General features: G+C 42.8%; 1 pseudogene; it reads right to left on the bottom strand.

Moving 5' to 3' along the window:
* Positions 1–17023: 17023 nt before the first annotated feature.
* LOC123441479 lies at positions 17024–51115 on the bottom strand (annotated as a pseudogene).
* Between the last annotated feature and the right edge of the window lie 20974 nt (positions 51116–72089).

A 72089-nucleotide genomic window follows, 5' to 3' on the forward strand; every position in this document is an offset into this window, starting at 1 on the left:
TGAAATCAATTCTAGTTCCCTAATAACTTGCAATTGGTTTCTCCACTGTTTCAAATCCCGTTTGGAAATACTTTCAAAAAGTTTTGTGAAAAAATACTCTATTTTATCCTAGATAAGTTTATATCTTAGTTCCCTGTTATTATTTTCTGCTAGACAAAAACTATTTTAGTGTTTGATGTAGTAGAAGACTCCCTAGTCTTATTTGAAGTTTCCTTCGGATTCTTATTCACTCTCTCTTTTGTTTTGATTGCTAGAAAGATTGCTAGTATGAGTGCTTATGTGAATGATATGTTTGTTATATAGATTTCATCGGAGAGTGACGAGTAGTCTATCAAGTTATTTCTCGAGAAGTTCTTCTTCGTCAACATCACCAGGCAAGTCATTTGATCATGTATCACCTATGTTTTCTGCATCGTAGTTCTACCATCCTATGCCCAATTGCATGCTGACTAGGTACTTGGAAATTATGGTTACATATTGTAGTATCATGTGGTAGGCACCCAACAACCCCGTTACCAGGCCCGGGACGACAAATTTCATATTGCTATGCTTGAGTAGACGGGATTCTGGTTGAGAGTTTATCACGAGTGATGCGAGGATACTTTAATAACCAAGACCGGTTAAGTCAAGACTTTTCAAGACCTCGTGATGCAATGCAACTCTGGGTGAAGGACGGTTGATCGGCTCCCTGGAGAAACCAGTGGATGACACGGGATGCTGGAGATGGCCATGACATCCTGCGGAAAGCTTCACCCAGGCTCAAAGAGACGGATGGATATTTTCAAGACCCAAGGCTTACATGCACAGCCACAAGTCATTATGGGCTCTGGCTTGGTTGGACAACGCGGCGACTCTGGACAGGCGGTGCTAGCAGATGTAGAAGAACTGTAGGATTGGATGGGCACCGACAGGGATTCAGAGGGACCCGTTGAAAGTCCATGTTTTGATCATCCGGTCTTCAAACACATTGAAGTGCGAGGACATACTCGGAGGCGATCAAATCTTGTGGGGAACGTGTGCAAAATTCTGCAGAGTACTCAAACCTAATCGATTAGCCGTGTCCATGGTCATGGACAACTTGAGCCAAAGGAACTGAAGTTATCTGAAATTCTCAACACAAATAATAATATTGATGTGGGTATTATTGACATCATGGGTACGAGAATTGGTTGGTGGACCATTTCGTTAACAACCAACAATGTAGTAACATTTTGCTTTTAGCCCTCTCTTGATGTAGGAGAAAACTTGCTTTTCGCTAAAAACTTATAGCCCCACCTGCCATATATGCATATAGTATAGATGATTACTTCTCACCCCTCTCTTATGTGACTTGCCGGCATATTCAATATGCTGACCTACACGGCTGCAACGTCTTATGTTGCAGATATTTTTCTTCGACGAGTAAGAGTATGATTCAGGGTTAAGGTCTACACTCAACTTGCCGTTGATGTTTATTGGGACTCCACTCCCTTGACTGCTTCCGCTGAGATATTTAAGGTATATATCAGTTTTACGCTATTTACATGTGATTGCACTTTGATATATACATTGATGTACTGTGTGTGCCAGCATACTGATCTAGGGATGGCACAGAAACACAGAGGCTTGACTCGTCTTGAGTCGGGTCGCTACAGAAATGGTACCAGAGCACATGTTGACTGTAGGACGTGACCCTAGAAACTGGAAATTTCTTAGGATAGGATCTCTCAAAAAAAATCTTATTTTCGAGAACACCTTTCACTTCTCATCTCTTCTGATTTCATCAAATGTTCTCTCTCACCTCAAATAGTTATACAATCCCCTTACCCCTTTGACCTCATGAAAAATCAACGGAGTTCTACTTCAAAGTAAAGAGGATTTCACCATGCATTTGAAGAATTGAAGCTACACCAATTGAAGACTCTCAAGACCCGAAGAACTCGAAGACCCCGAAACGTTCGAACATTTATATGACCATTAGAAATCCAAACCCCTGTTTATACCCACGTTAGATACGATGATTTGTGAGCCATCATTGTTGTGTGTTTTCCGACAGCCACAAATAAAACCTATTCTGAAAAATATTGTTTATATTGTGTGTATCTCCCTCCCTCTCTTACCCGTCTCATCCCCAAAACCTCAACCCTACCAGATGGAGTATGAAGCTGGACTTGTAGTCTCTGGACCAATGACCCAACTGGAGGCTGATATATGGATTCAAAACATGGAGAACCACTTCGGGAGCAACTTGATCTCAAGGAAGTATGAAGTGGAACACGCTCTCCAGTACTTTACCCAAAGTGTTGTTATCTGGTGGAAAATGCACCATGCCATACAAGGTTTAGTAGAGCAGAAACTTGGGACGAATTAAAGAAGACTCTGTTATGATCCCGTCTCATTCGGAAGTGCTATGATAATCCGAAGGAGAAGACTTGTGCATGCAAGATATGTGGAGAAATAGGACACACCCAGGAAGGACACAAGGATGGATGTACTCATTGAGAAGAAAATCACCCAGCTGAGGAATGCCCAACTAGTCAGGTGACTTGTTTCTTGTGTGAAGGAACCATCCACTACCCAGCGGCGTGTCACATTTACCCCAAGTGTGCCTGAAACCCATAGACCCCGGGACTAACAAGGATCAAGTACTATCTTTTTGGAGAAGGAAACTTGTATCGGCAAACATTTTCTTAGGAGCATACGAAAAACCCGAGAGTTGTGAAGATACGTTAGATGTTTTGTTCAGCTTGTAGAACCGTTGGATTACACGAACTTCATTTGTGGACAAGAGAAATTCTGCAACGCTTGTGAGGATGCCCAAGTGTTAGAATGCTAGATTCTCTAAACCATATACAGAGAAATGATTTGGGTGCGGAATGGATTGATCACCATGACGACTTACTCTTATCATTTCTCTTGCTATTCGGAATGGTAAATCTGAGAGACTTACCCATAGAGAGAGACGACGTTCTTTGAAGCTTTTGTTTAAGCCTTAGAATGGTATGATGAAAGCCCCATGTGCATGGCATTTGTTGTCACGTGTAGGAAATTTTACGGTGAGGATGAAGACAAGACCCCTCTCACTGCGGTATAACCACAAATGGTAGACCACCTTGAGAATCATCGGTAGGTTATTAGAATGGTCACGAGACTTGTCAGTTAAGAAGACCCAGTGACGGAAGAAGCTTATATCAACAGAAGAGCACTCGATTTTGATGGAAAACGTTATGAATATAACGGGAGAGCATCACCAAAGGATTTAATATGAAGATTGTGCAATGTCAGAACCCAGAGGATCGTTAAAACATTTTGAGGGACCAGTAATCTTCATTTTAAGTGTGGTAGCATCTCACTTTGCTGGAAGTTGGATTTGTTAGAAGACCCCAAACCCTAACCTTTCTTTCTAGCCTCTTCGAATCTCGAGCACGAGATTCATTTTAAGTGTGGTAGATTTGTAACATCCCAAATTTTGGAATGTTGAAATAACTATTAGATTGTTTGTTTCTGTGCTTGAGTGATTGAAACCTGAGTGGTGTTTGAAACTTTTCAAAAACTTTTGAATGAGAGGGAATCAAATGACTTTCCCCTTCTTCGGTGAATTCAAATTCATCCATATAAAATCAATGAGAGAAGATGACATGAGTTCTTCAACTAAAGAGAATTTAAATGGAGTTTGCATTTGAATTCTTTCAAAATATTTGCCCTTGCTTCTTTAATTTTTCTTCACCGAGAAAATTCCCCGACAAAAATCTTGCACGCAAGAAAGAGCGGAGGAAAATGACCCTCCAAAATGTGAGGCATTTTTTTGAAATATTTTGAGCCAAGAAAGCCAAAGTTTTATCGTGAAAATAATTGCAAAAAGAAAATATAGCATAAGGGATTTTTTCTGAAAAACATTTTTTCTAAAGTTTTTTATTTTACCTTGGAAAAATGTTAATCGAGTAGAGGATATTTTTCTGATCATTTTGGTATATAATACCCTATATTAATTATTTTTATTTGTTTCCTTTTTATTTGTTTTAGTTTCTGTTTTTGAAAAAAAAGACTAAAACAGGAAACGGATTTTTTTAAGAGGAAAGCGCCTGGGCGCATTATAACCTGTCGGCCCACTCCCCTTCTGGCCCGGGACCGAATCCCGTAGGATCCGGCCGACCGAACCGACCGTCCGCGCCCCTCCTTCTCTGCCTGGTGGGCCCCCCTGGCCGACCGAATCCCCCGCTCGGTCACCCCTTTCCTTCTCTCCCTCTCTTTCCTTTCCTCCCCCCGATCCCCTTCCAAGTTCGCCGGACCGCCGCCGGATCTCCCTCGATCTCCCTCCTCCTTCCCTCCGAAGCTCGCCCCTCCCCCTATATATACCCCAGCCCTCCACCGCACCCCGTTTCCCCTGCCCCAGCTCGAGCCCCTCGCCACCCCTGCCCCTGCCCTGCTGCTCGCCGGAGCAAAAGCTCCAGAGAAGCCCCTCCTCGCCCTGCCTCGCCAACCTCGCCTCCCCGGCCCGTCCGACACCACCAGCAAGCTTGCCGCCGCCGCCACGCCCCATTTCTTCCCCCTACACCCGAGCCCCTCCACTACATCGCCACCCCGCGCCTCGCCGGAGTTCCCAGCCACCACCGAGCCTCCCCGAGCTCCCCTTGCTCACCCACGGCTCCCTCTTGCCGCGCCGTCGCCGCCAGAAGACGCAGGAGCCCCGCCGCCATCTTCTGGGACCTTCGGATGCCTCCGGATATCGCCGGAGAGCCCGCCCCCGACAGCACCTCCTCTCGGCCTCGCCGGAGAAGAGGAGCATGCCGGCAGCCCTTGTGAGCAACCACCCCATCTCCCCCGTAGCCGTTGGATCTGAAATACACGCGTTAGATTAGATTGCAGATAACCTTTCGGTTTTCAGTTAAAAACCGAGCCGGTTTACTTCACTTAATTTTTAGCCAAAGAGGTTTTGTTTAAATAGCGGCCGTTTGTTAGTTTTCCCCGCAGCACTCACCCCCTGAGCCAACCACAACGCGCCACGTGGACCCCCTGTTCACTAGTTGGATTTTTTTCTATTTTCAGTTTAATTGAAAAACAGAGGCAGATTCAATTTTCTTTTGCTCATAACTTTTGATCCACAACTTCAATGGAGTTGATTCTTTTTCCAGTAGATCACAATTTGTCTGTAGTTTTTAAAAACATATAATTTGTCTATGTTTCAAATTTTCAAATGTGAATTACATCAGATTTAGTTTAAACCTTGTTTTGCTTATTCCAGGAGTTTAGAAATAGATTTTAATTTGATTCTTTTTGCTACTGATCACTAGTGATCTTATTTATCAGTGGTAAAAAATTTAGATTTCTTTAAGTATTTTAGCGCATTGTTTCTTGTGAGAAAATTTCTGTTTCACATCTTTTAGGACTATGGCTATTTCCTTTTCTATATTTGTTTTTAAATTATTTTCTTTTATATTTCAGAAATATTATTTTTTGTTTCTGTTAGTTACCAGTAGGTTTGCAACAAGTTTGATTTTTATTTTTATATGTTATCATGAAATCAATTCTAGTTCCCTAATAACTTGCAATTGGTTTCTCCACTGTTTCAAATCCCGTTTGGAAATACTTTCAAAAAGTTTTGTGAAAAAATACTCTATTTTATCCTAGCTAAGTTTATATCTTGGTTCCCTGTTATTATTTTCTGCTAGACAAAAACTATTTTAGTGTTTGATGTAGTAGAAGACTCCCTAGTCTTATTTGAAGTTTCCTTCGGATTCTTATTCACTCTCTCTTTTGTTTTGATTGCTAGAAAGATTGCTAGTATGAGTGCTTATGTGAATGATATGTTTGTTATATAGATTTCATCGGAGAGTGACGAGTAGTCTATCAAGTTATTTCTCGAGAAATTCTTCTTCGTCAACATCACCAGGCAAGTCATTTGATCATGTATCACCTATGTTTTCTGCATCGTAGTTCTACCATCCTATACCCAATTGCATGCTGACTAGGTACTTGGAAATTATGGTTACATATTATAGTATCATGTGGTAGGCACCCAACAACCCCGTTACTAGGCCCGGGACGACAAATTTCATATTGCTATGCTTGAGTAGACGGGATTCTGGTTGAGAGTTTATCACGAGTGATGCGAGGATACTTTAATAACCAAGACCGATTAAGTCAAGACTTTTCAAGACCTCGTGATGCAATGCAACTCTGGGTGAAGGACGGTTGATCGGCTCCCTGGAGAAACCAGTGGATGACCCGGGATGCTGGAGATGGCCATGACATCCTACGGAAAGCTTCACCCAGGCTGAAAGAGACGGACGGATATTTTCAAGACCCAAGGCTTACATGCATAGCCACAAGTCATTATGGGCTCTGGCTTGGTTGGACAACGCGGCGACTCTGGACAGGCGGTGCTAGCAGATGTAGAAGAACGGTAGGATTGGATGGGCACCGACAGGGATTCAGATGGACCCGTTGAAATACCATGTTTTGATCATCCGGTCTTCAAACACATTGAAGTGCGAGGACATACTCGGAGGCGATCAAATCTTGTGGGGAACGTGTGCAAAACTCTGCAGAGTACCCAAACCTAATCGATTAGCCGTGTCCACGGTCATGGACAACTTGAGCCAAAGGAACTGAAGTTATCTGAAATTCTCAACACAAATAATAATATTGATGTGGGTATTATTGACAACATGGGTACGAGAATTGGTTGGTGGAACCATCTCGTTAACAACCAACAATGTAGTAACATTTTGCTTTTAGCCCTCTCTTGATGTAGGAGAAAACTTGCTTTTCGCTAAAAACTTATAGCCCCACCTGCCATATATGCATATAGTACAGATGATTACTTTTCAACTCTCTCTTATGTGACTTGCCGACATATTCAATATGCTGACCTACACAGCTGCAACGTCTTATGTTGCAGATATTTTTCTTCGACGAGTAAGAGTACGATTCAGGGTTACGTTCTACACTCAACTTGCCGTTGGTGTTTATTGGGACTCCACTCCCTTGACTGCTTCCGCTGAGATATTTAAGGTATATATATCAGTTTTACGCTATTTACATGTGATTGCACTTTGATGTATACAATGATGTACTGTGTCTTCCAGCATACTGATCCAGGGATGGCACAGAAACACAGAGGCTTGACTCGTCTTGAGTCGGGTCGCTACAGTAAGCCTCGGGTCTTGAAACATCCATCCATCTCTTCGCGCCTGGGTGAAGCTTTCTGCAAGATGTCATGGGGCTTCTCCATGCATCCCGGGTCCTCCGCTGGTTTATCCCAGGGAGCCCATCTGAACCGCCCTTCACCGAGAGTTGCATTTGATCAAGAGGTCTCGAAAAGTCTTGACATATCCGGTCTTGATTATTAAAAATTTGTCACAACACTCGTGATAGACTCTCAACCAAAACCCCGTCTACTTAAGCATAGAAAAATAAAATGTATCGTCCCAGGCCAAGTAACAGGGGTGATGGGTGCCTACCACATGATACTACATCAAGAACCAATTTTTCGAGTATGTACTTAGCATGCAGTAGGTGAAGAAAGGTTGATCTACAATGCATATAAAACATAGGAAATATGATCAACGTGACTTGCCTTGTTGACGAATGTCGAACTCGAACGCTTTTAGATAACAAGCTTCGCACTCCGGGTGATCTAATGACACAAATAAGTTCACACAATAAGTATCACAATGTCAAGTAATCAAAATAATTCATCCAACACAAAGTAGATAGACATAGTAGATGACAATTGTCTTACAAGAACCAAAACAGAATCCGTTTTGTGGAAAACTGCAAGATAAAATATCTTAAAAATTCTGAAACTGAACCTACTTAAAATAATATCCCTCATGATCAGTAGCAAAAAGAATCAATTAAAAATCTATTTTTAAACTCCCGGTATTCACAAAATAAGATTTAAATCAAATATGTTTTAACTTAAACTTTATAAATTCAAACTTAGTAAAATTTTATATTTTCAGAAACTACATAAACTTCGTGATCTAATGCAAAAAGAATCACCTTAATTGGATTTGTATATTAAAAGTTATTAAGAAAATAAAAACAGAACTATTTGTCTTACAGAATTAAAACAGAAAAGGAAACGGTGACGTGGCATTCTCTGATTGGCTGAAAGTGTGTGCTGATAGAGCTAATCTAACAAATGGCCGATATATAAGAAAAATGTTTCGGCTAATATAAATAAAGTAACACACCGGCCGATTCTTTTTAAAGAACCGAAGGGGTATGTCCCTTCACATCTACACCCTATATCCTAGATCCTACGGTGGGAAAAGAAAAGAAAAAGAAAGAGAGGGAGAGATATGTCTCACCCTGGTTGGCAGAGGAGAGAGCTCCGGCGAGGTGGCCGGCCGGAGGTGAGGGTGGCGAGGGGAGGTGATGCCGGCGGGGAAGGTGCACACGACGGTGGGGAGTCTCGGCGGGGTCCAGGTGGCGTTCGGGTGGCGTGACACAGGCGCCGGGGTGCTCCTGGAACTCGGCTCCGGCGAGATGTGGCAGGGGGCGGCACGAAGAGGTGAGGTGAGGAGGGGGCAGGGTAACGAGGGGAATGGGGTGCGGCGTGTGGCACGATACTTATAGGGGGTGCGGTGAGGCAGGGGATGCAGGCAATCTGGAGATCGGGGGAGGAAACTTCCTCTGGGCTCCGGCCATGGCTAGGAAGGAAAGTGGCGAGAGGTTAGGGGTGAAGGGGTCTGGGCCGAATTGAATTCTAAATATGGCCCATGAACTTTCCTAAAATAAAATATCCTTTCCATTTTATTAAAAACAGGAAATAAAACATATAAAAGGAAATAGGATATACTCGGAATATAGGGGTATTATATATCAAAATTATCAGAAAAATAAATCCAACAAGATGGACATTTTCCCACGGCAAAAATAAATACTTTAAAAAAATGTTTTTCAGAAAATCCCTAAATTGGTCTATTTTCTTTTTGCAAATATTTTTCAAATAACCCTTGGGTTTTATGGTTCAAATATTTCAAGGAATTACCCCTGGCTTGGAGGGTCATGTTCCTCCTCTCTTTTTCTTGCTTGGCAAGATAATATTCCCGACATTCCGTGAGTGAAGAAAACTAAAATGCAAAACAAAAATCAAAGGAAATTCAAATGCCACCTTTATTACAATCAAAATGCATAGATGCTTAACTACAATTGTAAAACATTCCAAATTAGGATATTTGGGATGTTACACACCTATAGCCCTGAAATCCTCAGATATCAATATCATCTTGGGTATGGACTGGATGTCAGCTCATTATGCCAAGATTGATACTCATTCTAGAAATGTTCAGCTTACCCATCCCTCGGGTGAGATAGTTAATGTCTCAACTCGAGTTGCCAAATGCCAACTCTATTCCCTCAAGGCTAGTCCTCTTCCAGAACTTGAAGACATTCGGGTAGTCCGTTACTTCTCGGATATTTTTCCCGAAGAACTGCTAGGAATTCCACCCGACAATGATGTAGAGTTTGTGATAGATCTTGTTCCAGGAACTGTTCCAATAGCCAGAAGACCCTATAAGATGGCACCCTTAGAGCTAGCCGAACTTAAGAAACAACTAGATGAGGCCTTGAATAAAGGTTTCACTCGACCTAGCTCTTCTCCTTGGGCTTGTCCCGTTCTCTTTGTTAAGAAGAAGGATGGAACAGATCAGATGGTTGTTGATTATCGACCCGTTAATCTGGTCACCATAAAGAACAAGTATCCGCTCCCCAGGATCAACGATCTGTACGATCAGCTTGCTGTATCCTCAGTCTTCTCCAAAATAGATTTGAGGTTGGGTTACCATCAAATCAAGCTCAAGAACGGGGACATACCAAAAACGGCCTTTGTCACTCCTTATGGCCAATACGAGTACACCGCCATGTCCTTCGGTTTAACCAATGCCCCATCCACCCTCTCTCGCTTGATGAATTCAATTTTCATGGAGTATTTGGATAAATTCGTCATGGTATACCTCGATGATATCCTCATCTACTCGAAGAACAAACAAGAACATGCCGAGCATCTAAGGCTGCTAGGCCACGTAATCTCTGGTAAGGGTATTACTGTCAATCCCGAGAGAGTTCAAGCTGTCCTTGATTGGACTCAACCTCAATCGGTTAAGCAAGTTAGGAGTTTTCTTGGACTGGCGAGCTATTGTCGCCACTTTGTCGAGAATTTCTCCAAGGTTGCAAAGCCTCTAACTGAACTCCTCAAGAAATATAAAAAGTTCGAGTGGGCAGCACAGTGTGAGCATAGTTTCCAGGAACTGAAAAGATGCCTCACTTCCGTACGTGTGTTGATACCACCAGATTTCTCTAAGGACTTTGTTATCTATTGCGACACCTCGCGAGAAGGATTAGGTTGCAATCTCATGCAGGATCGTCATGTGATTGCATACGCATCTCAACAGTTGCGTCTAGATGAGGATAATTACCCCACACATGATCCTGAGCTTGCAGCTATAGTCCATGCACTAAAAACCTAGCGACGTTACCTTCTTGGTAATCGTTGCGAAATATTCACTTATCACCAAAGTCTGAAATATATATTCACCCAGCCGGATTTGAATCTCAGGCAAAGACGGTGGGTCGAGTTAATCTCAGATTACAACTTAGGGATAACTTACACCCCGGGGAAGGCCAATGTCATGGCTGATGCTCTAAGTCGTAAGTCTTATTGTAACAATCTGATGTTACAACGAGGTCAACCACGTCTCTATGAGGAATTTCAGAAGTAAAACCTCCACACTGTTCCTCAAGGATTCCTTTCTAACCTGGTGGCGAAACCTACTCTTAGGGATCAAATCGTAGCTGGCAAAAAGCGTGATAAGGGTATATCACGGATCAAGGAAAATATTATTGGCGGAAACGCTAAGGAATTCTCCATGAATGATCAAGATGTTGTGTTTTTCTAGAACCGTCCAATGGTTCCTAAGAATCCACATCTAAGGCAGTTGATCCTTAAGGAGGCTCATGATTCTCCTCTCACCATTCATCCTGGTAGTACTAAGATGTATCAAGACCTACGCCAGAGGTTTTGGTGGACTAGGATGAAGAGAGAAATTGCTGAGTTCGTTGCTAACTACGACGTTTGTCGTCAAGTCAAGGCAGAACATCAAAGGCGTGCTAGCACCCTTCAACCTTTAGCTATTCCTGAATGGAAATGGGATAAAGTTAGTTTGGATTTCATCACTGATTTCCCAGGACCAAGAAAGGAAATAATGCTATATTTGTGGTCATTGACCGTCTTTCCAAAGTAGCTCATTTTCTTCCAGATCGTGAGACTATAACAGCTAGCCAGCTAGCAGAGTTATATCTCTCTCGAATAGTGTTTCTTCATGGTGTCCCTCTAGAGATTAATTCAGATCATGGAAGTATTTTTACTTCTCATTTCTGGGAAAGTTTTCAGAATGCCATGGGGACTCACCTATCTTTTAGCACTACTTTCCATCCTCAATCAAGTGGTCAAGTAGAAAGAGTCAATCAAATCCTAGAGGATATGCTTCGAGCTTGTGTTATATCATTCAGTATGAATTGGGAGAAGTGTCTTCCATTCACCGAATTTGCTTATAACAATAGCTATCAGTGAAGCTTGGGCAAAGCCCCTTTTGAAGTTCTCTATGGACGAAGGTGTCGAACACCTCTTAATTGGTCAGAAACCGGAGAGAGGCAACTCTTTGGTCCGGATATGATCCAGGAAGCAGAAGAGCAAGTTCGCATTATTCGCGAAAAGTTGAAAACAGCCCAGTCTCTTCAAAAGAGCCAATATGATCGTCATCATAAGGCTGTGACCTTTGAAGTTGACGAGAAGGCTTACCTTCGGGTTACACCTTTGAAGGGTACCCGTCGCTTTGGTATCAAAGGAAAATTGGCTCCTTGTTACATTGGTCCTTTTCGCATTCTTGCCAAACGAGGAGAAGTTGCCCACCAGTTGGAACTTCCTCCGCATCTTTCCAAGGTTCATGATGTTTTCCACGTCTCGCAACTCACACATTGCTTCTCCGATCCTATCTGTGAAGTGGACCACGAAACACTTGATCTCCAAGATAACCTTTCATACCGAGAATACCCTGTTCGTATTTTGGATCAAGCTGAGCGTACTACTCGACGTCGAAACCTCAAGTTTCTTAAAGTTCAATGGTCAAATCATTCTTATAAAGAGGCAACATGGGAAAGAGAGGACCGTCTCCGACTTGAGTATACCGCGCTATTCCTGACGACTTCCAAATCTTGGGACGAGATTCTTTTGAGTGTGGGTGAGTTGTCACATCCCTATTTTCATATGAAGTCTAGCAAGATTGTGCTCATGTTTTATTCTTGCATTTAAGAGTGAAAATAGAAATCAAAGAAAACTCCTATTACTTCCATATTCAACCAATTCAAAACTTGTGATAAATCAATGAACCTAAAATGGCCTTCATAAAAGTCCATCATTTTTTATAAATATTGGAAACAATGATTCAGGGGTGAATTTCCGTTTAAAAATACTTGTGGCATTTTATTTAAAACACAAAAGCCACTGAAATCAACCATATATGTGATTTCAAATATTTCACAATATCATGAAATGTTGAATCTTTTATATGGGCTTGGAAATATTCCAAATAACATCCCAACATTATTTCCACTATTTTAGAAATAGTTTGGAGCCAAAACTAAAATCAAACAAATGTCAGAAAGGTTAAAACAGAAATCAGAAAAGAAAAGAAATGGTAAAAGGTCTATCTGTTGGTTACCTTGCCCCAGCCCAGCTCGCCTCTGTCATCATCCTCTTGTGAGCGAGCAGCAGGAGGTGGCCGCCGCTCTCTCCGGCGCGGCCACGCACCTGAGTGCGTGCCTGGCCTCCCCGTCGCGCGGGCCGCGAAGGGATAGGCCCCCGCGACCCATTCCAGCTCTCTCCCTCTCCCCATTCGCTCCCCTGTGGCCCTCCTCTCGGCCGCCATTAGAGCCGAGCTCGAGATCGAGCTAGCCGTCGCCTCCGGCCACCGCAAGCTCCCCCAAGCATGCTATCCTCTCCGCCTCGACGAGCACGTTGTCCCCGCCAAAGGAGACAAGCCCCCTAGCTCTTCATCACCCTCGTCACCGTCATCTTCTACCTTCGGCCGCTGGCAAGTCATCGTCGATTCACCGGATCGAGCGCCTCCCCGAGCAGCCTGAGCCTATCACCGACATCGCTGTGAGATCCGGAGTGTTTCCCCTTATCTAACCCTCTCTCTCCTGCTCTCTAGCCTCGTGGCCGTCGAACCTGATCTCCGACTGCCGACATGGCTCGTCGCCGGTGCTCTCCGGCCACCCCTAGCTTCTCTCGCTGCCCCTGCTAGATGAGGTCGAGCCTGGGCTTCCTCCCAGTGCTCTCAGCACTCAAATCCGAGCACCACTGCATGTTTTAGGGTAACTCCGACGAGGATCCGCCATGGATTTGGTCGCCGCCGGCAAGGCTCCGGTGGTGGCTGGCGTGGATAGCTCATTAGCGCTTAATGCACCCCCTAGAGCCACTGACAGTGGGCCCAGAGTGGGTCAAACCCAACTTAACCTCTGGTCAATGCGGGATTAGCCCCTGAGCCACTGACCAGTGGGCCCTACTAGTCAGGTTTGACCTGACCAGCCCCTGTTGACCCTGATGACATTAGCCTGGCACAATAAATCAATTATGTGATTAAATTAATTCCAACAAATGCTAAAACTTTGGAAATTCATAGAAAATTAAATATAACTCCAAATTTGACAAATAATATATGCAAATTGATCAGAAAAATCCAATGAACACAATGGTGTTATTTTGATGCATGACAAACAAAGTTATGAAACAACATCAGGTCAAACAAATTAAAGGAATTTAATAAATGTTTCATTTTAAATAGTATTTGAATTTGAATTCAAATCAGCATCAACCCAAAGGTTTGATAACCACACTAGGTCATGCTACATTTCATTTCATGCCATGATCATGCATCATATTGTTGCATATGAATGTTATTGATTGTCGTTATTATTTCGGTAGGCTCTGCCCTTCCGGATACGTCCGAATATCCGACTGACGGATTTAATCCTTGTGCTGAACAACAAGGCAAGCATCCTTTTGATCATCCCGATATAATCCCATGTTCCTGCTCCTGCTCCCACTTATTGCATTAGGACAAAATATTTCTAATGCTTTACTTTGGTAGCTGAACCTGTTCCTTTGCATGACCTGTCATTATCACAAAAAATAGCCAAACCCTGAAACCTAGCATACCTGGTAGTTGCTTGAGCCATGATGTGTCTTATTTTGCTATGTTTGCTATGCTTAGAGTTGTGTTAGTTCTGTTTCATCTGGGTGATGAACATGAATGGATAAATGTGTTCTAGTGACAAAGAATAAGTGTGGAACCTGATTTGGTAAATGTGCCGATGAAAGGCTATGTAGGAGTACATGGTGGGTTGTTTCATTGTAACCGTCCTTAGGAACTGAGTTTCGTGTATGTAATCCAAGACTAGTTACTACCACATGTTGGGCCCTGAAATATGACCCCGCTCGACTTATTAATCGCCTAGTACTCGGTCGAGGAGCTGCAAGTAGTTTCCGGTGTTTATAGTCATGCTGGAGGTCGTGCATAGTGCTAACTTTAGAGGTGGGCTATGATGCGGTAGGTAGTGGCACGGTGTACCAAGTGGCATCTGGATGGTGGGCTTGGGAACCCTGCGCACATCGTTTGGGGCCATGTCGGAAACATCGACCGGACTTCCGTGCGGGTTCACTCTCAAATAGGCGATAATACCTGGACCAGATATTAGTGTGGTTAATGGTCGTGGACGACTCCCTCGCTGGGCTTCCACTTAAAGGTTGCCAAGGTGCATGACGTGCACATGGCGATAAGTGGCGAGAGCGTGTGTGAAGAAGTACACCCCCTGTAGGGTTATGATCTATTCGAATAGCCGCGTCCGCCGATATGGACTACTTGGAAACATATGTTGTTCATAGATAACTTTAATGGATACTCATAAAAGTATCAAGATAAGCATGAGTATCATGTCTGGCATTTCCGTAGGGAGACGGAAAGGAGTCCATGATTGTGTATTGTTGTGGTGGTAGTGGACTCGTGTACGACTTATACTATAGTCTAGCCAAGAGTCAAAGCTGGCTTGCTGGATGAAACCCCACAACCCCCTTTATTGATACATGTGCATGAGTAGATAGATCTGTTCTAAAGTCTTGATGAGTACTTTTATACTCATGTTTGCTTAATAAATGTTGCAGAGGATACCCACGAGCCAACAGGTGGGTTCTATCAAGACGTCGATGATGACGAGTAGTTGGTGTCCCAGCTACGACCTGGCCCCTTTCAGAAGGGATGTGTAGATAGTCAGGCTTTAGGCCTTTTCCTTTCAACCGTCTGTACTCAGACAGCTTTTATGCTTTCGCTTGGTTTGTATGACTCTGCTTGTGTGACTTGAGTGTCGGGTCGTGTGACCCCTATCTGTATGAACATATTATACAAGACTCTTCCGAGTCTTCTAAATAAATGTTATGATGTTGTATGGTTATGTTGTGATGCCATTGTTGTATCTATGCATATCGAGTATGTCATGCGTACGTGTGATGCACTGTGATATGTATGGGATTCGACACCTAGTCGTATGCCCTTAGTAGCTCTCTATAAAGAGAAATGCACTTTGTGTTCCACCGAGCCTTGGTAGTTCGCTACTGCTCCGGACACATTGGTTGACCGACATGTATCCTTCTTAGCTGTTGTGTCTGTCCCTACGGGGAAATGTCACGTGGTGTAATGGAGTCCTTGTAGCTTGCTACGACTTGTCTACACTTGCTGATGACCGACACCTGCTTTGCTGGGTTATGTATGCCTGTCTCTGTACAATTGAGCCACTTGAGTTTATGACTAGTCATGTCGACCTGGGTTCTTTGACATTGGAATGCTAGCGACACAAATGTATACGTGAGTCAAAAGGAGCAAACAGTCCCGGCTAAGGTAAGGTGGCAGCCGTGGGGTTAACCGTGCGTGAGAACACAAAGGGATGCGATGTGTTACAGGCTGGATTCCTATGGCTTAGGATCGGGGTCCCAACACATCTTCACCAAGACCATCTCATCTCATACCCTAGTTCATCTCTTGTATTAAATATTTGTCTCATAACCTCAGATTGGTACATGTAGGTTACTAGTAGTGTTGATTACATCTCGTAGTTTATGCTTGTTGGTTTACTTGGTGGAAGATATTATATTCAGATACTTAATCATCATTATTACAGATCCGATCTTGAACAAGTTGATGATGTGTGATTAGTTACTTTTGTTCCTGAGGACATGGGAGAAGTCTTGTTATAAGTAATGATGTGAAGTTGGTATTTGTTTGATATTTTCATGATATGTATGTTGTTGCTTATCTTAGTGGTGTAGTGTGAGCGTTTACAACACTACATTTCACCATGTTATGGGCCTAAGGGAAGGTATTGTGGAGTAATAAGTAGATGGTTGGTTGCTAGAGTGACAGAAGCTTAAACCCTAGTTTATGCGTTATTTCATAAGGGGCTGATTTGGATCCATATGTTTCATGCTATGGTTAGATTTATCTTAATTCTTCTTTCGTAGTTGTGGATGCTTGCAAGAGCGGATAATCATAAGTGGGTTGATTGTTCAAGTAAGAACAACACCTTAGCACTGGTCCACCCACATATCAAAATATCAAAGTAACGGACGCGAATCAACTCAACATGGTGAACATTACTAGACAGAAATCCCCATGTGTCCTCGTGAGCGCTTGCTTCTTTTAAGAGTACTTTTGGGCATGTACTTTGCTACATAAAGGATTGGTCTATCTTGTTGCACACGTTCCACTATTGTTACTTCTCACTTGTTACGAACTATCTTGTTACAAACTATCTATCATCGTTACTTACAACACTTGTAGAGAATACCTTGCTGAAACTGCTTATCATTTCCTTCTGTTCCTCATTGAGTTTGACACTTTACTTATTTAAGGGACTACGAATGATCCCCTATACTAGTGCATCATCACCATGCCAAGATACTCCAGGCCTCCTCGGAATCTAGCCTTCATCCCAGATACGAAGAGGCGGCAGCTGCGGAGGCTGAAATGCATGCCGACAATGCAGTGGCGGAGGCCGATATGCATGCTGACAATGCAGCGGCGGAGGCCATGGAGCCCCTTCCCCATGAGATCGCCGATTGAGAGTTGGAGATGCCGGAGCCGTCCGAGAGTGACGAGCGACGAGAGGAGTTACCCGTGTCCCAGGAGGAGGTCAGGAAGTGCTTGTCCTTCAAGAAATCATTGGCGGGGTACCAACATGAACTCTTTGGCGCCACTACTATGAGTACAACAACGATGAGGGCGATGCCTCCGACAAAGGCAACTTCAGAGATGAGGATGTCGCCATGGTCGAGTTTAGCCTGGGAGATGCAGGGTCCAGCACCAACACAATGTCGCCTAGACAAGTCGCCAACATCTCATCGAAGATCGGCGAGGCATAGGGCGGCGGATTGGCATCCTTGTTAAACTTATGCGTAGTACTAATATCATTTGTTTGGTGAGATAGTCTTTTGTTAGAGTTAATTCTTGGTCAAGGATCTCTATTTATTTAGTGAACTTTTTTTATTAAGTAATTACGAGCTATGTGTCAGCTAATTTGTAAATCCAAGTTAGCACTTGATGTTAACTGAAGAAATGACGTGGATGAGCACTATAACTAGGGAATATGGGGAAAGAGGCAAAATTTTGTATGTTCTAATTCATCGCACACGCTCAAAGGAGAAAAATTCTGAATGCACAACTTTGATGTGGCATGTGATTCATATATACGTGCATGTCGAAAAGTGTCAAGTGTGACATAAAATTGTTCATGACATAAACGTAGGGTGTTGGCCCATACACTATGTGCCGGAGGAGGGGTTCTATGAATGTTGGGGAACGTTGCATGGGAAACAAAATGTTTCCTACGCGCACGCAATACCTATCCATTGTGATGATCATCTACGAGAGGGGAGAGTGAATCTACATACCCTTGTAGATTGCTAAGAGGAAGTGTATATAATGCGGTTTATGTAGTGGAACATCTTCGCGATCGAAATCGCAGCCCGTCCCGCGATCTCATCACGATCCGTCCCGCGATCCCATCACAATCCATCCAGATGTAGTGCCGAATGGACGACACCTCCGCGTTCAGCACACGTATAGCTCGATGAAGATACCCGCCTTCTTGATCCAGCAAGAGGGGCGGAGAGGTAGATGAGTTCTCCAGCACAACGGCGTGGTGGTGGTAAACTAATCCAGCAGGGCTTTGCCTAAGCACCACCGAATTATACTAGAGGAGAAACCTATCTAGATGAAGTGGAGGGAGCACGTGGCAATTAGGGTTAGTCCTCACCTCTTAAAACCTCTAGTATATATAGGAGAAGGGGAGGGAGGCCGGCGCCCTAGGGCTTGCCCCATGGGGCGGTCGAAGTGTGGAGGAGAGGGAGTTGGACTCCAATCCTACTCCTAATAGGACTCCTCCCCCACTTGGAAACTCGTCCACCTTTTCGCTTTTTGCCTTATCCCTCCACTCCAGCCACATGGTCCCTTAGGGGAGGCTTCGTCCAGCCCACTAGGGGTTGGTATGCCTCCTCTCACAGCCCATGAAGCCCTTGGGTCGTCACACCCCTTCCGGTGGTCCCCCGGTAGCCTCCCAGCACTCTGGGTACACTACCGACGAGCCCTAAACTTTTTCGGAGATCAAAACAGGACTTCCTACATATCAATATTTACCTCCGGACCATTCCGGAGCTTCTCGTGACGTCCAGGATCTCATTTGGGACTCTGAACAACTTTCGGTCACCAATACCTATAATTCAGTTATACCGAAACGTCACCGAACCTTAAGTGTGCAGACCCTGTGGGTTCGAGAACTATGTGGACATGACCTGAGACATTCTCCGATCAATAACCAATAGCGGGACCTGGATGCCCATATTGGCTCCGACATATTCTACGAATATCTATATCGGTTGAACCTTTATGTCAAGGATTAAGTTAATCCCGCATGATGTTCCCTTTGTCCTTCGGTATGTTACTTGCCCGAGATTTGATCGTCGGTATCACTATACCTAGTTCAATCTCGTTACCCGCAGTCTCTTTACTGGTTCCGTAATACAATATCTTGTCACTAACTCCTTGTTCACATTGCTTGCAAGGCTTGTTGTGATGTTGTATTACCGAGTGTAACATCCCAAAATTATAAAATTTGGAATGTTATAACAAATAAATAATTAGGATTTTTTTGTTTGAATGATATGTGATTGATTGTTTGTAATTGAGTGGAATTTGAAAATTTAAAAAAAATTAATGAGAGGGAATAAAATGACTTCCCGAAAATTTCTATTTTGAATCCCTTTTTAATTTTGAGTTCGAATATTTTCACAACCCTATGATAAAAAAAATCAAATGAGCGGAGGAAAATGACATTCCAAAATCACACACAATGTCGTGATTCAAATTTTAAGTATACACAATTTATTTGAAATTCAAAATCCTTTTCATTTTATAGTTATTGCAAAAAATAATTTTTCTAAAGTAAATTTTTTTGGTCTGGAAAATTTGTTCATGTTAGAGGAAATCTTTTTCTGAAAATTTGTATATATAATATGCCTATATAAAATGTTCTCTTAATTTCGTTTATATTTTTTCTTCCCTGTTCTTTTAAAAAAAATGTAAACACTATTCATCTGGGAAAAAGGAAAAGGAAACAAGGCTGGCCGGATTTGGCTCATCGCCAGCCAAATCCTACTTGGCCCATGCGACGCTTTTCTCTTTTTTCTCCTCTTTTCGTCTATGTTTAGTCCCACATTTCCTATCTATTGACCTTCAGACCTTCTTTCCACCTATAAATATATATCTATAGGAGCATCCGAAAATCATCTACTCCGGGTTAAATCAATCTTTTGGTTTAACTAGATTTATTAAATAAAAATATTTTCTTCTCTCCGACGGGATTTCTGGAAGTGGTCTCCTCTTTGGAATTAATTCTTACTGTGCAATCTAAAGGTATTTCTCTTCGTATTTTTTTATGCTCCCATAGTTTATTATTTCTAGAATAGTAATCCTACACCAGTATTCGGCAGAGTAATTAGATTTATCAATTAGTCTCTGTATTTACACATTAGTCCTAGAATTCTTTTACGCATAGCACTTTTCTTCCGTAAAACAGCTTGGCCCTGATTTTTCAAACAGCCATAACTTTTTACTCGTTTATCCGAATTAGATGAAACCAAAACCTAGAGTTTCGTATTGATCCCACCTATCCGGTGAACCTATCATATCAGCTTTTTGAAATTTTCGAATTTCGAAATTTGTTCACACTCATATTCAAACTTCTTTTGATCATACCTTTTTATCCGTAGCTCCGTTTTAGATGAATCCAATTGCGACGGATTCATATCAAAGTAATTTTCCCATTTGTATCATTAGTTTTAACTTTTCAACTTATATCTTTGATCAAATAAGGTTTATCTATTAGTCCCCAAAAGTGTTCACATCGTTCTAAGCTGATTCAATGTTATATTGAAGTATTTGTATCTTTTGATCCGCTATTTCAAATCTAGTAATTCTTTTTTTCTACATGTTCATATTGATCTCCTATATCCAGTAGAATCATTAGTTTCGACGTTTGAACCTTACATATTTGAGCGATTCAAATTTGTAATCTAACATTCATTTGATCTTACCTTGCAAACAGTAGCACCTTTTCCATTGATTTCTTTTGCCCCTAAACAATCGTGTTATGTACTTTCTATTCATAACAACCATGCTCCAATTCAAATACTTTTGACATTTATGGAATTCAAATTCTATTCATACTTCAATTCGCTATAACTTGCGTTGTAGTGCTCCATTTCAAGAAATTATTTCTAGAAATAAATTTTTATGTCTTATACTATTTGTCAAACAATATTCATGTTGTTCTCCCAATATTTTTTATCATCTCCCATAGTGTATGCAAGTCTAGCTTATATAGTGATAGTTGATCATCCTTTGACTCTTTTGAGTTGACCCCTTTCACCTTTCCTTTTACAACACCATAATACCCTATCTTTTCTTATTAAATCTTGGTATGTTGTTATTTTGCACCAAGACATGTTTTGTTCTTATTTTATTCTGGTTCTTCCTTTTGGCATGAATGTTTATTGAATGCTATTCGTCTACGATAGATTGCTCGGAATGCGATGAGTAGAATTATCAGGATTATGAGAGCGACTATCTTCATCAAGTAATAACAGGCAAGTTCACATTGATCATATATTTTACCTATGGTTTTATTGCATTAGTTTCAACCTTCTTCACCCATTGCATGCAAGTAGGTACGTGGACACTTTGGTTATTGAGTAGTATGTTATGATAGGCACCCCAAAACCCTTGTTACTTTGGCCGGGACGTTATTTTGCCATGCTCCTAGTAGACGGGGTTTGGTTGAGTGTTCATCATGAGTGTTGTGAAAAACTTAATAATCAAGACATGAAGACTCCAAGACTTGAGACCTTAGAACGAAATATACCTCTGGGTGAAGGACTGTTCAGATGGGCTCCCTGGGAAAACCAGCGGAGGACCTGGGATGCATGGAGAAGCGCCATGACATCTTGCGGAAAGCTTCACCTAGGCTCAAAGAGATGGATGGATATTTCAAGACCTAAGGCTTACCTGCACAACCACAAGTCATTATGGGCTCTGGCTTGGTTGGACAACGTGGTGACTCTGGATGGGCGTTGCTACGAGATGTAGAAGAACGATAGGATTGGATGGGCACCGACAGAGGCTCAGAGGAACCCATTGAAAGACCATGTTTTGATCATCCGGTTCTCAAACACCCTGAAGTGCGAGGACTTCAATGGAGGCGATCAAATCTTGTGGGGAACGTGTGCAAAACTCTACAGAGTACTCAAACCTAATCGAATAGCCGTGTCCACGGTCATTGACAACTTGAGCCAAAGGAACTGAAACTATCAGGAATTCTCAACACCATTGACTTATTGATGTGGGTAATATTATAACTTGTGTATGAGAAATGGTTGGTGGCACCTTCTCATTAACAACCAACGATGTAGTAAATTTTGCTTTTAACCTCTCTCTTGTTGTAGGAAAAATTTGCTTTATGCAAAAATTAAACTACTGCCCCACCTGTCATATATGCATATAGTATAGATGATATTTTACCCCCCTCTTTTGTGACTTGCCGGCATATTCAATATGTTGACCTACACAGCGGCAACTTCTTATGTTGCAGATACTTCCTTCGACAAGTAAGAGTACGATTCAGGGTTACAGTTTGCACTCAACCTGTCGTTGGTGTTTATTGGGACTCTACTCCCATTGACTGTTTCCGCTAAGATTTTGAAGTATATATCAGTTTTACGTTATTTACATGTGATTGCACTTTGATATATACATTGATGTACTGTGTGTGACAGCATACTGATCCAGGGATGGTACAGAACACACAGAGGCTTGACTCGTTTTGAGTCGGGTCGCTACACCGAGTGGGCTCCAAGATACATCTCCGTCACACGGAGTAACAAATCCCAGTTTAGATCCATGCCAACCCAACAGACATCTTCGGAGATACTTGTAGACCACCTTTATAGTCACCCAGTTACGTTGCAACGTTTGATACAAACAAAGTATTATTCCAGTGTCCGGGAGTTGCATGATCTCATGGTCATAGGAACAGATACATTGACATGCAGAAAATAGTAGCAATAAACAAACACGATCATATGTTACGTTCATAGTTTGGATCTTGTCCATCACATCATTCTACTAATGATGTAATCCCGTTATCAAGTGACAACACTTGTCTATGGCCAGGAAACTTTGATCATCTTTGATCAACGAGCTAGTTTACTAGAGGCTCACTAGGGACAGTGTGTTGTCTATGTATCCATAGATCTATTTGAGTTTCCAATTAATACAATTCTAGCATGGATGATAAACGATTATCATGAACAAGCACATATAATAATAACTAAATTAGTATTGCCTCTAGGGCATATTTCCAGCAGTCTCCCACTTGCACTAAGGTCAATAATCTAGTTCACATCATTATGTGATTGTAATAAATCTAACACCCATACAGTAATGGGCTTCGATCATGTCTTGCTTGTGAGATAGGTTTTTAGTCAATGGGTCTGAACCTTTTAGATCCATGTCTGCTTTACAAATATCTATGTCATCATATAGATGCTGCTACCACGCGCCATTTGGAACTATTCCAAATGAGCGCTCCACTATATGAAACCGGTTTACTTCCTAGAGTTATCCGGATTAATGTCCAAGCTTGCATCAACGCAACCCTTTACGACGAACTCTTTTATCACGTCCATAATCGAGAAACATATTCCTTAGCCCATTAGTTGCTAAGGATAACTTTGCTCGCTGTCTAGTGATCCATTCCTGGATCACTCTAGTACCCCTTGACAGACTCATGGCAAGGCACACATCAGGTGCGATACACAACATGACATACTATAGAGCCTATGGCTAAGGCATAGGGGACGACCTTCGTCCTTTCTCTTTCTTCTGCCGTGGTCGGGTTTTGAGTCTTACTCAATACTCACACCTTATAACACAGTCAAGAACTCTTTCTTTGACTGGTCTATTTTGAACTCCTTCAAAATCTTGTCACAGTATGTATTCATTTGAAAGTTCTATTAAGCGTTTTGATCTATCTATATAGATCTTGATGCTCAATGTTCAAGCAGCTTAATACATGTTTTCCTTTGAAAAACACTTTTCAAGCAACCCTATATGCTTTCCAGAAATTCTACATCTTTTCCAATCAATAATATGTCAATCACAGAAATTCTATAGTGCTCCCACTCACTTGTTTGGAAATACAAGTTTCTTATAAACTTTGCATAAACCCAAAAGCTTTGATCACTCATCAAAGTACTTATTCCAACTTCGAGATGCTTGTTCCAGTCCATAGAAGGATCACTGGAGTTTGCATACTTGTTAGCATCCTTTAGGATTAACAAAACCTTCTGGTACCGTTCCTCAAGGAAGCCGACGAGGAAACAATGTTTTGACATCCTATCTACAAGATTTCATAAATAATGAAGCAACTGCTAACATAATTCCAACAAACTTTTAGCATCGCTACGAGTGACAAAGTCTCATCTTAGTCGACTCTTTGAATTTGTCGGAAACATCTTTGTAACAAGTCGAGCTTTCTTAATGGTGACTTTTCACCATCCTCGTCTGTCTTCCTTTTAAAGATCCATCTGTACTTAACAGTCTTATGACCATCAAGTAGTTCTTCCAAAGTCCTCACTTTGTTTTCATACATGGATCATCTCTCAGATTTTATGGCCTCCAGCCATTTCATGGAATCAGGGCCCACCATCGCTTCTCCATAGCTTGTAGGTTCATTGTTCTCTAGCAACATGACCTCCAAGACAGGGTTACCGTAGCACTCTGGAGCAGTACGTGACCTTGTCGACCTACGGGGTTTGTAGTAACTTGATCCGAAGCTTCAGGATCACTATCATCAGCTTCCACTTCAATTGGTGTAGGCGCGACAGGAACAACTTCTTGTGCCCTCCTACACACTGGTCAAAGTTACGGTTCAATAACCTCATCAAGTTCCACCATCTTCCCACTCAATTATTTCAAGAGAAACCTTTTCTCGAGAAAGGACCTGTTTCTAGAAACAAACTCTTTGCTTCATGCTCTCAGATAGGAGGTATACCCAAACCTTTTGGGTGTCCTATGAAGATGCATTTATCCACTTTGGGTTCGAGCTTATCAGGCTAAAACGTTTCCACATAAGTGTCGCAGCCCCAAACTTTTAAGAAACAACGGCTTAGGTTTCGCCAAACCATAGTTCATACGGTGTCATCTCAACGGAATTATGTGCTGCCCTATTTAAAGTTAATGTGGTAGTCTCTCTTGCCCAACCCAAAAACTATATCGGTAATTCGATAAGAGACATCATAGTATGCACCATATCCAATAGGGTGCGGCTATGACATTCGGACACACCATCACACCATGGTGTTCTAGGTGGCATTTGTTGTGAACCTACTTCCACATTGTCTTCAATGTGTACAACACTCACAACTTAGATATTCGTCTCCATGATCATATCGTAGACATACTATTCTCTTGTCACGATGATCTTCAACTTAACTCTCAAATTACTTGAACCTTTCAATAATTCAGACTTGTGTTTCATCAAGTAAATATACTAATATCTACTCAGATCATCAGTGTAGTAAGAATATAACGATATCCACTGCGTGCCTCAGCACTCATTGGACTGCATACATCAAAATATATTACTTCCACTAAGTTACTTTCTTTTTCCATCTCATTGAAAATGAGGCCTTTAGTCATCTTGCCCATGTGGCATGATTTGCATGTCTCAAGTGATTCAAAATCAAGTGAGTCCAAACGATCCATCTGCATGGAGTTTCTTCATGCGTTTACACCAGTAGGCATAGTTCGCATGTCTTAGACGGAAAAACAAGTGAGTCCAAAGATCCATCAGTATCGAGTTTCTTCATGCGTTTTATACCAATATGACTCAAGCGGCAGTGCCACAAGTAAGTGGAATTATAATTACTACTTTGTATCTTTTGGCATCAATATCATGAACATGTGTATCACTACGATCGAGATTCAATAAACCATTGAAGATATTTATTCAAGCAAATAGAGTAACCATTATTCTCTTTATATGAATAATCATATTGCAATAAACACGATCCAATCATGTTCACGCTCAATGCAAACAACAAATGACATTTATTTAGGTTCAACACCAATCCCGATGGTAAAGGGAGCGTGTGATGTTTGATCACATCAACCTTGAAATTTCTTCAAACACACATCATGACCTCACCATTGCTAGTATTCATTTATTCCGTAGCTTTTATTTCGAGTTACTAACACTTAGCAACCGAACCGGTATCTAATACCCTGGTACTAATAGGAGTACTTGTAAAGTACACACCAACATCATGTATATCCAATATACTTTTGTTGACTTTGCGAGTCTTCTCATCTACCAAGTAACTAGGGTAGTTCCGCTCTAGTGATCGTTCCCCTCATAACAGAAGCACTTAGTCTCGGGTTTGGGTTTAACATTTGGTTTCTTCACTAGAGCGGAAACTGGTTTGCCTTTCATGAAATATCCCTTCTTACCCTTGCCCTTCTCGAAACTAGTGGTTTGCCTAACCATCAACACTTGATGCTCCTACTTGATTTCTACCTTCGCGGTGTCAAACATCATGAATAGCTCAAGGATCATCATCTCTATCCCTGATATGTTATAGTTCATCACGAAGCTGTGTAGCTTGGTGGTAGTTACTTTGGAGAACTATGTCAATCACTATCTTATCTGGAAGATCAACTCCCACTCGATTCAAGCGATTGATGCACTCAGACAATCTTAGCACATGCTCAACGATTGAGCTCCTCTCCCTTACTTTGTACACAAAGAATCTTGTCGGGGGTCTCATACCTCTCAAAACGGGCACGAACCTGAAATCCCAATTTCATCTCTTGGAACATCTCCTATGTCCCGTGACGTTCAAAGCATGTTCACCGACTCAATTCTAAGCCGTTTAAGCATTATGCACTGAACTATCATGTAGTCATAAAAAACGTGTATGTCAGATGTTCGCAACATCCACATATGACGCTCGGGGTTTAGCACATCTAGCGGTGCATTATGGATATAAGCCTTATGCACATCAATGAGGACAATTCTCACTTTACGGGCCCAGTCTGCATAATTGCTACTATTATCTTTCGACTAAATTTTCTCTTGGAACATACCAAAAAGAGTAGAGCTACAACGCAAATTACAACATAATTTGTAAAGACTATTTGACTATGTTCATGATAATGAGTTCAATTAATCATATTACTTAAGAACTCCCACTCAAATTGACATCCCTCTAGTCATTCGAGTGTCGCATGATCAAAATTCACTAACTAAAGTCCGATCATCACGTGAGTTGATTATAGTTTCAATGGTGAACATCTCCATGTTGATCATATCAACTATATGATTCATGGTCAACATTTCGGTCTCTTGTGTTCCGAGGCCATGTCTATACATGCTAGGCTCGTCAAGTTTAACCCGAGTGTTCCGCGTGTGCAACTGTTTTGCACCTCTTGTATGTGAACGAAGAGTCTATCAAACACGATCATCACGCAGTGTCTCGAAACAACGAACTATCGCAAAGGTGCACACTCGGGGAGAACACAATTTTATCTAGATATTTTAGTGAGGGATCACCTTATAATTCTACCTCGTCCTAAGAAAAATAAGGTGCATAAAAGGATTAACATCACATGCAAATCATAAGTTAATTGATATGGCCATGAACTTGTGCTTCTTGATCTCCATGGTTAGTGGCACAACACCATGATCTCCATCATCGTGCTGCCATTGAAGTTGTCAAGCCAACTATGCTCATACTACTATTGCTACCTCTTAGCGATAAAGTAAAGCATCACCAAACGCAAAATAATTAAAGACAACCATATGGCTCCTACCGGTTGCCGTAGCATCAACATGCAAGTCGATATTTAACTATTACAACATGATCATCTCATACATCTCATATATTATATCATGTCTTTGTCCATATCACATCACATTCATACCCTGCAAAAACAAGTTAGACGTCCTCTAATTTGTTGTTGCAAATTTTACGTGGCTGCTATGGGTATCTAGTATGATCGCATCTTACTTACACAAAGCCACAACGGTGATATGCAAATTGCTATTTAACCTTCTCCAAGGACCGCCTCGGTCAAATCCGATTCAACTAAAGTTGAAGAAATAGACACCCACCAATCATCTTTATGCAACAAGTTGCATGTTAGTCGATGAAACCGGTCTCTCGTAAGCGTACGAGTAATGTTGGTCCGGGAAGCTTCCATCCAATAATACCGCTTAATAGAGAAAAGACTAAGGAGGGAAGCAAATTGAACATCGACGCCCACAAACTCTGTTGTGTTCTACTCGAGATATCATCTACGCATAGACCTAGCTCATGATGCCAATATTGGGGGACATTGCAAGGGAAACAAAAAATTTCCTAGGCACACGCAATAACTATCCATGGTGATGATCATCTATGAGAGGGGAGAGTGAATCTACATGCCCATGTAGATCGCTAAGAGGAAGCGTATATAACGCGGTTGATGTAGTGGAACATCTTCGCGATCCAAATCGCAGCCCGTTCAGCGATCTCATCACGATCCATCCCGCGATCCCATCACGATCCATCCTGATCTAGTGCCAAACGAATGACACCTCCGCGTTCAGCACACATACAACTCGATGACGATACTAGCCTTCTTGATCCAGCAAGAGGGGCAGAGAGGTAGATGAGTTCTCCAGCATGGCGGCGTGGTGGTGGTGGTGAACTAATCCAGCAGGGTTTCGCCTAAGCACCGCCGAATTAGAGTAGAGGAGAAACCGATCTAGATGAAGTAGAGGGAGCACATGGAAATTAGGGTTAGCCCTCACCTATTAAAACCTCTAGTATATATAGGAGGAGTGGAGGGAGGCCACCGCCATAAGGCTTGCCCCTTAGGTCGGCTGAAGTGTGGAGGAGAGGGAGTTGGACTCCAATCCTACTCCTAGTAGGACTCCTCCCCCACTTGGAAACTCTCCCATCTTTTGGCCTTTTCCCTTATCCCTCCACTCCAGCCGCATGGGCCCTTAGGGGAGGCTTTGGCTAGCCCACTAGGGGCTCGTTTGCCTCCTCTCACAGCCCATGAAGCCCTTGGGTCGTCACACCCCGCCCGGTGGTCTCCCGGTACCCACCCGGCACTCCGAGTACAATACCGATGAGCCCGAAACTTTTCAGGAGACCAAAACATGACTTCCTATATATCAATATTTACCTCTGGACCATTCCGAAGCTCCTCGTGATGTCCAGGATCTCATCCGGGACTCCGAACAACCTTTGGTCGCCAATACCCCTAACTCAACTATACTAAAACATCACCGAACCTTAAGTGTGTAGTCCCTGCGGGTTCGAGAACTATGTAGACATGACCTGAGACATTCTCTGTTCAATAACCAATAGCAGGACCTGGATGCCTATATTGGCTCCTACATATTCTACGAAGATCTTTATCGATAGAACCTTTATGTCAAGGATTCAGTTAATCCCGTATGTTGTTCCCTTTGTCCTTCGGTATGTTACTTCCCCGATATTTGATCGTCGGTATCTCTATACCTAGTTCAATCTCGTTACCGGCAAGTCTCTTTACTCATTTCGTAATACAAGACCACATGACTAACTCACATTGCTTGCAAGGCTTTTTGTGATGTTGTATTACCGAGTGGGCCCCGAGATACTTCTCCGTCACACGGAGTGACAAATCCCAGTCTTGATCCATGCCAACCCAACACACATCTTCGGAGATACCTGTAGAGCACCTTTATAGTCACCTAGTTATGTTGTAATGTTTTATACACACAAGGTATTCCTCCGGTGTCCAGGAGTTCCATGATCTCATGGTCATAGGAACACATACATTGACTTGTAAAAAACAGGAGCAATAAACTGACACGATCATATGCCACGTTCATAGTTTGGGTCTTGTCCATCACATCATTCTCCTAATGATGTGATCCCGTTATCAAGTGACAACACTTGTCTATGGCCAGGAAATCTTGACCATCTTTGATCAACAAGCTAGTCAACTACAGGCTCACTAGGGACAGTGTGTTGTTTATGTATCCACGCGTGCATTTGAGTTTCGAATTAATACAATTCTAGCATTGATAATAAACTATTATCATGAACAAGGAAATATAATAACAACCAATTTATTATTGCCTCTTGGGCATATTTCCAACAATGAACACATGACGTGGCTCAAACTTAGTCACACATTTAGCCATGCCTAACTTGTCGTAAGACAACTGATAATCCCAAGTGCAAGGAATCATTCCAACAATTTCCAAAGGTGGAAGTGATAAGTATGGAGTGTCGAACCCACAAGGAGCTGAAGGTAAGAGAAATATTCTCTCAAGTCCTATCTGCCACTGATACAACTCTACGTATGCCGAACGTTTGCTTCCAACTAGGAACGAGAAATAAAAACTATGTTGTGGGTATGAAGAGAATAGCTTTGCATAACATCGGAGAACTAAAATATAAAACTTGGTGCTGTTATCATAAAGTTAGAATATATTACAAATAGCGAGTGTAGAATAATGATGGGTCGGTGTGTGGAATTGTCCTAGGCAATTGTTAACAAGATCGATAATCATTATTGTAACTTTATATGAGGGAGAGGCATAAGCTAACAGACTTTCTCTACTTGGATCATATGCACTTCTGATTGGAACTCTAGCAAGCATCCGCAACTACTAAAGATCATTAAGGTAAAACCCAACCATAGCATTAAAGCATCAAGTCCCCTTTATCCCATACGCAACAACCCGCCTACTTGGGTTTATGCTTCTGTCAATCAAGCAACCCACCATAAGCGAATCATGAACGTATTGCAACACCCTACAGTGGGAATCCCTCACGCTTGCACGGCACAGAGAGCACCAATGATAAATCATGTAACTCAAACCAATCTAGATCATCAATCCACACATAAGACAAAGGGAATCTACTCAAAACATCATAGGATGGCAACACATCATTGGATCATAATATGTGGCATAAAGCACCATGTTCAAGTAGGGGATTACAGCGGGGTGCGGGAGAGTGGTCCTCTAAAAGAAGATGAGGATGGTGATGAAGAAGGTGATGTTGACGAAGATGATCACAGCGGCGATAGTTACCCCGGTGGCTTGCCGGCACCACCGGGAGAGAGCGGGAGAGGGTCTCCCCCTTATAAATCCTCCACCATGGCCTCCCCCCAAGGTGGGGAGTGGTTCTCCCTCTAGTCCTTGGCATCCATGGTGATGATGGCCCCTTCGTCTTCTTCCTTCATTGTCTCCGGTGATGGTGACCCCCCTCCGGTAGGGTGCCGGAGAGGGCCAAGATTGGTTTTTTGTGGCTCTGGAGGCTTGCGGCGGCGGAACTCCCGGTCTAGGTTCCTTTTCGAGGGTTTCTGTATTTATAAGAGCATTTGGCATTGGAATCGCGTAAGGGGAGTGCTCGAGGGGCCCACATGCCAGGGGCGCGCCATGGTGGATTATGGCTGCCTCGGGACTCATTTCTGATATCTTTTTGCTCCATTATTTTTCATATTTTCCAGAAATATTCTCCGTAAATTTCAGCCCATTCCGAGAACTTCTATTTCTGCACAAAAACAACACCACGGTAGCTTTGCTGAAAACAGTGTCAGTGTTTGTTAGTTCTAATAAAATCATACCAAAATCATATAGAATTATTGTAAACATGGCATGAATACTTCATAAATTATAGATACATTGGAGACATATTAGCATCCCCAAGCTTAATTCCTACTCTTCCTCGAGTAGGTAAATGATAAAAGATATAATTTATGAAGTGTGAATGCTAGCATAGTGTATCAATTTGATCAATGATAGTTCCAAACACTTATTCTAGCATCATTATATATCATAAACAGTAGCTCATCTCATAAAATTTCTCATGATGAAGTTACAAGCTATTCACGTGTTAATGTGTAGACCATAAAGTTTCTTGATAACTATGCTTTCAGTCACCAAACAATTGCAATTCGTCTTATTTTTAGGAAGGGTCTATGTAAGAGCATTGATTTAGAAAATTACACATACTCAACTATCATATAGTCTTCCATGATTATTGACACTCAAAGCATATTTTTAGAACAAATAGCATCCATCGAACATAGAGAAAGATAGGGGCTTAACGTTTCGCCTCCCAACTTATTTATCATATAGATGATTGTCAATAATAACAATTCATGATCAAATATATTTGTATGGATATATATTTGTATGCCAACTAATACTTTGAGGTTGGAATAAGAAGTTAACTCAACAATAATAGTAAATAACATGAAAGTAAATAGATTGGCCCTTCGTAGAGGGAAGGAGTGATTTGCATATGTGCAAGAGCTCGAGCTTTTAAAACAGAGATGAAGAATAATTTTGAGTGGTACACTTTCATTGTCAACATAACAACCGAGAGATCTCGGTATCTTCCAAACTAGATACATTATAGGCGGTTCCCAAACAGAATGGTAAAGTTTTTACTCCCCCTCCACCAATCAATCACACTCCACGATGAGCCGAATCCACGGTTACCGTCCATACAAAAAGCAATCTTCGGGGAGTTTTCGTACATTATATTTTGATTTTATTTTGGAATCATGGAACTGGGCATCTCGAATACCACACAGTTTCTCATGAATGATAGTGAATCAACACATATCGTGAAAATAACCCAGCTAGCATGGAAGATACTGACAACCCCTAGTCACTACATGAGCGATTCGGGCATACAAAACATAATATTATTTGAAGGTTTAGAGTTTGGCAAATGCAAATTTACTTGGAATGGCACGTAAATGACGCATATAGGTAGATATAGTGGACCCTCATGGCAAGAAACTGGGTTTAAGGGTTTTTGGATGCACAAGTAGTATCTCTACTTAGTACTAAGTGTTGGATAGCAAAAGGTTCTAAACAAGCACCACATGTTAGAGGATCCATAACAATATAACTTCTATGCAAATATATCCAAACATAACTCATTAAGTTGTCTTCCTTGTCCAACTTCAACTAATTTGATCAAGTTTGAAAATAATTAATGGGGCTCACGATCATAGAAGATGTCCAAGATAGTATATTTATATGTGGAATCTCTCTTCCTTCAATATTGTTTCATGAATTGTTCAAGTGACCAACGCAGTTTTTGCTAACTTTCAATAATTTTACCACCTATACTTCTTATATGTGAAGTCATTACTTCCCATGGGATAAGCATTTAAAACATATATAATTTCAGATTTATGATATTCAATTCATTCAACTATCTACTCATAGGATATAAGTGAAGCACGAGAGTAAATGACAAAACTATTCCAAAACATATAAGTGAAGATCAGTGAGTAGTCAAACAATAAAGTAGCTATGTGAGGACTGATAACCCACAAGTATAGGGCATCGCAAAAGTTTTCGAGGGTAGAGTATTCAACCAAAATTTATTGATTCGACTCAAGGGGAGCCAAAGAATATTCTTGAGTATTAGCAGCTGAGTTGTCAATTCAACCATACCTGAAAAATTAATATCTGCAAAAATGTATTCAGTACCAAAGTGGTATGGAAGTAACGGTAACGGTGACAAACGTGGCAGTAGCAGTTTTGTAGTGATTGTAACAATAGCAACGGAAAAGTAACTTAGCAAAGACCAATATGTGGAAAGCTCATAGGCAATGGATAAGTGATGGATAATTACGTTGGATGGCATTCATCATGCAACAGTCATAACATAGGGTGATACATAACTAGCTCCAATTCATCAATGTAATGTAGGTATGTATTCCGTATATAGTCATACGTGCTTATGGAAAATAACTTGCATAACATATTTTGTCCTACCTTCCTGTGGCAGCGGGGTCCTAATGGAAACTAAGGGTTATTAAGGCCTCCTTTTAATAAAGAACCGGGCCAGAATATTATCACCTAGTGAATACATGAACTCCTCAAACTACGATAATCACCAGAAAGAATCCCAGTTATTGTCACCCTGGGGGATGCGGATCATAACTTGTAATAGGTGTATACAACTTGCAATATAGGATCAAGAACACATATATATTCACGAAAAGATAATAGGTTCAGATTTGAAATCATGGAAATCGGGCCATAGTGAAAAGCATTAAGTATAGCAAAGTCATAGCAACATCAATCTGAGAACGTAATGGATACTAGGGATCAAATCCTAAGAAAACTAACTCGATTACATGATAGATCTCATACAACCCATCACCGTCCAGCAAGCCTACGATGGAATTAGTCACGAACGATGGAGAGCATCATGAAATTGGTGATGAAGGATGGCTGGTGATGATGATGACATTGATTTCCCCTCTCCGGAGCGCAAATCAGACTCTAGATCTGCCCTCCCGAGGAAGAAGACGAGGTGGAGGCGGCTCCGTATCATAAAACGCGATGAACTCTCCGCTTTGATTTTTTTATCCCCGGATAGTAATATATAGAAGTGGAAACGAGGTCGGTTGAGCCCTAGGGATCCCACAAGCAAGGGGGTGCGACCTAGGGGGGTACGCCCTACAGGCTTGTGGCCCGGGTGGCACCTCTCCGCTAGATTCTTTTGCCAGTATTTTTTGTTAATTCCAGAAACGTTCTCCTTAAATTTTCAGGTCAATTCGAGAACTTTTATTTCTACACAAAAATAGCTCCAAGGCAATTCTGCTGAAAACAGCGTCAGTCCGGGTTAGTTCCATTCAAATTATGCAAAGTAGAGTCCAAAACAAGGGCAAAAGACTTTGGAAAAGTAGATACCTTGGAGACATATCAACTCCCCGAAGCTTAAACCTTTGATTGTCCTCAAGGAATTCAGTTGATAAACTAAAAGTGATAAAGGAAAACTTTTACAAACTCTGTTTGATCTTGTTGTTGTAAATATGACTAACTTATGTTCAGATCTTCAGCTAAGATTATAGACTAACCACATTCACAATAATATTTAGGTCTCATATGTACTTATATCAATGGCACAAACAACTAACGACTAATAATAATAAGTCTCGATTGACTACAATTCTATCAAAACAATCATAATACAATATTATAAGCTAGTATCTCGCTAGCCCTTTCTGAGGCTGCAAAACATAAATGCAGAGCACCTCCGGAGAACATGGACTGAGTACACATTGTGATTCATAGTAAAAGGGATCTAGTAATACTCATACTTAATGTCAATTAGTAACAAAGCATACAAATGACGGATGTGCTCTCTAACTGGTACCCTTTTATAAGAAGAGGATGACACAACAACAAAGTAAAATAGATAGGCCCTTCGCAGAGGGAGGCATTCATTTAGAGAGGTGCTAGAGCTCGAGCTTTTAAAACAGGGATGAAACAAAATTTTGGACGGTATGCTTTCATTGTCAACATAACAACTGAGAGATCTGAGTATCTACCATGCTAGATCCATTATAGGTGTATCCGAGACAGAATGGTAAATTTTTTACTCCGCCTCCACCAATCAATCACACTCCACGGCGAGCCGAATCCACATGTACCGTCCATACAAACAACAATCTTACGGGAGTTCTGTTCCATTATATTTTGATTTGATTTTCTTAGCATGGAACTGGGCATCCAGAATACCAGCCACTTTCTCGTGAATGATAGTGAATCAACATATATCGTGAGAATAACCCACCTAGCATGGAAGATACTGACAGCCCCTAGCCACTACATGAGCGATTTGGGCATACATAACAGAATATTATTTGAACGATTAGAGTTTGGCACATGCAAATTAACTTGGAATGGAAGGAAATACCGCATACAGGTAGATATAGTGGACTCTCATGGCAAGAAACTGGGTTTAAGGGTTTTTGGATGCACAAGTAGTATCTCTACTTAGTACGAAGTGTTGGCTAGCAAAAGGTTCTAAACAAGAACCATATGTTGGAGGATCCATAACAATATTAGTTCTATACAAATATACCCACACACAACTCATTAAGTTGTCTTCCTTGTCCAACTTCAACTAATTTTCTCAAGTTTGAAAATAATTAATGGGGCTCACAATCATAGAAGATGTCCAAGATAGTATATTTACTTGTGGAATCTATCTTCCTTCAATATTCATGAATTGCTCAAGTGACCAATGTGGTGTTTGCTAACTTTCAATAAATTTTACCACCTATACTTCTTATATGTAAAGTCATTAGTTCCCATGGGATAAGCATTTAATACATATATAATTTCAGATTTATGATATTCAATTCATTCAACTATTTACTAATAGGATATGAGTGAAGCACTTGAGTAAATGACAAAACTACTCCAAAATAATTAAGTAGCTATGTGAGGACTCATAACCCAAAAGTATAGGGGATCGCAACAGTTTTCGAGGGTAGAGTATTCAACCCAAATTTATTGATTCTACTCAAGGGGAGGCAAACAATATTCTCGAGTATGAGCAGCTGAGTTGTCAATTCAACCACACCTAAAAACTTAATATCTGCAGCAAAGTATTCAGTAGCAAAGTGGTATGGAAGTAACGGTAACAGTGACAAACGTGACAGTAACAGTTTTGTAGTGATTGTAACAATAGCAACGGAAAAGTAACTTAGCAAAGACCAATATGTGGAAAGGTCGTAGGCAATGGATCAGTGATGGATAATTATGTCGGATGGCATTCATCATGCAACAGTCATAACATAGGGTCATACAGAACTAGATTCAATTCATCAATGTAATGTAGGCATGTGTTCCATATATACTCATACGTGCTTATGGAAAAGAACTTGCATGCCATTTTTTGTCCTACCCTCCCGTGGCAGCGGGGTCTTAATGGAAACTAAGGGATATTAAGGACTCCTTTTAATAGAGAACCGGACCAAAGAATTAGCACTTAGTGAATACATGAACTCCTCAAACTAAGGTAATCACCGGAAAGAATCCCAGTTATTGTCACCCTGGGGATGCAGATCATAACTCGTAATAGGTGTCTACAAGTTGCAAGATAGGATCAAGGAAACATATTTATTCATGAAAACATAATAGGTTCAGATCTGAAATGATGGCACTTCGACCCTAGTGACAAGCATTAAGCATGGCAAAGTCATAGCAACATGAATCTCAGAACATAATGGATACTAGGGATCAAACCTTAACAAAACTAACTTGATTACATGATAGATCTCATCCAACCCATCACCGTCCAGCAAGCCTACGATGGAATTACTCACGAATGATGGAGAGCATCATGAAATTGGTGATGAAGGATGGTTGGTGACGACGAAGGCGTCCATTTCCCCTCTCCGGAGCCCAAATCAGACTCCAGATCTTCCCTCCCGAGGAAGAACAAGAGGTGGCGGCGGCTCCGTATCGTAAAACGCGTTGAACTCTTCTCTTTGGTTTTTTCTCCCCAGATAGGAATATATAGAAGTGGAAACGAGGTCAGTGGAGCCTCAGGGACCCCACAAGCCAGGGGGCGCGGCCTAGGGGGGGCGCGCCGTGCAGGCTTGTGGCCCAATCCAGTAGATTCGTTCGCCAATATTTTTTATTAATTCCAGAAACGTTCTCCATAAATTTTCAGGTCAATCCGAGAACTTCTATTTCTGCACAAAAATAATACCAAGGCAATTCTACTGAAAACGTTCTCCATAAATTTTCAGGTCAGTCCGGATTAGTTCCATTCAAACCATGCAAATTAAAGTCTGAAATAAGGGCAAAAGAGTTCGGAAAAGTAGATACATTGGAGACGTATCAAATCCCTCAAGCTTAAACCTTTGCTTGTCCTCCAACAATTCAGTTGATAAACTGAGAGTCATAGAGAAAAAAATTTGCAAACACTGTTTGAACTTGTTGTTGTAAATATGTCTAACTTATGTTCACATCTTCAGCTAAGATTATAGATTAACCACATTCACAATAATGTTTAGGTCTCATATTTACTTATATCAATGGCACAATCAACTAGCGAGAAATAATAATAAGTCTCGGATGACAAAAATTCTATCAAAACAATCATAATACAATATGATAAATTGGTATCTTGCTAGCCCTTTCTAAGACCGGAAAACATAAATGCAGAGCACCTCCGGAGAACAAGGACTGACTAGACATTGTAATTCACGGTAAAAGAGATCCAATCATACTCATACTTAATATCAATTAATAACAAAACATACAAATGATGAATGTGCTCTCTAACTGGTGCCCTTTTATAAGAAGAGGATGACTCAATAGTAAAGTAAATTAGATAGGCCCTTCGCAGAGAGAAGCATTTATTTACAGAGGTGCCAGAGCTCGAGCTTTTAAAACAGGGATGAACCAAAATTTTGGGTGGTATGCTTTCATTGTCAACATAACAACTAAGAGTTCTCAATGTCTTCCATGCTAGATACATTATAGGCGGTTCAGAATAGTGAAGTTTTTACTCCCCCTCCACCAATAGATAACACTCCACCGCGGGCCGAATCCACGGGTACCGTCCATACAAACAACAATCCTATGGAAGTTTTGTTTCATTAAATTTGATTTGACTTTTGAGCATGGAACTGGGCATCCCGATTACCAGCCACTTTCTTGTGAATGATGATGAATCAACACATATCTGGAGAACAACCCACTTAGCATGGAAGATACTGACATCCCCTAGTCACTACATGAGCGATTCAGGCATACAAAAAACAGAATATTTATATGAAGGTTTAGAGTATGGCACATGCAAATTTACTTGGGACGACAGGTAAATACCGCATATAGGTAGGTATGGTGGACTCATATGGAGTAACTTTGGGTTTATGGAAATGGATACACAAGCAGTATTCCCGCTTAGTACAAGTGGAGGCTAGAAAAGACTAGGAAGCGACCAACTAGAGAGCAACAACAGTCATAAACATGCTTTGAGATTAACCAACATTGAGTGCCAGTATGAGTAGGATATAAATCACCATGAACATAAACATCGTAAAGGCTATGTTGGTTTTTTTTCAACTACATGCGTGAACATGTGCCAAGTCAAGCCGCTTGAATCATTCAGAGGAGGATACCATTCTATCATGCTACATCATAACCATTTAATATGCATGTTGGCATTCAAGACAAGCTATTATTCATCCTAGCTAATTAAGCATGGCATAAGTAACTATAATCTCTAATTGTCATTGCAAACATGTTCAATCCATAACGAGCTGAATCCAGAACGATGATCTTATCATATTTACAAAAACAAAATATGTCGAGTTCATACCAGCTTTTCTCCATCTCCATCATTTCATCATATATCGTCATTATTGCCTTTCACTTGCACAACTGAATGATGTGAAAAATAATAATAAGAGTGCACGTGAATTGAATTAAGCTGGAATCTGCAAGCAATAACTCAAAGGAGAAGACAAGGTAGTGTGGACTCTCTCATAAATAAACGATAATGAATATAAGAGCCACTCAACATGTCATCGTGGTCTTCTCCTTAGGACCCAAAGAAGAAAGAAAAATTATTTACATGGGAAAGCCCGCAACAAGCAAAAGAAGAACGAAAAATCTTTTTGGCTTTTCTTTTAACACTACAACTAAACAAACTAGGAGGTAAAGCTAGAACTAATTTTTTTTTATTTTTCTCAAGGTTAATGGAACACACACTACTCGAATCAGAGATTTTTCCATCTGCTGCTTCTTTGCCGTCTGCTGGCTGATGGCAAAGACCCTCTTTGCCATCAGCTACCAAAAACCAGACGACAAAGATCAGGCTGATGGCAAAGATACTATTTGCCATCAGCCAGCTCTTTGCCATCAGCTGGCAGACGACAAAGAGCATTCAGGCAGACGGCAAAGAGCACGGGCGGCCCACCCCGCTGTTGGGGAACGTTGCATGGGAAACAAAAAATTTCCTACGCACACGAAGACCTATCATGGTGATGTTCATCTACGAGGGGAGATTAGATCCACATACCCTTGTAGATCGCTAAGCGGGAAGTGTTAATAAACGCGGTTGATGTAGTGGTACAGCTTCGTGATTCAAATCACCGTCGTCCCACGATCCGTTCCGATCTAGCGCCGAACGGATGGCACCTCCGCGTTCAGCACACGTACAGCTCGATGACGATCTCGGCCTTCTTGATCCAGCAAGAGAGACAAAGAAGTAGATGAGTTCTCCGGCAGCATGACGGAGCACCGGTGGTGGTGATGATCTACTCCTATAGGGCTCCGCCCGAGCTCCGCAGAAATCCGATCTAGAGCAAGAACTACATGGTATAGGTTTGAGTTGCATGTGGCAAAGTTGTGTCTCAGAAGCCCTTAAACCACCAATATATATAGAAGGAGGGGAGGGGCTAGCCTTGGGGCTCAAGGGAAGCCCAAGGGCGCCGGTCGATTGGGAGGAGGTGGACTCTCACCCCAATTCGGTTTGGGGGAAGGAATCCACACCCTCCTTCCCAACTCCCGCTTTCCATGTTTTTTCTTTTCATTTGATTTTTTCCACTTGTGGCGCCATAGCCCTCTTGAGCTGGCCTCACTAGCCCACTAAGGGCTGGTGCGCCACCCTAGGGTCACTGGGCTCACTCCGGGGTGGGTGGACCCCTCCCGGTGAATACCCGAAAACCATTCGTCACTCCCGGTACACTACCGATAATGCCCGAAAACTTTCCAATGACCAAATAAAACCATCCTATATATCAATCTTCATTTTCGGACCATTCTGGAAACCCTCGTCATGTCCGTGATCTCATCCGGGACTCCGAACAACCTTTGGTCACCAACACATATAACTCAACCATACTAAAACGCCACCGAACCTTAAGTGTGCAGACCCTGCGGGTTCGAGAACTATGGAGACATGACCTGATACACTCCTCAGTCAATATCCAATAGCGGGACCTGGATGTCCTTATTGGATCCTACATATTCTACGAAGATCTTATCGATTGAACCTATGTGCCAAGGATTCATATAATCCCGTATAACATTCCCTTTGTCCTTCGGTATGTTACTTGCCCGAGATTTGATCGTCAGTATCCCTATACCTATTTCAATCTCGTTACCAACAAGTCTATTTACTCGTTCCGTAATACAAGATCCCGTGACTTACACTTGAGTCAGATTGATTGCAAGGCTTGTATGTGATGTTGTATTACCGAGTGGCCCCCGAGGAGATACCTGTAGAGCGGCCAGTCAAAAAAAAAGATACCTGTAGAGCACGTTTATAGTCACCATTAACATTGTAATGTTTGATACACACAAGGTATTCCTCCGGTGTCAGGGACTTACATGATCTCATGGTCACAGGAATGAATACTTGACACGTAGAAAACAGTACAAACAAAATGACACGATCACATGCTATGTTCTTAGTTTGGGTCTTGTCCATCATATGATTCTCCTAATGATGTAATCCAGTTATCAAGTGACAACACTTGCATATGGTCAGGAAACCTTAACCATCCTTGATCAACTGACTAGCCAACTAGAGGCTTGCTAGGGACATTAATTTGTCTATATATCCACACATGTATCTATGCTTTCATTCAATACAATTATAGCATGGATAATAAACGATTATCTTGTAACAGGAAATATAATAATAACTATTTTATCAGTGCCTCTAGGGCATATTTCCAACAGTTTCCCACTTGTACTAGAGTCAATAATCTAGTCTCACATTGCTATGCGATTTACATTGGAATTAATCTAACACCCATACAGTTCTGGTGTTTATCATGCTTCGCTCGTGGAAGAGGTTTAGTCAGCAGGTCTGCTACATTCAGATCCGTGTGCACTTTGTAAATATTTACGTCATCTCCTTCTACGTAGTCGCAAATGAGGTTGAAGCACCGTTTGATGTGTCTGGTCTTCTTGTGAAACCTTGGTTCCCTTTCTAAAGCAATGACACTAGTGTTGTCACAGAACAGAGTTATTGGATTTAGTGCGCTTGGCACAACTCCAAGATCTATCATGAACTGATTAATCCAGACACCCTCCTTTCCTGCCTCCGAGGTAGCCATGTACTCCACTTCACATGTAGAATCTGCTACGACGCTTTGCTTGGAACTGCACCAGCTTACCGCACCCCCATTAAGAATAAATACGTATCCAGCTTGAGACTTAGAGTCATCCGGATCAGTGTCAAAGCTTGCGTCGACGTAACCCTTTATGACGAGCTCTTTGTCACCTCCATAAACGAGAAACATTTCCTTAGTCCTTTTCAGGTACTGCAGAATATTCTTGACCGTCGTCCTATGATCCACACCAGGATTACTTTGAAGCTTGCCTGCCATCACTACTGGAATCTGCTGGTTTGCCGACAGCCAGAGCTAACGGCAAAGGACAGTTTAACTGATGGCAAAGGCTTTGTCGTCAGTGAGTTGTCGGCAAAGGTACCGGCCAAGATTTTATCCGCAATCACCTTCTTTGCCGACAGCCGGAGCTCCACCGACGGCAAAGACTTTGCCATCAGCTTTGTGGCACGGGCTGACGGCAAAGAGTAGTGGCGGCAACGGCGCAGCCCGAGCTCCGTTAGAAGGTTAACGGCATGCTTTGCCCACAGCCGTAGCAAAGCTGACGGCAAAGCCTATCCTCTTTGCCCACAGCCGTAGCAAAGCTGAAGGCAAAGCCGAAACCCCTAGGCCACCTAGGTCCCCTCTTTGCCCACAGCCGTAGCGGAGCTAACGGCAAAGCCAAAACCACTGGGCCTTGGCCGCCTCTTTGCCGACAGCTGGAGCCCAGCTGATGGCAAAGCCGAGAATTTGGTATTGCCAGGATACACAGGCTGCCGCCACGTGTCTTCTTTGTCATCAGTCCGCTGATGGCAAAGCCTTTGCTGTCAGTGAGCTGTAGGCAAAGACCCTCTCTGCTTTTTTTTCATATTTGTTTTCTGTTAATTCCCTGCATTTGCAAAACATAGATACAAACAACAACATATATATATCGAATCTGCCCCTAAACAGCACCACAAGTGCATCACAAAGTGCAAACAGCACAACACAAGTGCAAACAACACGAATATATGTCATTAAAGTGCAAACAAGATCACAAAGTATTACAAAGCATCACAAGTGCATCCACAAATACAATTGCATTACAAAGTACATCTAGGACTACACAAGTGCATTACAAAGTCTCGAGCATCCATCCATATGCCATGCTGCTTTATCAAAATCTGCATAATGAGAAAGAATTTAGAAGAAGAATACAATAAGAAAGAAGTTATCTAAATTAAGCTAAGCAATTAGAAGAAGAATACAAAGTCTCATATTCAAATGCTGATCCAAGCTGATCCAAAAATTTCTATTCAGAAATAAATAAAAAATGCCTTTCTATTGACAAGGGGGCAAGAAACTATGGCAACTCTATCTTCCTGCAGCCAAATTCACAAACTAATTTAAGTAACATGCAAACTACTGACAACATGCTACACGCATGAATAAACAGAACCAATCACTATCATGGATTTCGAGTCGCGCAACTAATCGATGAGTCGCAAAAAAATGTCGACTCAACTTAGTGTCGATTCAAGACGCGAGTCATGACTAGTCGCAACTACAGGCTCAACTTTTTCCGAGTCGCTACCCCAGAGCGACTCGCATGAGTCGCGACTCGTAAACCATGGTCGCTATGTTTATAATGGCTTTAATTTCTGATTGGTGGAAGTGTTCCTTAGAAGGGGAAAATATGAAAGAGTGCCTTGATTTACTCAAGACTAGAAAAGAGTAAACTTGTACACTATCTTGTCCAAACCAAGCAAGGAATAGCTGATAATCTTTTCCATCCTCAACATAGTTGTACTGTATGATATAGCAATCTCCGTTGTAAAGTTGCTCCTGTTCCTCCGTGCAAAGGAGGGTTACACAACCACGGTCCACCAGCCAAACCTGTGGTATATCTTATTTTGTTAAAAGATAGATTCATGCATGCATCACATCTAGGCAATGAATTTTACCTTCAAACAACCATTACTACTGATGAGCTACCGAGGTTTATCATCTGGAATTTCTGCAACATCATAGCCCTGATGCTTGAAAATTGCTACAACATGATTGTGCATTAGACCTTGCCATGATATTCACAAATTTAATGGAACCAATAGATACAGAATAGTATGGTCCTCACACCTGCTAGTTTCTCCCGCCCTGCCTCGTACAACTTCTGCACACCATTCTTAGGCCAGTGCTGAAAATGCGGCTTAAAGTCGGCAACTTCATGACCTTCGGTCATTATACCAGTATGACCAATTGATGATCTGCCTTGTAAGTGTACATATTCCTACAACAATACGGCTTTGTTTCAAGCTTATGGAAAGACTAAAGTAGATACCACTAATCAAGCATGTTAGCACCCCCTCATTTGTTACTTGTATTTTTATAAACCATCTGAACTATATTTTTTCTGACGATAACAAATATCTGCATATGAGAATATTAAGAAAACAATTGTGGTTTTGGTAGGAACTTCCGTACCAAGTTAGCCTACAAAATAACTAGCAGATATGCAATTATAGAAAAAAGGAAAATAATTAGGTATCCTTATGCGTACCTCTAATGCTGTAGCAGATGTCTTCCTCTCTGAAACTAGTGTTGTCATCCCTATCCACAAGAATATTTCAGCTCCACAGTCCAGTATGTAACTTCTGTCGGACTTCAGCATTTCTCTTTCTAAAAAAGTGCCTCCATGGGAACAAGGTTTCTCTTGTTAATCCTACATACAGGAAAGTTTACAAATATATTTTTACATACTAACTCAAGGTTACAAATGGAGTCTGAATTAAGCTGGGGGTAGTCACCAAAAAAGTTTCTTGGGTGAGGTAGCCATCGGTTCCCCATTGTCTGCATCTGGTACATCACGAGGAATAGGCGCATAGCCTCCAAAGAGGTTCCAAAACTCACCAGCATCTGAATCACCAGCAAGCTTTCCATCCTCTACAATCAGTAACAAACAAAAAAAAAATCTTAGCATATTCTATCCTTGCTAATGGAAGATATAATTTCATTCAACACTACCTATTATCCCAATGTCACATCTGCCACAGTGTTGGGTTTCTCTCAGATGCTTTATGACATCTAGTGCCATAGCCCTTGTTTGTACACAAGAATTACAACCACTGAAAAGGAAAATCTTCGATGGCGTGTCCACTATAAATGCCGCCTTATGATCCAGAGAGGACCGCGAAAATTTAACCTACACACATCACCAGAATTGTCAGCCGTTGGTAGTCATACATTGACTCACTGAGATATGCTGGAAATTCTTTGATCTAGCACTTTTTACTTCTTTTAGATGAGCTACATGCTCTCCTTCGCACCGAAACATCATGGTCCCGTCACATTCATCCCCGGATCTTCTCCAGTGCGAAGAGAAGCTACCTTCTACAGGGATGATCCATGGTCTGAAGTATGACAAGAACTTGTCGGATTCTTCGCCTTGTGTTTCCCTGTACTGGATCGCGTGAGAGCCCAGCACCGCATCCAACTCGACGGCCTTGTCAGAGGCCATCAAACAATCTTCCTAGGTCACCGCAATGCAAGATGGACAGCAGGACACAAAGTAAGTCATAAGTTAAGAAAAGAGTGACAAGAGAGCCCAATTAAATGATGTGGTCGTAAGACACACACCACACCTCTGTGGCCTCCTCCCCTATCCAGTAATGCACATTATGCCCTCGAGTTCCGCTTTTGACTTCAGCTGTCTGACACATTGTACAACATTTGAAATTACTCAGTGATGTAAATAGGCTAATAAAATGTACAGTATGATTTTACATCTGAAGCAGCCTACCCTTGAGAAGGACTTACATGGAGTATGATATAGCAGTTCCCAGTGTAGAATTTGCCATGCAAGGATTTTGCAATTGGAACTACATTGGTGCCCATAATACACCAGATGTCTAGCCCTCTGGAACATTATATTGATTTGAAGTTAAAATTATAATAAAAAAAATGTTTATACTACCTAACATTTACAGCCTAGGCTAGATTTTATCTGCCTAACACTTACAGCACTGAGGTAAAATGAAGAATAGTATTGGCAAAATGTACTCAGAATTTCTTAAGCCAAGAAATTATTTTCCAGGTTCCTTCGCTGATTTGGGAGTTCCAAGCAATTATCTTTTCTTATACAAATCTTAAGAAGCGCAGTGTAATTGCAGTAGTTCTGCTCCTCGGTAAAGAACACAAAATTAACGGTGGCATTTTTTATTTATTTCTGAATACGAAGGGGTTTCCGCTTCACAAAAGAAATTAGAAGAAGAATACAAAGTCTCCTAACATTGAAATTCAGAAAACTAAAACAGCAGCTGGCGCGGACGGACCTGGCCCGGACGGACCGGCGGGAGGGAGAGGCCCCGCGCTTCGGGCGGGGGGGGGGGGGGGCGGGGCCGGGGCGGGCGGCGCCTCCTCGTCCGGCGGCTGGCGGGGGGGGGCGGCGGGGGCCCGAGCCGGAGGAGGAGGAGGGGACTCCGGCGGCGTCGGGCGGGGGGCGGGGGGGGGGGGGAGGAGGGGACTCCGACGGCGTCGGGCGGGGGGGGGGGGGGGGGGGGGGGGGGGCGGCGCCTCGCCGTCCGGCGGCTGGCGGCGGGCACGCGTCCGGGCGGAGCGGCGAGGGCCCGAGCCGGAGGGGGCGGCGCAGGGCGGCGCGGGGCGGCGCAGGGCGGTGCGGGGCGGGCGAGGGGCGGCGCGGGCGGGGCGGCGCAGGGCGGGGCGGCGCTGTGCGGGGGAGAGCAGTATGCGTGGGAGGGTGAGAGAGAGAACGGTGAGAGAGAGAAGAGGTAGGCACGGGGGGATAAGGCAGTTTTCTTTTTCTTTGCCCTCAGCGAGCTGTCGGCAAAGACAGCCGTTTGTCTTTGCCCTCAGCTGGCTGTCGGCAAAGAGAGCCCCCGGTTTTTTTTTCTGGTCGAGGCGGAGACTGTGTTAGCCCCTATGCCGTCAGCCTTTCTATGCCGACATCTTTTTTGTCCTTTGCCGTCAGCTGGCTACCGGCTTAGATAAAGCGGACGACACAGATTTTATTTGCCGTCAGCCCCTCCTATGCCGTCAGCTTTTATTTTGGCTGAGGGCAAAGTCTCTTTGCCGTCAGCCCCGTGAAATTGCTGACGGCAAAGGTTAAAGCTGTCAGCAAACTAGCAGATTCCAGTAGTGCATACATATGGCCAGGTTGACGTCCTGTCTAGTTTAGAGCATTGCCCACATGATAGACCCTATGGTTGAAGCATAGGGGACGGTACTCATCTTTTCTCTATCTTCCGCAGTTACTGGACACTGAGTCTTACTCAACTTTATACCTTGTAACACTAGCAAGAACCCCTTCTTGGACTGATCCATTTTGAACTTCTTCAAAACTTTATCAAGGTATGTGCTTTGTGAAAGTCCTATCAGGCGCCTCGATCTATCAATCTAGATCTTAATGCCTAATATGTAAGCAGCTTCTCCTAGGTCCTTCATAGAGAAACATTTGTTCAAGTAATCTTTTACGCTCTCTAAAAACTCCACATTGTTTCCAATCAGCAATATGTCATCGACGTATAATATTATAAATGCCACATAGCTTCCACTCCCTTTCTTGTAAATACAAGATTCTCCAACAACTTGTATAAACCCAAACGTTTTGATCACTTCATGAAAAAGCTTATTCCAACTCCGAGATGCTTGCGCCAATCCATAAATGGATCGCTGGAGCTTGCACACTTTGTTAGCATTCTTTGGATCGACAAAACCTTCGGGTTGCATCATATACAACTCTTCCTCAAGAAAACCGTTAAGGTACGCCGTTTTTACATCCATATGCCAAATTTCATAATCGAAAAATGAAGCTATTGCTAACATGATTCAGATGGACTTAAGAATCGCTACCGGTGAGAACGTCTCATCGTAGTCAAGTACTTGAACTTGTGAAAAACCCTTTGCCAAAAGTCGAGTTTATAAACGGTCACATTACCGTCCGCGTTCGTCTTCTTCTTAAAGATCCATTTGTTCTGAATAGCCTTGCGGCCTTCAGGTAATACTTCCAAAGTCCACACTTTGTTTTCATACATAGATCCTACCTCTGATTTCATGGCCTCCAGCCATTTGTTGGAATCCGGGCCCACCATTGCTTCTTCATAATTTGCAGGTTCATTGTTGTCTAACAACATGATTGATAAGACATGATTACCGTACCACTCAGGAGCAGTACGTGATCTTGTCGACCTGCGAGATCCAATAGGAACTTGATCCGAAGTTTCATGATCATCATCATTAACTTCCTCCTCAACCGACGTCGCTTCGACAGAAGTTTCCCCCGGCCCTGCGCCACCATCTAGAGGGAGTAGAGGTTATACAACCTCATCAAGTTCGATCTTCCTCCAACTCAATTCTTTCGAGAGAAAATCCTTCTCAAGAAAAGCTCCGTTCTTAGCAACAAACACTTTGCCCTCGGATCTGAGATAGAAGGTGTACCCAACTATTTCCTTTGGGTAACCTATGAAGACACACTTTTCAGCTTTGGGTTCCAGCTTTTCAGGCTGAAGCTTTTTGACATAAGCATCACATCCCCAAACTTTAAGAAACGACAACTTTGGCCTCTTGCCATACCACACCTCGTATGGTGTCGTCCCAACGGATTTTGACGGTGCCCTATTTAAAGTGAATGCAGCTGTCTCTAATGCATAACCCCAAAACTTGCTCCTTTTTCAGGCCAAAATTCCAGCTGCCCGCATTCTCCCTCTTCATGTAAACCTTGCAAAATAAGAGAGAAAAGGCATAAGTATTGTACCGTGAAGTGAAATAACAGCCCAAAAAGCGATAAATATCAACATGAAAGCATGATGCAAAATGGACGTATCAAGCTCCGCCCGAGCTCCATAGAAATCCGATCTAGAGGAAGAACTACATGGTATAGGTTTGAGTTGCACGTGGCAAAGTTGTGTCTCAAAAGCCCTAAAACCACCAATATATATAGGAGGAGGGGAGGGGCTAGCATTTGGGCTCAAGGGAGCCCCATGGGCACCGGCCGATTGGGAGGAGGTGGACTCCCACCCCAATTCGGTTTGGGGGAAGGAGTCCACTGCTTCCTTCCCACCTCCCTCTTTCCTTGTTTTTTCTTTTCCTTTGGTTTTTTTCACTTCTGGCGGCATAGCCCACTTGGGATGCCTTCACCAGCCCACTAAGGGCTGGTGCGCCACCCTAGGGTTACTGGGCTCACTCCCGGGTGGTTGGGCCCCTCCGGGTGAATACCCGGAACCCATTCTTCTCTCCCGGTAAAGTGTCGGTAATGCACGAAAACTTTCTGATGACCAAATGAAACCATCCTATATATCAATCTTCGTTTCCGCACCATTCCGGAAACCCTCGTGACGTCCATGATCTCATACAGGACTCCGAAGAACCTCCGGTCACCAACACATATAACTGAACTATACTAAAACATCACCAAACCGTAAGTGTGCAGACCCTGCGGGTTCGAGAACTATGTAGACATGACCCGAGACACTCCTCTATCAATATCCAATAGCGGGACCTGGATGTCCTTATTGGATCCTACATATTCTACGAACATCTTATCGGTTGAACCTCTGTGCCAAGGATTCATATAATCCCATATAACATTGCCTTTGTCCTTCGGTATGTTACTTGCCCGAGATTTGATCGTCGGTATCCCTATACCTATTTCAATCTTGTTACCGGAAAGTCTCTTTACTCGTTCAGTAATACAAGATCCCATGGATTACACTTGAGTCACATTGCTAGCAAGGCTTGTATGTGATGTTGTATTACCGAGTGGGTCCCGAGATACCTCTCCGTCATACGGAGTGACAAATCCCAGTGTCGATCCATTCTAACTCAACGACACCTTCGGAGATACCTGTAGAGCACCTTTATAGTCACCCAGTAACGTTGTGACATTTGATACACACAAGGTATTCCTCCGGTGTCAGTAAGTTACATGATCTCATGGTCATAGGAATGAATACTTGACACGTAGAGAACAGTAGCAACAAAATGACACGATCACATGATGCATTCTTAGTTTGGGTCTAGTCCAACACATGATTCTCCTAATGATGTGATCCAGTTATCAAGTGACAACACTTGCATATGGTTAGAAACCTTAACAATCCTTGATCAACTGGCTAGCCAACTAGAGGCTTGCTAGGGACATTGTTTTGTCTATATATCTACACATGTATCTATGCTTTAATTCAATTCAATTATAGCATGGATAATAAATGATTATCATGAAACAGGAAATATAATAATAACTATTTTATCATTGCCTCTAGGGCATATTTCCAACACCCGCACCCCCTATCTCCCCACTAACGGCCTCTCTCTTTGCCGCCTGCTTTTCTCCTTTGTGTCCTCTAGGGCCAGACAGCAAAGAGGATGTGCCCTAATGGACGTCGCCCCCCACCCCCACACCCCTCTCTCCCCTAACAGTCGTTGCACCCCACCCACACCCCTCTGTGTCACCCCCGAAACCACCACCGCCGTGGCGCCCTCCTCCACCCTGCGCCACCGCGCCCTCCTCCTCCCTGCGCCACCACGCCCTCCTCCTTCGTGCGCCACTACCGCGCCCTCCTCCTTCATGCGCCCCCTCGTCCAGCACGCCCCCTCATCCTCCCCGGGACATCCTCCTCCATCACCACCGCCGGAGCTCGCCCCTTCTCCACCACCGCCCCTCCACCACCACTGCCCTCTCCTCCACCGCCGCGCCCTACTGATCCCCACGACCCCCTCCTTCACCACCGCGTCGCCCCTCCTCCACCACTATCGGCCCCTTCCACCCAGCGCACGGCCTCCTCCCTGCGTCCCCTCCTCCTATACGACCATCCTCCATGCGCCGTCCTCATCGCCCGACCGCCCCCCCCTCCGGTGAGTCCTATTTTTTTCCTTTTTTTCTTTAATTTGTTAATTAGGTTAGTTAGGTTAGTTGTTAATTACCTACTGTTAGTTAGGTTAGTTGTTAGTGGTTACCTACTGTTAATTAGGTTAGTTAGGTTAGTTGTTACTTGTTAGTGGTAATTAGGTTAGTTGTTAGTGGTAATTACCTACTGTTAATTAGGTTAGTTAGGTTAGTTGTTAATTACCTACTGTGTGTTAGGTTAGTTGTTAGGTTAATAGTTGCCCGTGTAGAGCCCTCCGTCCGCCGCCTATGCTTGCGCTAGCCAAAACGTTAGGAAATGTCGGTGAGCTTGTCACGCACCTGCCATGGCTACGATGCCACCGAGCTCATGGGCTACAACAACGTTGCTGCTGCAACCACCCCCATGAGATCGGTGCAGAAACATTACTGCTGGGACCACCCCCTTGAGGCACCTATGATATTCCACTGCAGCACCAAAGATACTATAATATCTTGGCGAGGCTCCACTTGAGGCACCGGTGACACCGGTGGGGAAGAATAATTGAGTGGATGAGCGTTTTTGCATGAGATGTGGCAAAGGAGGTTGAACAATTCCCATGCCGCCATCCATCGCATCTATACCCACAAGAACGCCGATGGATCTCGAAGGTTCAATGGTGGGTGGCTTGCAGTAGACCATGGTGCGGATGCCAAAACAAATCACAACAGTACTTGTTGCACCGACACGACATCTCGATGACACCCCTGACACCCGACACGATGCCCCAATACCTCGACATGACATCTCGACGACACCCCGGCACGAAATATTTTTTTTATGGAACCCTAGATGACATCTATATAGGTCATATATTTCCGTTAGGTCGTATATTTTTTGATTTTATTAATGAACACAAAATATTTATGTTGATCGGGCGGATTTACATGTGACAGTTGTCTCGTCGCTGTGAGGTCTGTTGTGCGAAGACCTCCATTCTACGAGCTCCGCCCCTGCATTTGTGGGTGAGTACAAATGTCATCTCCTCCTCGACCCTTCATTTGATGTGGGTCGGTCTTCGGATGAAACTTGCTAGATATAGGTAATTAAATTAATTTATTAGTATGCGTGACGAGTATGCATCTCCCGTTCGAAAGGGTTACAGTTATAAATATGCATGCATTTGCATATATTTGTAATTGTGATTCTTCCGAGTTGTCCAACGTTATCCATGGGCAACCCGAGTAAGTGTAGATTTGGTTCGTTTTCCCATATGCTTTGTTCCGGATCCGATGCATAATTTTGTCAGTGCCTCCCTCTTGTTCTCCGGATACACATCCTCTCTGTTTATTGCGGAGACGTGTATCAGGAGAACAGCGGGGAGGTGCTGCCGAAATTTTGCGTTGGATCCGGAGTAGAGCATGGGAAAATGAACCCAATCTACACATACTCGCGTGGGATTAGGACCTATCTTTACCAATTAGCCTGTAGGTTGCATGGACGTAATCAAACTGGCGAACTTGATTGACTAATGAATATATATGCTGAATTGTATATAAATATATTTCTTGTGTGTTTAGTAGCTAGGCAAGATGAGTGATCGTGCGTGGATGTACACCGGCCACCCTAGTGAGAAAGAGATGACGAAAGAATGGTTTCTAAAAACCAAGGAGTTTTCGAAAGCCGCATTTGCAAATGGCCAGGAAACAAACTGGTGCCCTTGTCCTGCATGCGTCAACTATAAAAAGAGGACAGCGGCTGTAATGATTAAACACCTGCAGAGGAGGGGTTTTAAGCCTAATTATACGGTTTGGACATTTCATGGTGAGTCTATACAACGCACCAGAGCTGAGGTGGTTCATCGTCGCACCGACGAGCATGGTACCGGGATCAAATACATGGTTCAAGACTTTGATGATGCTCGGGATTCGGAAGATGAGATGGAGGAATCTGCAAAGGCCTTCTATGAATTGTTGGAGTATTCAAAACGTCCTCTCCACGAGCACACTGAGCTTTGTCAGCTGGATGCCATTGCACAAGTAATGGCTGTGAAGCCTCATTTCAACTTGGGAAGAGAATGCTACGACGCGATTATGACACTATTTGGACGCTTTCTACCCAAAGGCTATTTCATGCCTGCAAACCTGTACCAGTCGGACAAAATACTTCATGTACGTAAGATGCCCTATGAGAAGATAGATGCATGTGAGAAAGGATGTGTCTTATTTAGGAATGAGTATGCACACTTGGACTATTGTCCAATTGCAAGTCTTGCAGGTATCTTCTGGTAGATAACGGTATGGGTGAGAAGAGGCCGACCAAAATCGTAGTTAGTGTTCTTCGGTATATGCCAATCATACCAAGGCTTCATCGTCTTTTCATGGTCGAAGAGACAGCTAGACAGATGACATGGCACAAAATGGGCAAAAGAACCGAACTAGATGCGGATGGGAATAAGATGGCGGTACACACATCGGATGGGGAAGCGTGGAAACATTTCGATGGATTGCATCAGGATAAAGAGGCAGATCCAAGGAATCCTCGTGTCTACACCGCCATGGATGGTTTTAATCCCTTCGGCATGAGGGCAACTGATACGTCCATTTGCATCATGCTTTCATGTTGATATTTATCGCTTTATGGACTGTTATTATACTTTGTGGAACCTTACTTATGCCTTTTCTCTCTTATTTTGCGAGGTTTATTTGAAGAGGGAGAATACCGGCAGCTGGAATTCGGGACTAGAAAAGGAGCAAGTATGAGTCCTCTATTCTGCAACTCCAAATGCCCTGAAAATCAACGTGGATTTTTTTTGGATTTTATAAAAAATATTGGGCGAAAGAAGTGTCACAGGGGAGGAACCAGGGGCCCACAAGCCTGGTTGCCGCGGCCTACCCCCCTGGCCGCAGCAACACGGCTTGTGGGCACCCTGGTGGCCCACTGGCCCACCTCTTTTGCTATACGAAGGGTTTCGTCCGGAAAAAAATGAGGGTGGAGCTTTTTCGTGGATTCTCCGCCGCCACGAGGCGGAACTTGAGAAAATCCATCCTAGAGCTCCGGCGGGACGATCCTGCCGGGGAAACTTCCCTCCCGGAGGGGGAAATCGTCGCCATCGTCATCACCAACACTCCTCTCGTCGGAGGGGAGGCATCTCCATCAACATCTTCATCAGCACCATCTCTTCTCCAAACCTAGTTCATCTCTTGTAACCAATCTCCGTCTCGCGACTCCGATTGGTACTTGTAAGGTTGCTAGTACTGTTGATTACTCTTTGTAGTTGATGCTAGATGGATTACTGGGTGGAAGAGTTTATGTTCAGATCCTTGATGCTATTCATTACACCTCTGATCATGATTATGATTATGCTTTGTGAGTAGTTACTTTTGTTCCTGAGGACATTGGAATAAGTCATGCTAATAATAGTCATGTGAATTTGGTATTCGTTCGGTATTTTGATATGATGTATGTTGTTTTTCCTCTAGTGGTGTTATGTGAACGTCGACTACATAACACTTCACCATATTTGGGCCTAGAGGAAGGCATTGGGGAGTAGTAAGTAGATGATGGGTTGCTGGAGTGACAAAAGCTTAAACCCCAGTCTATGCGTTGCTTCGTAAGGGGCTGATTTGGATCCACTAGTTTAATGCTATGGTTAGACGTTGTCTTAATTCTTCTTTCATAGTTGTGGATGCTTGCGAGAGGGGTTAATCATAAGTGGGATGCTTGTCCAAGTAAGGGCAGTACCCAAGCACTGGTCCACCCACATATCAAACTATCAAAGTAACGAACGCGAACCATATGAACATGATGAAACTAGCATGACAGAAATTCCCGTGTGTCCTCGGGAGCGTTTTTCCTCTTATAAGACTTTGTTCAGGCTTGTCCCTTGGTACAAAAGGGATTGGGCCGCTTGGTGCACCGTTGCTACTACTTGTTACTTGTTACTTTTCGCTTGCTACGTTTCACCTCACTACACCATCACTTGTTACCGCTACTTTCAGTGCTTGCAGTTATTACCTTGCCGAAAACCGTTTATCAGAGCCTTCTCCTCCTCGTTGGGTTCAACACTCTTACTTATCAAAAGGACTACGATTGATCCCCTATACTTGTGGGTCATCAAGACTCTTTTCTGGCGCCGTTGCCGGGGATGGAAGCGCCTTTGGTACGAGGTATCTTCATCATGAACGGAAGCACGAGGAGTTGTTCCTCAACCTAAGGTACCTAATGAAAATATCTTTTATGAAATTCCTTCGGGTATGCTTGAGAAACTACTGGCTAATCCTTTTACAGGAGATGGATCTTCACATCCATACTTGCATCTAAACTATGTAGATGAAGTTTGTGGTTTATTTAAGCTTGCACGTTTGCCCGAGGATGAGGTAAAGAAGAAAGTCTTTCCTTTATCTTTGAAGGATAAGGCGTTGACATGGTATAGGCTATGTGATGATACTGGATCATGCGACTACAATCGGTTGAAATTGGAATTTCATCAAAAGTTTTATCCTATGCATTTAGTACATCGTGATCGGAATTGTATTTATAACTTTTGGCCTCGTGACAGGGAAAGCATAGCTCAAGCTTGGGGAGGCTTAAATCAATGGTATATTCATGCCCCAATCATGAGCTCTCGAGAGAAATTATCACTCAAAACTTTTATGCTCGGCTTTCCCATGAATATCGTACCATGCTTAACACTTCGTGTACCGGTTCTTTTATGAAGACGGATATTGACCACAAGTGGAATTTATTGGAAAGAATCAAACGTAACTCTGAAGATTGGGAGCTGGAAGAAGGTAAGGAGTCAGGTATGAATTTCCAGTTTGATTGCGTTAAATCTTTTGTTGAAACAAACACTTCTAGAGATTTTAGCGCTAAGTACGGACTTGACTCTGAGATAGTAGCTTCTCTATGTGAATCTTTTGCTGCTCATGTTGATCTTCCCAAAGAGAAGTGGTTTAAGTATCATCCTCCTGTATAAATCAACATAGTTAAACCCAATCTAGTTGAGGAGAAAGCCATTGCCTTTAGTGATCCTATTGTTCCTTGTGCCTACGCTCAGAAACCACCTTACCCTCCTAGGAAAAAGGATTATTCTAAAGCTCCAACTGTGATACGTAGGGGTTACATTACACCACTTGCACCCCCCGAGGAAATTAGAGTTGAACCTAGTGTTGCTATTATCAAAGATCTCTTAGCCAAAGACATAGACGGGCATGTTATCAAATTCTGTGAGGACTCCGCTAGAATTGCTAAACCTCACGCGAAAGACAAATACAGACCTGTAGTTGGCCTGCCCGTTGTTTCTGTCAAGATAGGAGATCACTGTTATCATGGTTTAGGTGATATGGGTGCTAGTGTTAGTGCAATACCTCGTTCCCTATATGATGAAATCAAAGATGAGATTGCACCTACTGAGTTAGAACCCATTGATGTCACTATTACGCTAGCTAATAGAGACACTATCTACCCTCTGGGAATTGTGAGAGACATAGAAGTCTTGTGTGGTAAGACGAAGTATCCTACTGATTTCCTCGTCCTTGCTACTGCACAAGATAGCTTTTGTCCCATCATAGCTTTTGTCCTTGCTACTGTCAATGCTCACATTGATTGCATTAAATAGACTATCACTGTTAGTTTCGAGGGTCTGTCTCATGAATTTAACTTCTCAAAGTTTGGAAGACAACCCCATGAGAAAGAGTCGTCTGGTAGGGATGTAATCATTGCTCTTGCCTGTATTGCCGTACCTCCTACGGATCCTTTAGAGCAATATCTGCTTGAGCATGAAAATGATATGCATATGGAGGAAAGAGATGAGATAGATAAAATTGTCTTAGAACAATATCCTATTCTCAAGAATAATCTGCGTGTTGAACTGCTTGGGGATCCTCCCCCACGAAAGGTTGATCCTGTGTTTGAGCTAAAATAGTTACCAGATACTCTTAAGTATGCCTACCTTGATGAGAAGGATATATATCATGTTATTATTAGTGCTCACCTCTCGAATCACGAAGAGAAGAAGTTATTAAAAACTTTGAGGAAGCACCGTGCTGCTATTGGATATACTCTTGATGATCTTAAGGGTATTAGTCCCACTCTATGTCAGCACAAGATTAAAACCGATCATGGTTCTAAGCCAGTTGCTGACCATCAACGGAGATTAAATCCGAGGATGAAAGAGGTCGTGAGAAAATAAATATTGAAGCTTCTGGAAGCATGAAACATTTATCCTGTTGCTCATAGTGATTGGGTAAGTCCAGTACGTTGCATACCTAAGAAGGGAGGTATCACCGTCATTCCTAATGATAAGAATGAACTAAGCCCGCAGAGGATTTTTACTGGCTATAGAATGGTGATAGACTTCTGGAAACTGAACAAGGCAACCAGGAAGGACCATTATCCTTTGACGTTTATCGACCAGATGCTAGAAAGGCTATCTAAACACACGCACTTCTGCTTTCTATAAGGTTATTCAGGTTTCTCACAAATACCTGTTGCACAATCTGATCAAGAGAAAACCACCTTCACATGCCCCTTCGGTACCTTTGCTTATAGACGCGTGCTTTTGGCTTGTGCAATGCACCTGCCACCTTTCAAAGATGTATGATGGCTATATTCTTTGACTTTTGTGAAAAGATTGTTGAGGTTCTCATGGATGATTCCTCCGTCTATGGTCCTTCCTTTGACGATTGCATCGACAACCTTGATCGAGTCTTGCAGAGATGCAAAGATACCAACCTGGTCTTGAACTCGGAGAAGTGCCACTTCCTGGTTAATGAAGGCATCGTCTTAGGACACAAAATCTCTAAGAAAGGAATTAAAGTTGATAAGGCTAAGGTTGATGCAATTGAGAAAATGCCTTGCCCCACAGATATCAGAGGTATATGAAGTTTCTTAGGTCATGCTGGTTTCTAAAGAAGTTTCATTAAAGACTTCTCTAAGATTTCTAGGCCTCTTACCAACCTCTTGCAGAAGGATGTTCCTTTTGTTTTTCATGAGGATTGTGAGGAAGCTTTCGAAATACTTAAGAAGGCCTTAATAACCACACCTATTGTTCAACCACCTGATTGGAACTTGCCCTTCGATATCATGTGCGATGGTAGTGATTATGTCGTTGGTGTTGTTCTAGGACAAAGAGTTGACAAGAAGTTGAATGTCATTCACTACGCTAGTAAAACTCTAGACAGTGCCCAAAGAAATTATGCCACTACGGAGAAGGAGTTTTTAGCAGTCGTGTTTGCATGTGAAAAGTTTAGATCTTATATAGTTGACTCCAAAGTCACTATTCACTTTGATCATGCATCTATTAAGTACCTCATGGAGAAGAAGGACGCTAAGCGTAGGCTAATCAGATGGGTTCTGCTGCTACAGGAATTTGATTTGCACGTTGTTGACCGAAAGGGTGCTGATAACCCTGTAGCGGATAACTTGTCTAGGCTAGAGAATGTCCTTGATGACCCACGACATATTGATGACAGCTTTCCTGATGAGCAATTGAATGTCATCCGCACTTCACATAGTGCACTTTGGTATGCTGATTACGCAAACTATATCGTAGCCAAATACGTACCACCTAGTTTCACCTACCAGCAAAAGAAGAAATTCTTCTTTGATTTGAGACACTACTTTTGGGATGATCCTCACCTTTATAAGGAAGGAGTAAATGGTGTTATCAGACGTTGTGTGCCTGAACATGAACAGGGACAGATCTTGCAGAAGTGTCATTCCGAGGCCTATGGAGGACACCATGCTGGAGAGAGAACTTCTCATAAGGTATTGCAATCAGGTTTCTATTGGCCCACTCTCTTCAACGATGCCCGTAAGTTTGTCTTGTCTTGTGACGAATGCCAAAGAATAGGGAATATGAGTAAGCGTCAGAAAATGCCTATGAACTATTCACTTGTCATTGAACCATTTGATGTCTGGGGCTTTGATTATATGGGACGCTTCCCGAGTTCCAATGGGTACACTCACATCTTAGGTGCTGTGGACTACGTCACTAAGTGGGTAGAAGCTATCCCCACTAAAAATGCTGATCACCACACCTCTATTAAGATGCTTAAAGAAGTCATTTTCCAAAGATTTGGAGTCCCTAGATATTTGATGACTGATGGCGGTTCACACTTCATTCATGGTGTTTTCCGCAAGATGCTCGCTAAGTATGATGTCAACCATAGAGTTGCATCCCCTTATCATCCTCAGTCTAGTGGTCAAGTGGAGTTGAGTAATAGGGAGATCAAATTAATCTTGCAAAAGACCGTCAATATATCTCGAAAGAATTGGTCTAGCAAACTTGACGATGCACTATCGGCTTATAGGACTGCTTATAAGAATCCCATGGGCATGTCGCCATATATAATGGTTTACGGTAAGGCCTGTCATTTACCTATTGAGCTGGAACACAAAGCTTATTGGCAATCAAAGAGCTGAACTTTGATTTCAAACTTGTCGGTGAGAAGCGGTTTTTTGATATCAGCTCATTAGATGAATGGAGAGGCCAGGCATATGAGAATGCCAAGTTGTTCAAGGAAAGGGTTAAGATATGGCACGATAAAAGAATACAAAAACGAGAGTTCAATGTAGGTGATTATGTCCTGCTATACAATTCTCGCTTAAGATTCTTCGCACGCAAGCTTCTCTTTAATGGGAAGGTCCCTACGTTGTCGAGGAAGTATATCGTTCCGGTGCCATCAAAATCAATAACACGGAAGGTAATTTTCCTAGGGTGGTAAACGGGCAAAGAATCAAGCATTACATCTCTGGTACTTCCATAAATGTTGAGACCAATATCATCAATATCATAACTCCCGAGGAGTACATAAGGGATGTTTATCAGCCTGTTTTAGACCCTGAAAACCAAGATGTATCTGTTTCAGTAAGTAATTGGACTCCGAAACTTTTCCAATAGGAAATTTTCTTCTTTTTGGAATTGATGGAAAATTAGAAAAATAAAAAGCAGTCTGGAGAGCGCATGAGGCGGCCACAAGCTTGGTTGCCGCAGCCTCCCCCTGGCCGCGGGAACAGGGCTTGTGGGCAGCTCGTGTGCCTCCCGGACTCCGTTTTCTTGCGGAGCATTCCTTCTGGTCCAGAATAAAATCATTATATATATGCCCGAGGGTTTTGACCTCCGTATCGCGCAGTTTTCCTCTGTTTTCGTTTCGGGCCTGTTTCTGTTGCATATCTAGATCGTCATGACTTCCCCAAAAGTTCCTAAGGACAAGATATTTGAGAAGGTCATCAATCCCTACCTCACGGAAGTATTGCATCACCCCCAATCTATCAAGATGAGCGAGGGGATGTTGCACATCCGTGATGTTGAGGGGCCTAAGAAGACCGAAAGCGTGGAGACGAGGCTCGAAGCAATGGAGCAACAAGTCTTCAAGTGCCATGGATGGTGGAGCGTGGACTCAACGCCAACCACATGATGATCACGGAGTTCACAAACAATCACAAGATGGATGCCATTGACATTGGGAAGCACCTCTCCAGGCCCTATGACAGGGTTGATCAACTCCAGGGCCAGATCTATGACCCGCAGAACCAAAACTGTGAGTATGAGTACAGATTTAAATCAATACGGTTGGCTGCAGATTTGAGGATTCCGGCGACTCGTTCATCCTGCCATGATGGAGCACCTATGCCTTGGAATACGGAGGATCAGACTACTTCAACAACACCACCACCTTCACCACCAAAGGAAGGCAACTAAGCATTGGTATGGGCAATCCCCTTGGCTTTCGCCAAGCTTGGGGGAGTTGCCCTCGTAGCGTATCACCATTATATCTTTTGCTTTTACCTTTGTTTTAGTTCTTTCCTTTTCAAATTTTTTTTTCTCTTAGTGGAATAAGTCTTTAGTGTTTTAGTTTGAGTCTTTTTCCTTGTGTCTCCCCCGATGTATTCGAGCTTACGAGCTATATAATAAAGAGTATCTTAGTCAAGGGCTTTGCTTTATGCCGTGATGAAAAGTATGAAAAGAACGATAGCATGAAAGATCGTGAGATGATCCTATGGCAAGTGATAGCTTCGCATATAATAAGTATGAAGATTGAAACTTGTTGAGAGTAGACCAACATAGACCTCAGTCATTGTTGCAATTAATAAGAAGTAATAAGGAAAGAGAGGTTCACATATAAATATATCATCTTAGACACTTTCTTTAATTGTGAGCACTCACCAAACTATTACATGCTTAGAAGTAGATGTTGGACAAGGAAGACAACATAATGAATTGTGTTTGCTTGGTTCCAAACAATGTTATATGATTAGAGATCCCTTAGCATGTGACGATTGCTTCCACCTCATATTAGCCAAAACTCCCGCACCAAGTAGAGATACTACTTGTGCATCCATAAACCTTCAACCCAGTTTTGCCATGAGTGTCCACCATACCTACCTATGGATTGAATAAGATCCCTCAAGTAAGTTTAAATCGTTGCAAGCAATAAAAATTTCTCTCTAATATGTATGATCTATCAGTGTGTGGAAAATAAGCTTTGTACGAACCTGTGATGAGGAAGACATAAAAGCGACAGACTGCATAATAAAGTTCTTTATCACAGGAGGCAATATAAAGCGACGTTCCTCCGCACTAAGAGGACACGCATCCAAACCTCAAAAGCGCATGACAACCTATGCTTCCCTCTGCGAAGGGCATATCTTGTACCTTTAGTTTTTGCCCTTGTAAGAGTCATGGTGATCTTCATCAATTCCTTATTTAGCCTTCTTCTTGGTGAACGTCATATGCTTGGGCAAGATCTATATTCATATATCAACTTGGAGCTGAGTACTTATGCTTTATTATTGTTGACTTTACCCTTGAGGTAAATGGTTGGGAGGCAAATTATAAGCCCCTATCTTTCTGTGTGTCCAACTGAAACTTCGATACCATGAGTATCAGGTGAGTTGTAACAATTATGGAAAACAAAAGAGATGATTGAGTATGTGGATTTGCTTTGCAAGCTCTTATTTGACTCTTTCTGATAATATGATAAATTGCAATTGCTTCAATGACTTTGGACGGTTGTTGGCCACTTCTCGGTAAGGTTTTTGTCTCATACTTTGCTTTGTGAAGGAATTGTTACTTTCCCATAAGAATCTCTATGATGTATTGTTGTTCTATGTGTGATCATGATGCCCTCATGTCCGTATTATGTTTTAACGACACCTTCATCCCTAAACATGTGGACATGTTTTGGCTCTTGGTTTCCGCTTGAGGACAAGCGAGGTCTAAGCTTGGGGGAGTTGATACGTCCATTTTGCATCATGCTTTCATGTTGATATTTATCGCTTTATGGACTGTTATTATACTTTGTGGAACCTTACTTATGCCTTTTCTCTCTTATTTTGCAAGGTTTATTTGAAGAGGGAGAATACCGGTAGCTGGAATTCTGGACTGGAAAAGGAGCAAGTCTGAGTCCTCTATTCTGCGCAACTCCAAATGCCCTGAAAATCAACGTGGATTTTTTTGGATTTTATTAAAAATACTGGGCGAAATGAGTGTCAGACGGGAGCAACCAGGGGCCCACAAGCCTGGTTGCCGTGGCCTACCCCCTGGCCGCGGTAACAGGGCTTGTGGGCTCCCTGGTGGCCTACTGACCCCCCTCTTTTGCTATTGAGCAGATCCAATCTAGAGCTCCGGCAGGACGATCCTGCCGGGGAAACTTCCCTCCCGGAGGGGGAAATCGTCGCCATCGTCATCACCAACACTCCTATCGTTGGAGGGGAGGCATCTCCATCAACATCTTCATCAGCACCATCTCCTCTCCAAACCCTAGTTCATCTCTTGTAACCAATCTCCGTCTCGCCACTCTAATTGGTACTTGTAAGGTTGCTAGTAGTGTTGATTACTCTTTGTAGTTGATGCTAGTTGGATTACTTGGTGGAAGAGTTTATGTTCAGATCCTTGATGCTATTCATTACACCTCTGATCATGATTATGATTGTGCTTTGTGAGTAGTTACTTTTGTTCCTGAGGACATGGGATAAGTCATCCTAATAATAGTCATGTAAATTTGGTATTCGTTTGGTATTTTGATATGTTGTATGTTGTTTTTCCTCTAGTGGTGTTATGTGAACGTCTAGTACATAACACTTCACCATATTTGGGCCTAGAGGAAGGCATTGGGGAGTAGTAATTAGATGATGGGTTGCTGGAGCGACAGAAGCTTAAACCCCAGTCTATGCATTGCTTCGTAAGGGGCTGATTTGGATCCACTAGTTTAATGCTATGGTTCCACGTTGTCTTAATTCTTCTTTCGTAGTTGCGGATACTTGCGAGAGGGGTTAATCATAAGTGGGATGCTTGTCCAAGTAAGGGAAGTACCCAAGCGCTGGTCCACCCAAATATCAAACTATCAAAGTAACGAACGAGAACCATATGAACATGATGAAACTAGCATGACAGAAATTCCCGTGTGTCCTCGGGAGCGTTTTTCCTCTTATAAGACTTTGTTCAGGCTTGTCCCTTGTTACAAAATGGATTGGGCCACTTGCTGCACTGTTGCTACTACTTGTTACTTGTTACTTTTCGCTTGCTACGTTTCACATCACTACACCATCACTTGTTACCGCTACTTTCAGTGCTTGCAGTTATTACCTTGCTGAAAACCGTTTATCAGAGCCTTCTCCTCCTCTTTGGGTTCGACACTCTTACTTATCAAAAGGACTACGATTGATCCCCTATACTTGTGGGTCATCAGCAACCCAATACAGTAGTTGGCATGTATTTTTCATTCCACTCAATCTCCCCCCCCCCCCCCCCGGGCAGATTATGCAAATAAAGAACATATTTCTGACGTTGATAATTCCAGGGCCCAATTATCCAGGGAAGAATATGAATGTGTACATGCGGACGCTTAAGGATGAATTGCAAGAAGCTTGGGATAATGGGGTCAAGACATACGATGCCGCTAGAAAAGAAAACTTCAAAATGCATGTGTGGTACATGTACTCTATGCATGACTTGCCGGCGTATGCGCTATTCTCTCGATGGTGTATGCATGGAAGGTTCTCGTGCCCCACATGCAAGGCAGCTCTTCAGTTTCATTGGTTGCAGGAGGGTCGGAAGTATTCTAGCTTTGACTTGCATAGACAGTTATTGGATCCTGACCATTAGTTCAGAAAAGACAAGAAGAACTTTACCAAAGGTAAAGTTGTCAAAAATTTGGCACCACCTGCATTGACAGGCCAACAGATCCTGGATCAGTTAAACACCCTCGACCCTAATCGAGAGTGTCCAGGGTATTTCAAGGGGTATAATTCAAAACACGCCTGGACTCACATGCCATGCTTGTGGGATTTGCCTTACTTCAAAGACCTCCTTCTTCCACATAATATCGACATGATGCACACTAAAAAGAATATGGGAGAGGTTATTTTTGGTACATTGTTCGACATAGATGGGAAGACCAAGGATAATACTAAGGCTAGAGTCGATCAAGAGACACTATGTCACAGACCGTTACAAAACATGCCAGAAGGCAAAGGAAAGAAGAAGTGGTCGAAGCCAAAGGCCTGGTTCAATTTTGGAAGGACATCTATGAGGGAAATTATCTTGTGGGTCAAAATGACTTGATGTAGCCCGATGGGTATGCAGCGCATCTAAAGACGGGAGAGATTCTTGAAAAATTAAAAATCTTTGGTCTCAAGAGTCATGATTGGCACATATGGCTTGAGCAGCTAATGTCGGTGATGATATGTAGCTTTATTCGTGAGGATGAATGGCTAGTACTGGCAGAGCTGAGCTATTTCTTCCGTTTTCTTTGTGCGAAAGAATTGTTGCCTGGCGTGGTAGATGACATGGAGGAGTTTGCATCGGAGTTGTTGTGCAAGTTAGAGAAGATTTTTCCGCTGGGCTTCTTTAATCCAATGCAGCATTTGATTTTACATCTATCGACCGAGGCAAGATTGGGTGGTCCTGTGCAAAATCGTTGGTGCTATGCAACTGAGAGGATGCAGAAGACGCTTCGAGCTAAATGTAAAAATAAGCGTAGAATTGAAGCATCGATGGCTGAGGCATTCATTACTAAGGAGGTGGCAAACTTTGTGACAGCATACTACGAAGCCAAAAATCATCATTTGCATAATCCGAAGCCCCCGTACAATGATGCACACCCTAAAAAGGTGGATCCAACCTCAGCCTATTCAAAAGGGAAGCTCGCACCAGCTGGTGCTTCGAAACCAATAACGTTGGATGTCGAAGAATGGCGGAACATTTCGTTGTATATCTTCAACAACCTTACGGACGTGCGATCGTACATCGAGTAAGTTCTCGGCCAATTTTTCCGTAACTTCTAATTCCTTTGAACTACTCTTATTCCTGGATATTTCATACAGCCGATACGTCACCAAATTCTCGGATGCAGTGGTGATCCAAAATGATTCCGTCGAAGAGTATGAGCTTTTGGCAAAGCATGGAGGCGGCTATCCCGGTTTCATCTCTTGGTTCAAACAAACGGTAATTATCAATAATGGACCATTTCATATCTTGGTCTAACTTGCAGCTAATACAACAATCGTTTCTTATTAAATTTCTAGGCTAATTCGGAGTCTATGGACGCCGAATTGAGACAAGCCTCTAATGGTTTTGACTATAAGGTCCGTTCATTTGAGAAATACAACATCAAAGGGTATGTCTTTTGTACCTTTGGCAAAGAGCTATCTATGCCCGACCAGAAATCTACAAATTGTTGTGTATCTGCTATCGACAAAGGTCGTATCGGGTATTATGGAAGAGTTGAAGTAATTTATGAACTTCAATTTTATGGTGAAAACTCACCGAACGTCGTAGTCTTCAAATGTTATTGGTTCCAGCCGAAGGAGACTAGAAGGACTCATGAACGTATAGGACTAGTTGAAATCAATCCAAACACCCATTTAGATGTTCCCAATGTCTATATTACGACTCAACAGGTGACCCAAGTTTTCTATCTACCGTGGTCATGCCAAACTGATAAGAATCTGGAAGGTTGGTATGTTGTTTATGAAGTGCCGCCACGTGTTAGACCACCTCCCCCAAATGAACAGGATTATGAACCTCACATTAACCCAGACACATATGATGGAGAATTCTTCCAAAAAACACATCTTTCCAAGAAATGTTTCAAGAACCGTCGTGCTTCACCCCAGAACATGGAAGTAGACAGCGACAATGAATCCGACTTCACCCCTGAGCCGGAACAATCAGATCTGGAACTAGAAGAGGTTACTGATGCGGATGACCTATCAATGCTTGACCGATTACAAAAAGGCCTTCCACAACTTCATGCCGTTGAACCCGATGAGCACGTCATTCATGAAGACATGTGTGATAGTGATGATGATGATGCACTTATTGATGATGATTATTAGTTTGTAAGATTCCCAACTTAAATTATATATGTACATATTATTATTCATGTGAGTTATTCAAATTGTTATGTTGTATTGATTTATTTTAATCTTTATCATGGCAGGTCATCAGGTGTTGAAAGATGGTGGGCGCGGGTCCTGATCGCTCAACGGGTTCTTCTTCAACGGCCCGCACGAGGGGTGGTACTTCCATTCCACCCCTATCTCTCCGTAGAGCCTTGGCAGATAGTTTGACGACACCACCCGCGGGTGCTGCTTCGTTGGCGGCATTGCCCACTAGGAGAGGTGCTGGTCGGGTAGGGAAGAACGGGAAGGGTATAGGGAGAGGTGGTGGCTGTGGTGGACCTGTTTGCGGAGGAGGCTACGGGGACTCCGGTCCAGGAGCCTCGGGTGGACGGGCATTCAGCCCATGAGACTCTAGTCCAGGATCAGCCTCAGGTGGAGGTGCCTTAAGGCCCACGAGACTCCTGTTCTTGAGGCTACGTCCCACGAGACTCCTGCCACACAGGCTTCGGCCGACGTGAAGACGTCCGGATGGGGTGCCTGGCCGGATCGGACCGAGGTGCCGGATTGGACCGAGGGTCCGGGTGGTTGTTCTGTTGATGGCGGGGATGAGCCTACGGATAGTGAGGGCGACGTGCAGGTGGACGAGGCCACTGTGTACAAGCGTGGTAGTACACGTCTCCCGGTCGTGCCGGCTACCCGCAAGCCTGAAGGGGATAGGTAAGTACATTTACTCTTTTTTAGCTTCTGCCTTCAAGTTTCTTCAAATATCTAATGCATTGACCTTATCATACTGCAGGGGATGGACACACCCTCGTGGAGTCCTCAAGCCGAATAACGTCCTTGGTGTGCTTTGCCGCACAAATTTTTCGTGTGGTTTGTCATGTTACCTAGTGAGAGTCAGGTTCCTACACTAGGATTTACCTGGGAGCACTACCAGGCTGCGCAGGCCCCGCCGGAGGAGATTATAGATGGTGTCTTGTGCCACACGAGGGCCGAGATGGTGATCAACAGCTTTTGGGTAAGTTATCCTTTTACACAATCTAAAATTAAAAATATAGCTAATTATTGTACTAATCTGTGTTGTCTCGTTTGATTCTAGACCTTCTATAGGTGTGAGGAGGCATATGAGGAGGAGGCGGCCAAGGTTATCGAGGCCGAGTGTAGGCAGTTATTATAGAACTTACGCCACGAGGCTTGGCCGCACGCTATTCGAGACTACTATGCCACGCGTGGTCTTAAGAAGTGGAAGAAGGAGTGCCGCGGAAAGTATCTGAAGAAGGAGCAGTACATGGAGGTAATTACCTATTATTAAGGCCTTGAACATAGTTTTACTGATTTGATTCATAAGCATAGCGCTCAAAATTCTTTCTAATAACTTATAGGTTCCCTCGAGATGGTGTGCGGATAAGATGGATTGTTGGGAGGCTTTGGTGGATGAGTGGTGCATAGGAAACTGGCGAGCCGTCCATGACAATGTGAAGGATCGACGTAGACAAATGGTTGGTGTGCCACACCATCAAGGGAGCGCCAACTTACTTCAGTTCGGACGAAACTGGATATGTGGTTTGCTTCATGATTCATGCAATTCATTCTTCATGCTAGCTTGAGCCCCTTACTAATACTTTGTTCCTCTCTTTTAGGTGCATCACAATAAGACAGAGATGTAAGAGTTGTACGACCTTTATGGCATGGACCATAATGCCTCCTACAAGAAGGCGAAGGCATTCTCTGAGTCTGATCTGGATGATCCAAATAACTTCACCAACATCTCATCCCACCACAAGCACGTGAAATACAGGGACACGGGGAAGGCTTGGAAAGGGGAAGAATTTAACCCGAGCCAGGAACCTTTGGATCTAGAGTTGGTGATGATATCTGGTGGCGGGAGGCCCCATGGCTCGATAGCCATTGGAGATGGGATAATACGTTGTCCACACACTCTCCCGGAGATCAAGGCGCGCTAGTCGAGCTCCTGTCCTGAGATAACGCCTCATCCATGGCAAGTCGATCTTGCCATCGAGGTAAGTTGTACGGACTCAGAAAACTTTCATCCATTTCATTGTGTGTGTGGCCATCGATCATTACTGTGGTAACGAGGAATGGTGTTGCAGGTTGCTCTTCAGAAAGAGAGAGCGGCAAACAAGGTTGCTCTTGACAAAGAGAGATTGGCAAGGCAGGCTGCTCTTCAGGCTGCTCTTGAGGAGAGGGACCGGACCACGGCTCGGATGGTTGAGGAGGAGAGGGACCGGAATGAGGTGGCTCACCTGGCCATGTACGAGCTTATTGTGGCAAGTTTCTTTTTTACATTAGCCAAATCATGTGTGTAATGTCTGTTTAGTTACTAACTAATACGACTGACTCTTCAAAACCGAATGTGTAGTCTATGTGCGAGAAGACCGGTCAAGCCCCTCCGCCGATGCCCGTCTTCTCTGTGATTGGCATGGCGAATTTCATTTAAATGTTCATTATAAACTAGTATTAACAATTGAGTGTCATCATGCTAACTCAGACTTTGCAAAATATCTTTTCTGCAGAATAACTCCTGAGCGGCATCGCACGACCCTTCTCCAGGGCAACCGTCTCCAAACGAAGCCGCCGTGAGCAACCCTGGTGTTTCTCCTCCTTGATGACCACTGTGGTAAGTTTTCTCTAGCTCATAACCTAGCTAATTTAGCTCCAAAATTACATAATTAGCTCAATTGAAACGGGAAAAATGAAAAGAAGGAAGAAGAAGAAGAAGAGAGGAAGAATGAGAATGAGAAGGACAAGGTGAAGGAGGAAAAGAAGGAGAAGGTGCCTTCTTCTCCTTCTCCTTCTCTTCTTCTTTTCTTCTTCTTCTCATCATCCTTCTCCTTCTCCTCCTCCTCCTCCTCCTCCTTCTATTTCTTCTCCTTCTTCTCTTCTTGCTTCTTCTCTTTCTTCTTCAATTTAGCTTATTCCCCCCAACAAAGACATACTTAGCTAATTATCCTCCAAAATGACATAATTAGCTTAGTTAGGTAAAAACATCATAAGAACCTTGGTTAGCTCATTAAAATGACTAATTTAGATCCAAAAAGACATAATAAGCTCAATATGGCATAAGAACCTTGGTTAGCTCACTAATATTATATACTTAGCTTGTTTTCCTCTAAAATGACATAATTAGCCCATTTAGCTCCAAAAAGACATACTTAGATAATTTAGCTCCAAGAAGAGGAGAAGAGGAGAAATGAAAAGAAGGGAGAAGAAGAAGAAGAAGAGAAGAAGAAGAGAAGGAGAAGGAGAAGAAGGAGGAGGAGGAGGAGAAGAAGAGAAGAGGAGAAGAAGGAGAAGGAGCCCTCCTTCTCCTTCTTCTTCTCTCCTCCTTCTTCTCCCTCTTCTTCTCCTTCTTCTTCTCTTCTTCTTTTCTTCTTATTCTCCTCATCCTTCTCCTTCTCCTCCTCCTCCTCCTCCTACTCCTCCTCCTCCTTCTTCTTTTTCTTCTCCTTCTTGTCTTCTTGCTTCTTCTTCTCTTCTTCTTCAAATATCTGAGACAAGAAGAAGAAGAGAAGGAGAAGAAGAGAAGAAGGAGAAGGAGGAGAAGAAGGAGAAGATTGGATGTACTACATGCATGGAAGCTGGCATTGATGGAGTGCTTTAGTTCGAGTTTTCATTTGAGTTGATGAACAATGTGGAATTATATGTATATGTATATATGGATGAACAATATATGTGGAACTATATGTATATGTATATATATGGATGAAACTTTGTGCTATGAATATGTGTTGTGACCTATATATGTTCTATGAATTATATGTGCTATGTATATGCATATGTGTTGTGACCTATATATGTGCTATGAATTATATGTGCTATGTATATGTATATGTGCTGTGAAATAACAAAAAAAACAATAAAAATATGGGCTCTTTGCCGTCTGCCAGCTGATGGCAAAGGCCTTTTCCATCAGGCAGCACACGACAAAGGTGCCACATGGCACCCAGTTGTGCAACCTGGGGCAGCAGCAGCTGGCCATATAGTCTCTTTGCCGTCCGCTGCCTTGGGAGGCTGATACGTCTCCAACGTATCCATGCTATTATCTTGTCATACTTTGGATGTTTTGTATGCCTTTTATATTTTTTTGGGACTAAGTTATTAACTCAGTGCCAAGTGCCAGTTCCTGTTTTTCCGTGTTTTTGACCCTTTTCAGAGGAGAATATTAAACGGAGTCCAAACGGAATAAAACCTCCGAAAAGACTTTTTTCCGGAACAGAATATACGCAGGGAGCGTGAGAAACAAGGCAGAGGCCACTACGCGAGGCCACAAGCCCCCTAGGCGCGGCCAGGGGGGCCCGCGCCTAGCAAGCTTGTGGGCCCCATGTGGCTCGTCTGCCCTACTTCTTCCACCTATAAATCCCCGAAAAATCCAAAACCACGGGAGAGATCAATGAAAATACTTTTCCGCCGCCGCAAGCTTCTATCTTCGCAAGATCCCATCAGGGGCACGTTCTGGTGCCCTACCAGTGGGGGGATTCGGATACAGATTGCTTCTTCATCAACACCATTGCCTCTCTGATGATGTGTGAGTAGTTCAGCATAGACCTTCGGGTCCATAGCTAGTAGCTAGATGGCTTGTTCTCTCTCTTGGATCTTCAATACAAAGTTCTCCATGATCTTCATGGAGATCTATCCGATGTAATCTTCTTTTGCGGTGTGTTTGTTGAGATCCGATGAATTGTGGATTTATGATCAGATTATCTATGATCTTATTTGAGTTTCTTCTTATCTCTTATATGCATGATTTCATATCCTTGTAATACACTAGATGCATGCTGGATAGCGGTCGATGTGTGGAGTAATAGTAGTAGATGCAGAAAGTATCGGTCTACTTGTCTCAGACGTCATGCCTATATGTATGATCATTGCCTTAGATATCGTCATGACTTTGCACGGTTCTATCAATTGCTCAACAGTAATTCATTCACCCACCGTAATATTTGCTATCTTGAGAGAAGCCTCTAGTGAAAACTATGGCCCCCGGGTGTACTTCACATCATATTTTCAGCCTTACACTTTTACTTTGCTGCACTTTCCGCCTTCAGATCTCACCTTGCAATCAATCTTGAAGGGATTGACAACCCCTTTGAAGCGTTGGGTGCAAGTTTGATGTTTTTGCGCAGGTACATTGGTGCTTTGTCCTTGATACTCCTACTGGATGGATACCTTGGTTCTCAAACTGAGGGGAATACTTACTGCTACTGTGCTGCATCACCCTTTCGTCTTCAAGGGAAAAAAGCAACGCAAGCTCAAGAGGTAGCAAGACGAATTTCTTGTGCCGTTGCCGGGGAGCATCAAGTGAAGCTTATCCAGGTAAGTGTTGCAAACTCATCTCTTGAATTTACTTTTTTGCCTCTCGTTTTCCTCTCCCCCACTTCTGAAAAACAAAAAATTTATAATTTTTTTGCCTTTTTCGTTCGCCCTTTTCTTTCACTTGCTTTCTGTTCGCTTGTGCGCTTGTCTACCTGTCCTCATGTCTAGACGTACCGCTTCGAATGAAACTCCCGAAAACGAAGTTCTCAATTTCAAACAAAATGAGTAAGAAAACTTAAAGGATGCTTGGTATAGGATTTGCAATGCTCAGAGTAGATCTACTCGTAAGCAATCTACTACACTCCTGCTTCGCAGCTTTTATGTGTGTATTTCCCCTTGGAATAGGTATGTTCTTGACACCATCGTAGGCGGAAATTTCTTGGGTAGCCATACCGTTGATTCTTACGGAGCTTTAATAAATAAGGTAGGCTCACCCCCACTCATGGTTAATGGAACTACCTTAATTCTGGAACATGTGATGCGTAGGCTGGATATCATTGAAAATAAAGTTGCTACGATCGAACTCATTGAGAATTTGGATAAAAATATCCACAATCAAATCACTCAGTATGGATCCAAGGTGGGAATGACTTTGAAAAATTTAAAGGAGAGGAAACCCACAGTTAACGAAAGACTAGGTCATGATTCCGCTAGGAATGGCAAACTAGAGGATGTTATAACCAACTTGGGTTCTGCTTTTGCCGCTGTGCAGAACACTCCAAATTTTGCCCACAATAAGGCCACCAAGTCTGTTTTTGTTCCTAAAAATAGTGGTGAACCATCTAGTAAGAGAGATGAAGACCTTAAGATGATGAGTGATCACTCTACTTATGGTTTGAGCACCGAAGACGACGATACGTGATTCTATCACCTTATGCCTAGCTAAGAGCGTTAAACAATAGCGCTTGTTGGGAGGCAACCCAATGAATTTATCTTTGCTTTTTGCTTTCTGTTTTGTTGCATCCACACCATCATAATTGTGTTATGATTG

This window comes from Hordeum vulgare, chromosome 3H (assembly GCF_904849725.1).
Source record: "Hordeum vulgare subsp. vulgare chromosome 3H, MorexV3_pseudomolecules_assembly, whole genome shotgun sequence".
Taxonomy (NCBI): Eukaryota; Viridiplantae; Streptophyta; class Magnoliopsida; order Poales; family Poaceae; genus Hordeum; species Hordeum vulgare.